The 72089-nt window shown below is 35.7% G+C and overlaps 4 protein-coding genes and 1 long non-coding RNA gene across 10 annotated transcripts; 3 read left to right on the top strand and 2 right to left on the bottom strand.

Moving 5' to 3' along the window:
- Positions 1-22007: 22007 nt before the first annotated feature.
- Positions 22008-23935, top strand: LOC145138238 (aldehyde oxidase GLOX-like). The gene has a single exon (XM_079072350.1). The coding sequence runs from the start codon at positions 22013-22015 to the stop codon at positions 23753-23755; it is 1743 nt and encodes a 580-aa protein (XP_078928476.1). The 5' UTR covers positions 22008-22012; the 3' UTR covers positions 23756-23935.
- Positions 23936-33203: 9268 nt separating this feature from the next.
- Positions 33204-34784, bottom strand: LOC145139585 (uncharacterized). Its single transcript, XM_079073358.1, has 4 exons — positions 34608-34784; positions 34297-34526; positions 34056-34205; positions 33204-33975 (listed from the first exon to the last, which is right to left on the bottom strand). Exons 1-4 carry the CDS (start codon positions 34782-34784, stop codon positions 33204-33206), a joined length of 1329 nt encoding a protein of 442 aa, XP_078929484.1.
- A 12233-nt stretch (positions 34785-47017) lies between these two features.
- Positions 47018-49342, top strand: LOC145141274 (uncharacterized). 6 transcript variants are annotated; one of them, XR_013722552.1, is made up of 7 exons: positions 47019-47243; positions 47380-47586; positions 47714-47906; positions 48024-48058; positions 48175-48343; positions 48451-48526; positions 49101-49342. It is a non-coding gene; the product is annotated as an uncharacterized LOC145141274 (long non-coding RNA). The 6 variants fall into 6 exon arrangements; XR_013722551.1 differs by lacking the exon at positions 49101-49342 and adding an exon at positions 48790-49035; XR_013722553.1 differs by lacking the exon at positions 49101-49342 and adding an exon at positions 48790-49035 and having other exon boundaries at positions 47018-47243; positions 48024-48096; positions 48175-48526.
- A 3420-nt stretch (positions 49343-52762) lies between these two features.
- On the top strand, positions 52763-53732 carry LOC145138245 (PLAT domain-containing protein 3-like). Its single transcript, XM_079072354.1, has 2 exons — positions 52763-52955; positions 53025-53732. Exons 1-2 carry the CDS (start codon positions 52878-52880, stop codon positions 53511-53513), a joined length of 567 nt encoding a protein of 188 aa, XP_078928480.1. The 5' UTR covers positions 52763-52877; the 3' UTR covers positions 53514-53732.
- Positions 53733-54949: 1217 nt separating this feature from the next.
- Positions 54950-57852, bottom strand: LOC145140839 (pre-mRNA-splicing factor). Its single transcript, XM_079074220.1, has 8 exons — positions 57681-57852; positions 57141-57192; positions 56848-56982; positions 56138-56731; positions 55894-56046; positions 55706-55797; positions 55437-55505; positions 54950-55299 (listed from the first exon to the last, which is right to left on the bottom strand). The coding sequence occupies exons 3-8, from the start codon at positions 56975-56977 to the stop codon at positions 55159-55161; spliced, it is 1179 nt and encodes a 392-aa protein (XP_078930346.1). The 5' UTR covers positions 56978-56982; positions 57141-57192; positions 57681-57852; the 3' UTR covers positions 54950-55158.
- Between the last annotated feature and the right edge of the window lie 14237 nt (positions 57853-72089).

The following is a 72089-nucleotide window of genomic DNA, read 5'->3' as shown; positions in this document are numbered from 1 at the left end:
GTTGTTGGGTTAAGGCGGCATGCCAACAAACCTTGGGTATTCCAGTTCGATGACAGATTAGACTTGTTGCATGTTGGCGTTCCAGTCCGATGACTGATTGGGCCAAGATATTCCACTCTGATGAGTGTAGGTCCGTTGTGCATGATAATATGTTTGTTGTATCGGGTATTTTGGGGGAAACTCACTAAACTTTATGCTTACCCAGTTGTTTATGTTTTCAGGTTCTATCCTTCGTCGTGGGAAAGAGAATGCATGATTGTACACACTCATCAACAGTATTGAGGATTCTGCGTTTCTTATATTACTCTGATTTTCGATAAATGTATTTTTGAATAAACGTTTTTTTTTCTTAATAATGGATTTATAATTAGGGAGTTTTGCCTTATTTAAAAATGAAAATTTTTTGTTGTGAAAATGAGACATTACACATAAACATCAACAACCCCGCACACTTCATCAATGATTGTCCCACGTAAGATGTCGTGAGAAAAACCTAAAGAAAACATTCATGAGTACTTAATGTGTACAAAAACAAAAATGACTTATTTTGAAACAAAAAAATATGAAGGACTAAATTTGTACAAAAATATTAAGGACTAAATGTGTACAAAATGAGAAATATATTACCCTATTAAGTCATTTTTCCCGGTTAACCTGGAATAACCGGTCATAAGGACTGAATGTGTACAGTTTAACAAGTTGAAGGGGTAAATGTGGACGAAAAAAAACTCAGTGACCAAATGTGTACAAATCGAAAAATATATTACCCTTTTAAGTCATTATCCCATTACAAAATGTCGGTAACTCACATTATGTTTCAAATTTGTTATAAATGTATTCGTATGGATCATATGGATCTAATTGGTTAAGAATTAGACTATGTGGTCACCATAGGTTCAAATGCTTTTTGTGCAATGGGTTTCCTTTTTAGTTTCTGGCTTTTAGTGTATATTTAAAATTGATGAAATGTTACGTTTGAAAATCTACAAATTGGTGTTTGGAAATGGAATGAATGTTGAAAGATATAACATAATCTGTATGCATACATACATACATTTACTTTAGCCCATTTATAAAGAGGTGTTTGGGATTTAGTTTTGATGTTTGGGATTTAGTTTTGAAATTATCCCTATAAGGCTTGTGAGTACGAGTCTCTGTTATAACATCAAAAAATTATCACCTCATATGTCACATCATCCTAACACCATACCATTTAGGTAAGAAATGGTCATCACAACTACACATCATTTTAATTTTAATGTCGTATTTTTTTCAAGTGTTTTTTCTTTCATATTATTTTCAATAATTATAAAAAAAGTTATATAGTATTAAAAACCATAGCATTTAAATTAAAAAAATACATTACAAGACCCAAAAAAATACACATTTTTTTTTCTAAATACACTACTCGTCATCATCGTTACCATCATAGATATGATCCGTCAAGTCTTATCGAGGTTGCCCGTGTTTGTGTGCATCTTGAATATCAACGACTCTATGCAAATATTCCACTGAACATGAATGAAATTGTATGTGCCAGGGCTCCGCTGACATATATTGTGTAATATTTCGTCAACTATCTTCCACCACCATGTTATGCATTATGATACATGCATACATAATATATCGTAGAGTTTCTATCTCAAATGGTTGTGTTGTATGTTCTACTATGTGTCACCTCGCCTTTAGAATTCCAAAAATACATTCAACATCCTTACGTGTTGCTTCTTGTCTTCCCTTGAAGAGTTTTTCTCTTGGTTCCATTAGGTGTCGGAATGCCTTCATGGATGTGGAATACTCAGGATATATTTCATCCGTAAGATAATACACAAACTAATATTCATTTTTATTCGCTGTGAAAGGAGCATCTGGTGCCTTACCTGACAAAATATCGTTAAATATTGGTGACTGATCAAGAACGTTGATATCGTTGTTGGAACCCGTAACCCCGAAATAAGCATGTCAAATCTACAAATCATGGGAAGTAACAACCTCCAATACCAAGGAAGGTGTTTCATGATGTCCAATTGCAAACTGCCCTCTCCACACTTGGGGACAATTTCTTTAATCCCAATGTGTACAATCAATACGTCCACATATACCAGGAAAACCATGTCTCTCTTCATGTAGCGCGTATAGTTGTTGCATATCATTCAATGAATGTTTCAGCAAATAAACATCATTAAATGTTTCAACAAAACTTTTTAACAATCCATACAAACTTTTCTTTTGCATTTCTTTCATACATTCTCATATAATCGCCAATGGAATCGGATGACTCTCTGTAAGCCATTAACCAAATTACCGCAACACATTTTTGCAACCCTGTGAATCTCCGCCAACCTCTAACATCATATCTCAATTGGAAAAAATGATACCTAAACATATATATTTAATAGGTAAAAATATGTATTTATTTTATATAAATATATATTTAATATGGTATTAAAATAAAAGAAACGATACCTTCTTTCCAAGACGTTGGCTATCCGTACAAGCACATTCCTATGCAAACAAAACATTTGTTTGAAATCTTTTGACTGATATACACAATTATCCGCAAAGTAATCGTGATATAGACTTCGTACCCTTCCTTACGATTTTTATTTAACATTGCGCTTCTTGTTAGTAGAGGAGCTATATCTTCTCCTCTCGTTAGTATAATACTCGTACATCATGATGGTGAACATATCATCATCATCAGAAGATGAGTCGAACGGATCCATAAATTTTTTTGAAAAGGTATTGAAATTTTATAAATTATAAGGAAAGAAAAGAATGGTGTGAATAAAATTGGTAATGGTATGTATTTACATGTAAAAAAAAATAATTTTTTTTACATAAGACTGCTCAACGGTCAAATGGTCCATATTGATGGCTTCTTGCTATTGAGAGATGTGATGGGCCTAACATGGCTTGCCTTAAAGCCTAAGGGGGTCGTGTTCATCTGGCCTTAACGGCATTAAGGAGTTGCCACATCGGCTCCTCCATGCCATTCCATGCTCACACGGTTCAGTTTAAGCCATTTTAGAATATGTAGTGAAGAAGCATCCAAAGAGTAGATATGCCAAAAAATACAAATATGATTATATAATGAGTTTTTGTTAAATACTCTAAAACATCATCTAAAACATTAGCTAATTATGTTTTGATCCGCATAAGCTAATCCAAAAGTTAAATAAATAAACCCTTTATTTACTACCATATAAACTAATAAACACTTTAATCAAAAAATATTTTTTATTTTCGAAGTTCAATCCCAAACAACTCCTAATTAGTCCTAAACTAGATGTTTGCCTATCGCACATTGCGGCGGCGCCAATGTATTTAACGAATGATGGGTTGCATTTGTAAAACATATACACGGTATTGAGCAAACATGTACCAACTAAATTTCAACCGTCAAAAAAACAAGGACCAAAAATGTCAACAATCAAAACGCAATGACTAAACCTGCACAAAAACAAGGACCAAAAATGATGACAACCAAACAACAAGAATTAAAGTCGGACATATGCAAGGACCAAAATGACATTTAACAAAGTTCAAAGTCGAAGGGGTCAAAATGATATTTTAAAAAGTTAATGGTGCTAACCGTAGAAAAATCATATTATATATAATACGGGGTTAAACACGAAACTTTAGACAATAAAAGGATGGAAGTGACATTTGAGATAGTTCAAAGTTGAGGGACTAAAAATAAAATTTTAAAAGTAGATAATAAAAAGTGTCATTTCAAAATAGTTGGAGGGGCCGGTGGAAATATTTTGGACTGGGCTTTCTTTTGATGACCTACTTAAGCTCTTTTTGATTTTGGGTTTTGGGCTCTTAACCGTGTCATATATTGTCCATACTCCATATACTGTTGTGTATCTATATATTAACAAGAGTTAAAAAAAAATATTTAAGTATATTATAATAATAATAATTTATAAATGTCTCATCGGTATATTCAAAAAAATTAAAAAATTAACCACTAAAAATTCAATTTAACTCCGATAGAAGAAAAGCCAATAAACTAGATCTGAATAATAGATATATACCACTTGGTTCCTCCAATCTGACCTTAGATTTCTTTGCAACTCTTTCAAGAATGTCTTCTTGAGCCTATTCACAATTTTTAGGCGAAGATTGTAATTTTTCATAATTATTTACACACCCATTAATTTCTTCAACATTTAGAAGTCGATTGCAGCTTGTAAACCTATTTAGTTACACCAATCTCTATTTTTTTAACCAGCTTACATTATTCCTTCATATTTTGTTATTTATTATTTACATTTACAAACATGCAGCCTACTAGATAATCAAATAACAACATACATTACTATGGTAGTTCTTTGTAGCCTAATCTTTTTAAGAACCTCAACTTTTAACTTTTATGCATATGTAACCGGTAATTATGGGAAAAATATAGTATTTAATTTGTGCATGTGGGATTTGAGTTAGAGCTAGAGGCACAATCACTACACTTAAATTAGTTTTTGTTGCTTAAAGTCACTATTTCCCGACATATGTATATCAAGAATCTTAATAGTTAATAACTTTTTGAAGTTTAAACTACTTGGAAATTCCTTCAAACCAAGCAAAGTAATGAAGAATACATATCATTTCAAGGAATAATACAAGATTTTTATCATATAGTATAACTGATATAATGATCTCACAAATATTCATTAATGATATTAAACATTTTAAACTAAGAATAACACTTAGTTATATGAAAGTAGAGGACCATGATTACTCAAAGTTAGTTTTATGACTGGTTAGAGGTGTATATGGGACAGTCTGAAAAACACAAGACCGGTCAACGTTGGTTCAAAAAAGTACAACTATATTTAGGAGTGAAAGGCAGACAGGTCGTGGGTATGATTTGTGGCTTATGTTTTGAGCCGAATGGTGGGGGTTGACTACAAAGAAATATTTTTCATCCATAGTGCCGAATGGTGAGGGTATTTTTGTTTTCTGAATGGATGATCGCATGGTTCGACGCAGTGGGTTTATGTACGGTTTAGAGCATTCGTCAATGAACAGATACAAAGGATTTGTACTGGGGTTCGATAGACATCCTTACACACAAGGTTCAATTTAAAGACAAGAAATAAATAATTACATGATCTAGTTTATTGTTCATTATTAGTTAATGGTTTAATTAGAAACTAAAAGAGATACTTACTTTATAATAAATACAATGTTTGAATTATGGAATGTAATTATATTAAACAAATCTTGGAGAGAAATAAACCCTTAAGAAATGTGCAAGTATAAAAGACATGTCAGTCCCTTTGAAAGCCAACCCTAATCTCGAATTACTCTCATATTTCTCTTTGGCGGCCAAAAACTCCAAAAACCCTAAGGTTTCGAGATTTTCTTGTTCACCAAGAAAAGGAATCTATAAGACTTGCTTGCTAGGATTGCAACTTTGGGATGCGGTTTGGATAGAGAGGTTCTCCTGTAGATCCTCTTGTTTTGCTTCCTGATCATCGAATAATGTAAACTTCCTAGACCTTGTTGTGGATTAATGTTTATTACTTGAATTTAGGAATACTAATCTAAGACTAGATCATGATGTTTTGATTAAATGCTTTTGTTATTTATTTTGTTTATAAAATTCGAATAAGCATTATGATCCAACATACATGCTTAGGATCAACTCTACATGCTCAAATGAATAAATGTTGGTTATCCAAGGTTTTTGTTTTGAGTTTGATAATAAGATTTATACATTCACATGCAGATACATTTTCAACTAAAATTTCAATTGTACTTAGTACAATTTTCAAGGTGATTGTTGCTTAAATATGGCAAACATACTATAGTGTATGATACTATGACTAAAAGTTAAAAATGGGAAAAGTCTAAATGATTTTTTTTACCTCATTTTTCATTAGACGTGTAGAAAGTTCAAGTTTCCATTTGGAAAAATGTCATTTTAACCCTACAAAACTTTTTCCATTTGTTTTAAAATGTCACTCAATTGTTTTTATACTTTAAGAGAATAAAGTCCATTTTTTAGTATTTAGAATGTCATTACTGAAAAAAACTAACTGGTAAGCCGGTCATTTTTAGGCTAGTCATCAAAACTGAGTATCATGTAATCCCAGCCTTAGGCATTGAAATCCTCTCCCTAATCTTTGTACCTATTGTCCTCAACCTCCTTAATTATGTATATTCAAGTGTCAACTCAGCCAACGTTGACGCTTTCATGGTTCTCTTCTTTACCCCTCCAATTTCCCTCATTTCCTCTTGATTTCCCTCCTGTTCTCTCTCCCATGGTAGAATCATCTCCATATCCTCATCTTCGAGCAACATTCTATCCAGACAAACCCTGTAACGTTCGATTTTCCTGCAAGGAATAGTCATATTTTGTAATCTTTATATGAATGAATAAGAAATGGCTCTTCATGTATTTATGTGCTTAAGTATTTTATATATGTATTTAATAATATAATAAATAAGATTAAAACACGCGTCAAAATAGAATAATAATTAGGACTAATAACCTTAATGAAATATGAAGTAGTCAAAATGTGGATTCCGAAGATATAAGGAACGCTCAAATCCGACTTAACGAAGAAGTATTGATCTACTGAAGTTTCGTGTTAAATCCGATTCGGCCTCGGATGTCGTAAAAAGGGAATTTTTGATAGGTTGTTTATTAGCCTAAGCAATCTATATGAAATTCGTAGTAATCGTAAAACCAAGAGTGTGCATAAAGAGAACGCCCAAATCTGACTTCATATGAGGAAGCTGTGATTTTTCGACGTTTCAGCGCAGTTGGGTTAGCACAAAAATCGAATTTTGGATCGGTCGATTTTTAGCCAAAATAATATAAACGAGAATTGAAGATCTCGTTAATAGGAGTCCAACGATATAAAGACACTCGAAAACGGACGCCGGATGAGAAAGTTATGCATTTTATACGGTCTTTAATAATCTAAGCATGTGTGAAATAAATAAAATCAAAAATAGCCGATGGAATCTAAATGAAAATTGTAGATCCCTTTGATAGCTACACGTGGATATAAATAACGTCAAAAACGAAGTTTGAATGAAGAAGGTACACAATTTTGAAAATCTGAAAACCGGTACGTGCACGGTGCGACACGCGCACAGAGTTCTAGAAGCAGCTATGCAGCCCCACCCGTTATTGGAAAAATGTCAGCTAATCTATGGTGCCACATCACCAGGCGCAATGCGCTTTTCAAAAAATGCTATAAATAGTTGCTATCTGTCTGTGTTGTTCATATCTCGCCCCTACAGCCTCTATCTCGAGCCTCTCTCTCCTTTAGCCCATTTTCCCTTAAGTTCTTTTGCATTATGGCGAAGCCGTAAGATCCCTGAGTGCTCAGCAAGTAGTAGCTATCCAGTAGGAGGCTCTGCCAGTGCAATTTCCAGATTGTTGTCTTAGAAATCTCTGTAAGTTAAATTACACTCAACCTTATTTAAGTGTAATATATATTTATATTCATAGTCGTTGTTATGAATCTATAAATAAGATTTATCAGTAATTCCATGTCATTATACCGATTGATCTACTTACGGGAGAGATACCTAGAATGTTCGTGTTGGCTTGGTTATTGGATTTCAGAAAGACTATACACCGAAATGGTCCTGCCTCCCAACTTTCCTGCATGGATGATCCTTATTTGATAGAACTCTCAGTATTCATTGGGATTATTGAGGAATCTAAACAATTATAGTCACCAAGATTATGAAACTAGACTAAGACTTAGCATTATATACATTTAGGTCTTTTGGAAAAGTGTTAAGGCGAAGCGCTGCCCTAACCTCGAGTCACTTTCATTTGTCAGATGAGTGCGTAGTTACTTTCAAGAGCATAATTTAATAAAAGTATTCACTAAATGATAATTGTAATAATTATACTTTGTACTACTTGTACAATTATAATAGTACTGCGTATTAGGAATTATGCCAGAATCAGAATTGCCTTTAGATATAGTATGGGTTAGTTATAGACTTATAAAAGGTACTTAGTTCTAAATAAATTGGATATTGGTTAGGTCTCATTCTGAGGGTAGAGTGTGAGATAAGAGCTGAGTGTAGTAGTCCTCTTCTTGGATGACCAAAAATGGTGGGTCCAGATCAGACAACTGACAAGTATGTCTATGTCATCGACCACGGTAAATGACAACACTTGACTATTCTAGGCGGTTTAGTGAATTACGTTGCTAGTGTGGACTTATAACCCACAAATGTAAGTAGAATAGGATATCATGTCAATTAGTTTTTTTGAACATTGGTTGCCTTATTATGAATTACACTGGCCAAGGACTCCCCTAGTTGTGTAGTCAAGCAGTTGCTCAAACGATTCATCAGGTTGGGTGATTCCTCCATATAATCATTGCCTTAGGAATTATGAGAATCGATCGAGAATGCTAGGTGGTCTTATATCAGATTATACCTATATTGTTTGTTTTGCTGGAATGTTATTATGTAATATCATTAATATATTATGGGCTTGAAATCCCTATGCATCTCACCAGGTTTACCAAACCCGACCCACTCATTTTATGTGCATCACAGGTAGCGGATGTAAGGCAGCCGAAGTCTAGTTAGGATGCTAGGTGAAATAAAGAGATGTTCCTATAATAAATAGTTTCAGAATCTAGTATATTTACGTTGTAATGTATGTTTGATATTAACCATTACATATGAAATAGAGATTACACAACAAATTTGGTATTTGAGATTAGAGAGGAACTTTTATTTTGATAGGCATCTTCAATTTTAAGAGTTTGTGGCAGTGAGTTTCTTGAAATAGTTTAAGTAGGGTGGAGTTTAATTAAATGGTGAACCTATCAAGATAAAGAAAACATCAAGTATTATAATTTATTTGATCATTATGGCCTTGGTGTTAGGCTGTGAAAAAAAAACAATCATAATCTAAAATTGTAAAAGATCAAAACGTAATAATGAATTAAAGGAACACCAGATTTATAGTGGAAAACCCCGAAATCAGGAAAAAACCACTTCAAAGAACACTATATCAATCTCGATATTGAAAAGGGTTACAAAGGTTTTATGTTTTTTTTTTTTTGAAAGAGAACAAAAGCTTTATGTTGGTGTAAAACCGAAATGAAAATGATGATATGAAATTGTATCTAATATTTCTTATATATAAGAATTTAATAATAAGAGTCCTAACATAACTCTACTTGAAGAGCAACGAAAAACGGCAACCTTGGTGGACAAGGAAGCTATGACAGCTTGCCACACCTTTTAGCGGCAGTTTTCGGAAAGTGTCACCAAACAGAAATCCCATGCATGCTTGATTCGGATCATATTCAACAAAAACATTGAAGACTTGATGGCCTGGTCGCCTACTTATATATTTCTCTTTATAAAAAATAAAAAAAATAAAAAAAAAGACTTTACAATCATGGATAACAAAATATACTTTTTTATATTGATAGGCAGAATAAAAATTTTACTTTTTATGATGCAAAAAACTTCTCTAACACCCAAAGGACTCTAGATGTGATTAATGGATTCCCACATTGTAGACTTTTCTGATATGAAGACATTACTTTACATGGCATGTGAAATAAATTGTTTGAGTACCAAAAACGGAATATCAAAGATAGAGAAATTGCGATTCACCAAAAAGTGAGAAACATCTCACTAATCAAGACCCCATGTGGTTGATGGCATGTTCTGGGTAGGACCATATTATTCTATCGTTTTGTCTAGAAATTAAGCAACCTTACACGTAGTCATTCTAAAAAAGGTTTTAACTTTTAACGAATAAAGAAAATCAGATTATTGGTTATGACAACAAAAAATTTAGTGTACAAAAACTGCCTATGTATAATCTATACGTGTTTAACAAAACTAGCTGATAACTGTATAATTTATTTGTATATAAGTGTTCAACAAAAATAACTAAAAGCTTTTGAAATATGTAAAATTACATAAAGAACATATACTTAAAAATATATAAATACATACGTTATATTTTTAATGGTAATATAGTAAATTTGTTATATCATGACGAGAGCTTTTTTCTTAAATGTTACTTTAATAGGTTTTGGATTATAAATTTTTTATTTAAAACAAAAAACTTTAAGCTCGTACTCTCCAATAAAGTTTTTTCTTTTATTTGAGTATTTTTTTTATTAAAAAGTAAAAGCTTCTAAAAGCTTTCAAAATTTTACTGCTGAACAATCTCATAATGATATTGCAATTGAAAAAGAAATAAATGTTAGAAAAACTAAATTTATTATAAGCGAATAGTCAAATAAACATTAAAGACTTAGGTGCTGTTTGATTTTCTGAAGCAAAAATTCATGAAGTCTGCGGACCACCTCTGCAACCCTCTGCAGTAGAAGAGATGGACCAAACGGCTGCAGACTGTAATAAGAAGCGCGTTTGTTTTTTTAACATCTGCATACTGCTGCAAATATTAAAAAATTAAAATAAACTAATTTTATAAACCGAAAATAGTTTTTTAATACCGAAAATTTAATAATGTATAACATTTCGGCAAGAATTAATGATATTTCAATACAAAATAATGATATTTCAAAAAAAAAGATATTTCAGCAAAAAATAATGATATTTCATCAAGAAATTATCATTATTCAATATAAAAAAATGAAAAAAAAATTCAACAAGAATAATAAAAAAGAAAACGATAAAAAATGTGAAATAAGATTTCAACAACATATAATCAAAATTTCAGCAAGAAAAAAAATAAGACTAAGAGGTTGGAAGAGGCAGTATAAGTACTGCGCCAAACAAGAATAATAAAAAAGAAAACGATAAAAAATGTGAAATAAGATTTCAACAACATATAATCAAAATTTCAGCAAGAAAAAAAAATAAGAATAAGAGGTTGGAAGAGGCAGTATAAATACTGCGCCAAACAGAGCACGCACATAGGTTTTTTACTCCGAAGACTTTTAAAAAACAAACAGCTGCGAGATGAAAAGTGTTGCGCGTGTGCTGCGCCGCGCAGCAATAAGAGGTCTGAAGAGGTTTTTTCCAAAAAACAAACAGCACCTTAGAGTATCTACCCATGAAAAGGTATGGTTTCTTTTGGAGGATGACAGGGGGTTTCCCATTAGAAAGGGAGCTGCTCATGGCACCAGAAGTTCATCAAGGAAAGAAAGGCATGGTGGGTTTGCGTTCAAGAGCGATTAAATGGAAAGAGATAGGGTTTATGAGTCGAGGTGGGTTGTGTCCCGCCTCATTAACTAATAAAATATTAATATACTAAAAATGTAGGCAAAATGTATAATAAATGGCAAAATGGTAACTTTTGACAACCCACAACGATATATATGTATTTTTGTCTTATAAGAATTTGTATGACTTAGGGGTTGTTTGACAGGATCTGAATTTTTACGATGTCTAAATTTCTAAGAGGGTCTGAATTTTTAAGATCTGAATTTTAACATGTTGTTTAGTTGGAACCTCTGAATTAATGTGTTGAATTATAAAAATGACCATTTTACCCTTACGTATTATTTTTTTGCCAAATTCAATGTTTCTATTTATAAAATAGCCAAACAACTTCTTGAATAATTATAAAAATATATATTTAAACACCATACAAAATCCAAATTAAACATAAATCAAAATTAAACAAAAAACCAAATCAGACATAAATAATTCACAAATCTATCCAACTATAGCAATCATTGTTTTGGACGACATTGCTTTAACTAAACAAATTTTTCAAAATACAATGCTCTAATAGGAAGAGGTGAAAGTATGATGTTATAATAGAGAAATCAACAAAAATCTATGTTTGTAGTCTTTAATGCGCTAGTTGTTTCACCTCACAAAAGTCCTGCATTATATAAGCTTTCAAAGAATTCATTAAACAGGGATTTCATATCTGTCACACCCCCAAACCATAACGGCGGAAACGTTCGGGGGCGGAGGACGTCATGTATAGTATCACAACAAATGTATAATAGTAATCAAAGCAACAACAACCATTATATTAATAATATAAAGTTTACATTGTATTTGATTTACATAAGATTGGCTCCAAAAGTAAATAGTAAAACAAAGACTTGAAGCTACTATGCTCCGTCTTCTCAAAACTTGAGCGTGTACCTGTCTACTAGTTTCCTGAGAATACAAGTGATTTTGAAAGTGTATCAACATTTAAGTTGGTGAGTTCATAAGTATTTTGTTTTATGAAGTAAGTTCCTTATTCCTTGAAAATTGTTCGTGTGTCTCTCTAGAAAATCCTATATTTTCTTATTAAGTAATAACCATACAAGTTCCTTCTACAATTACTTAGTGTATACAAGTTATATATAATTCAGATCGTATGGACAGTCGAATGGGTGGGTCTGCCCTAAGCCCACAACCAAACAAGGAACAGGAAATGAGGCGGAAGTCACACATTCCACTGTCTATCAGATCCTTATTATATATAGCCCTAACGTATCCGCTAGGTAATCGTAGAGTTAACAATAAAGGTTATTTTAATCATGATGAATGTGTTCCTTTAGAAAATCCTATATTTTCTTAGTAAAATGGAATGTAGTCTTAGACCTTAAGACCAAAATATATATGTTTCTTATACTTAAAGAAAGATATATAACGCTTTAATTTCGTATCAGTAAAGTGACCAATACTAGTTCCTACCATGATTACTTAGTGCATACAAGTTATATATAATCAAAGATCGAACGGACAGTCGAATGTATGGATCTGCCCTAAGCCCACAACCAAACAATGAATAGGAAGTAAGGCGGAAATCACACATTCCACTGCCTATCGGATCTTTATTGTATATAACCCAAATGTATCCACTAAGTATTCACATCGACATGTAATCAATCGTATCTATTTCCCAAAAATCCTATATTTTCTATAAAGATGAGTTGTAGTCTTTAATGTACCAAGACCGAAAAAGTATAAGTATAAATGTCATACTTAGTTTGATAACTTGTAGTTTTATTAAGTAAAACTAGTTGAAGACGTGCTTTCCCTAAAAGTTGGATGTTTTGTTATAACCTTACCATGATTACTTAATATATACGAGGTATATATAATCGAGATCGAACAAACAGTCGATTGGGTGATTCTTCCCTAAGCCCACAACCAAACATGGAACAGGAAATTAGGCGGAAATCACACATTCCACTGCCTATCGGATATTAACTATATATAACCCTGATGTATATACGAAGTAATCATATAATTATATTCCCTTAATATTGTTTGATAAGCATATTACTACGTAAATAAATCATTGTTTTCACCATGTGAGTTCTTATAACCATACTAATATGACGGATATCCAGATACGTTAATGACGTTTGTCACCTAGAATAACTGTAGCTAACAGTCAGGGTGGGGTTGTTAGTCTCGTATAGATTTATACACAAACTCACGCTCTCCCTCTAGGAGACTCTGGTTCATAAGTGGGGACTTTCTTTGGTACTTAGGTAAGTACGCAAAGCCATGTCTCACAAATCTATTGCATCTACGAATTCATGAGTAATACGGTGAAAAACCTTTTAATAAATAAAAATGAATTTTTTTTATTTACACCTGTTTAGGATAAAAATTGTGGACTGACTCATAAATTATACCTATTATAATTTATATGCTTGTTTTCATACCGTCTTTCCTACTAAGTAAAATAATCTGAAACTTTCATAAACTATACATGTTGTAGTTTATATGCAAGTGAATTTTATAATAAAATCCTCGTTATTTTAATAACTTTAAAAGTTATAATTTAGCAATAACGTGTAAAGTGTTTATAAAGTAAAAGAGAACGTAATAAACGATTTTTATAAACACAAGATTTCTTGTGTTTTACTTGTATTCCCCCCTTTAAAACATATAAAAAGTTTGGAAAAGTGTAGGGGTATGAACTCACTTGATATGTGGTGATTTGGGCAGCACTTCGTTTCTAGAAATGAATTTCCTTGACGAAACCGTGAGTTTCTAATTAAAACCAGGCTTTACGCGAGCAGAGTTTCGACTAAAAAAGATTATTTTCTCGAGGACGTCGGGGCTCCGGGCTTTCTTCGGGTGTTAGGGATGTTCCCGAGGCTTCGGGGTGTTTTAACATGGCTAGAGAGGGTATAGAGAGTGAAAGAGAGTGAGAATTAGCAACCATTTCCGGGAAGCCTCGCATGCTATTTATAGTGAGAGATTTTGACTCTTACATCGTGAGCATTCATGGCTCACGTCGTGAGTTTGGTCCTGATCATCCCGTAGCTTTGCCACGTGCGTTTCTAGCTCCGAAAGGTGTCTAGGTGATTTCTCACGTCTTGAGAACTCAAGCTCACGCCGTGATCCTTTAACGTAGACTTGTCGTGTGTCCTCTAGGCTTGAAAAGTGACGTTTTGACTCCTCACTTCATGAGAAATGATGCTCACGTCGTGAGTTCAGTTAAATTAGGGTTTGTGACACGCGTCATGCTCTCAGACAGTTGTATCTTCGGAAGGTCATAACTTTTGCATACGAGCTTCGTTTTTGACGTTCTTTATATCCACGTGTAGGTGGAGACGTACTCTACAACTTTCATTTAGATCAATAAGGCTAAAAAGTAATCTATCGTAAACTCACTTTTTACGATTCCCGATGTCATGCTCGTTTTGTCGCGAAACTTCGACAGGTCATAACTTCTTCGTTATAACTCGGATTTCGGCGTTCTTTATATGTACGGAAATCTTGTGACATATCATACAACTTAGTTAAGATTATTTATTCTAAATAATCTTCTATTAAAAAGTCATCTTTGACGCTTATTGTCTTTAAATTGACTAGCCTGAATCTGTGGGCGTTACAATTATCTCCCCCATAGGATGATTACGTTATGAATTCACTGGTACATGATTGAAGTTTAGACCTAGTTTGGTCTAGAATTTTCCAGTTGTCACATTATCCCCCCGTTAGAGGGAATTTCGTCTCGAAATTTGAACTTTGAGTGGGAGTTCAGGTGTTTGAGAAAAGATATGTGTACTTCTGTTCCATTTGATCTTCTCGTTATCCAGTGAATTCAGATCCTCGCTGGGTGTTCCAGTGGACCTTCACTATTTCGTCTGTTATTTTGATCGGTAGGGAGTGTGTGAGTTTGGCTTACTTGTTTACGTTCATCTGAATGTTAGCGTGTTCACTCGTAGTACTGGGCAGCTTCGTCCTGAAGTTCAAGGTTGGATTCATACCTGGTCTATCTATCATCACTTCATGCCTACAAGTCATATATAATTAAGATTAATAAGACGGTCGGATGGGTGACTCTGCCCCAAGTCCACAACCAGACAAGGAACAGGAGATAGGGCGGAAACACACATCCTAAGTCTGTAGAATCTTAATTATATACCACCCTCGCGTATACACTTAGTAGTAATAGGTTAATCGTATTTGTCCCTAGTCTCTATTCTCGAACTTGACTTGTTGTACGAGTGGTATTCCTGGGAGATCTATTGGGGATACTTCGGGAGAGTTAGGGAAGGATATAGTACCTCTCGCATGAGTACTTCGGAGGTTTGAAACAGGAGACAATTCCGAGATTCGTATCTGGTTTGTCGTTATGAGTGAAGAGAGTTTCGTTAGTCGGTCGTTTAAGGCAAAGGATTTTTACGTGGCACAGGATATTAGTATCAGAGCATTGTTTATAGTGAACTAAGTATATCAACCTGTAACGCTGTGTTCCGAATTGACTCCTAGTCTAAGGCTGTGGCTCGAAGGTCGGTCATTATAAGGATTATGGCTTTTGGGAAGGTAAGATCTAGGCCTATTTGGGTGTGGGTGATGTATTAGAAGTGATTCGGGTGTTCGGTTCGTGTTTTGGAGCCTAGGTGTATTTTGGTAAAGTGGCAGTTTGGGCTTTTGTGGAAAATGGATTTTTGTTCTGAAGGTCTTAAGAAAGGTTTGAGTTGTTAGAAGTGTGGGGCTTCTCGTCACCTTTCTGTGGATATAAGGATCGTCGGAATCGGGCTTATAACGAAGAAGTTATTGCCTTCGGAAGTTTCGTGGTTTTCAGTCTTAGCCGAGTACGCGGGGCGTACACAAAGAGTACGCGGGGCATACTAGGGAAGAAGGTAGTACGATGGGCGTACCTTGGAGTACGTTGGGCGTACTGACCAGGATGGTCGTGAATGTTCCCCGGAGTACGCTAGGCGTACTATATGTACGTTGGGCGTACTCCAGTCAGATCAGAACTCTATTTTAGAGTCTTGGACCCTATTTAAGCTCCTTATCTCATAACTTAACCCTAATATCTTCAGCCTCCACCCCTCTAAACCCTAGAAATCGTCATATATCATCCATGGTGGCATTTTGAGCTTATGAAGTCCATTTTTGGGGTGTTTAATCCATTTTCAGGAAGATGGAGTTTGATGCAAAGATGGGAATCAAGGAGGAGCTTATGGATCTTGCTTTTAGGACTCATTCTCAGTTTGATGAAGGTATAAAGCTTTGAACTTGATCATTCATCTCTTAGATCTACCATTTTTGGGTTTTGGTTCCTTTTTGGTCCCAAGGATGAAGCTTTATGGTTCAAATTCGATTCTTAGACTTGGGGTTGCCACCCCTGATGCTATTTGAGTCCCTAAGACAGAAAGTTGCCATCTTGAAGGCCTTAATGGGTTCATGCATGAGTTAGGGTCACTTTTATGGAAGTAGAATGCCATTTTTGGAGTTTGGGTTTGTTTGGGGCATGTAAAGTCACAAAGTCAGTGACTTTATGGGTTTAGACGTTAAGTATAGCTCAGATCTGTGATTTGGACTGGTGGGATCAAGTATTAAGCATTTAATGGATTTTGGGCATGAGCTGTTTGTACGATGGGCGTACTATGTAGTACGTTGCGCGTACAGTCCATTTGCCCAGTACGTTAAGCGTACAGAAGAGGTACGTTGGGCGTACGCTCTTAGGAGGACTTGGGCCTTAGTAGACTTCGGACCTTTGGGCCCTATTGGTTTTGGGCCTGGATTTGCGGTTTGTTGGGTCTGAATGTATCTTGGGCCAATATTGGAATAGTTGGGCCTAATGGGCCTTGTGGCCCAATATAGAAATGGATTTCACATTTGTGGGCCTCGGTTTGAGCCAATCCTTGGATTAGATTGTTGTGGGCCTTCGTGGGCCAGTTAGGGACATGATTATTGACTAAGGAGAATATTGGGCTTTAGTATAAGGTCAATTAGAAAGGTCCGGGCCCAATTTGGAAAATTGGGTCATTGATGGTTTTATGGACATTATAATGTTGGGCTTTTGTTTTGGGTTTGGGCCTTAGTTTTGGATCATACTGGGTCAGGGGTAAAATGGTCATTTTACCCCATGCATGGATTAAGGATTATGGTATGGGACCCAATTGCTAATTGGGTGTATTGATTGGTAGTAACAGCTCAGGAAGCTTGTGGGGCAGCAGCTAAGGAATTCATGCGGGAAGCTTCTGCAGTGCGAGGTGAGTCTTCTCACTATATCAATGGGTCTAAGGCACCAAGGTCGGCCCATTTATTTAGTGTGATGATTATTGTGAATGTGCTATCGATATATTATGTATTATGTATGTGACCATGTGCGGGTTCCCATGGCAATTAGTTATATGCGGTATGCTAGTTGACTTTGTGGTATTTGATATGCTAGTTGTCTTTGTGATGCTTGCATGAAAGACCCCGGGAGTTTCCCGTGGCAGTGGATTGTGACAATGTGGGGGTTCCCATGACACATGGTATAAGACCCTGGAAGGTTTCCATGGCATCCCACTACGTTTATTTTGCATGATTTGTATTTGGTAGTAGAGACCCTGGGGGGTTCCCGTGGCAGTGGATTGTGACCATGTGGGGGTTCCCATGGCACATGGCATAAGACCTTGGAGGGTTTCCATGGCAACCCATATTTTTGTATGCATGGCTGATGTGATATATGTAGCTTTTATAGCTAATATGGTATGTGTTATGTGGATTGTGTGTGGGGTATGCTCTAGGGAACTCACTAAGCTTTGTGCTTACGGTTTACAGCTTTGGTTTCAGGTATCATCGATTTGGAAAAGAAGAGCTCGGATTGATCGCGGTGCACACACCTATGATTTCCGCAATAAATGATTTTGGGATGAACTCTGATAAATGTTTTACTTAATGATGATTTGAAATGTTTGAAATAAATGGTATCAATGTTTTAGCTATATTAGAAATGAAATTTTTACCCTTGATTTTTGGGTCGTTACACAACCCATATAAGATATACAACTATATATACAATGGGACTAAAATACTCTGATCAAGAATTATACTTTAATAATATAATAATATTTTTATAAAAGTATACATACATGCAAAAACATATACACAAAATAGTTCATTATTCTAACAATCATTCCTTCCAAATCAACTTAACATCCGTTACTATAAGAAGTTCTGACGTCGTCACGTGTCGATAGTGTGAGATACGTGTTGCATGCGAGGGTAAGGGCGTCGTGGACAATCTGAGGCCTAGCTTCCGAGTACGTTGGGCGTACTCCTATTTTTATATAAATGCTGTGATTTTGTTCGGACGAGAGAGTAATTTATAATTACTTTTATTTTTATTGGGAAAAAAACGTACCGTTGTTCACAGGGGTTCCGGGACAGTTTCTCCTGCGGTGATCATCAATATTCTTCCATCTTCGCCAGAGTTCCTTGTTATTGGACAATCCATCTGGAAGTGTCCAGTTTCGCCACACCTGTAACAACTGAAGAAATCCCGGAGCCCCGAAGTCCTCGAGAAAATAATCTTTTCCAGTCGAAACTCTGCCCGCGTGAAGCCCAATTTTTCATCAGAAACTCGCGGTTTCGTCAAGAAAAATCATCCCTAGAAACGAAACGCTGCCCGAATCACCACTCATCAAGTGAGTTCATACCTCTGCGTTTTTACTATTTTTCACTGTTTTAAGGGGGGGGGGGGAAATACAAGTCAAACACAAGAATATTGTGTTTACAAACAAAGGATTTCTAAATATTTTTAAATCAACTTTAAATTACTAAAACTCTTTTAAACTTATATTTTGTCAAAATCATATATATATATATATATATATATATATATATATATATATATATATATATATAGATATATAGAAGATATAAAGGGCTTAGGACTAATAATTCGCTTTATTTCCTTTTCCTTGTTTGGATGTGGGCTTAGGGTAGAGTTATTTGTCTGAATGTCGTTTCAATTTTTAATTATATATATATATATATATATATATATATATATATATATATATATATATATATGAATATAAAAGTTATTTCAATCAAATTCATTACCCTTTGTAACATGCCGAGCAAAGGGGGTACTTTCATGAGTATTACATATCAAGCAGAACACACATATAAATTATAATAGGTATAATTTATGGAACTCTCAAACTATTTTCACAAATCAGTTATACAAAGTTTAACGATATACTCTCGTACAAATACTTTACAGTCGAGTATATTAGAAAAAGGACATACTGTCAGTTCACTTATTTCAAAATGAATTTTCATCATTTTTATATACGTAATCGTCGATATGGTTTTTGTGAGACAATGTTTAGTTACTTATTCATTTTGGCAATACTATTAAAGTCCTGATGTTATAACCAGAATCTCCAGACAGAGAGCAAGACAAATGTGTATAGATCTATATGGGATTGACAATCCCGCACTCAGATTGTTCGCTACAGTTGGGCTGGTATGCCTATGAGTGACAAATGTCGTTAACAGTTTCGGCACCTACAAAGTGTCATATCATGTCATCTAGTCATAGCATGGTTATAATAACTCACAAAAAGATATGAACAAATACGATTAGTATATAATAAATTAAACCAAAGAGTACGAATACAAAGTACTAGTTTTACAATAATACGATTCACAGTATTACATATCGATTTACAATTACAGCAGGTGAAGCCAGACATAGTCACTTTTACAGGGTTTGCAAAGAGTACAATTACAGAATTTGGAAAACATAAACATTATAGAAAACATTCTTTTTATAGTTTTATTGTGAACTAAAACTATATCATACTATTTTCTAGTACAACAACACTTATACAGAACGATTTTATGGTATTAAAACTACTTTTCAGTTACAATAGAAAATATTGGATATTCTGGAACAGTAAACATACTCATGAATACTTATGCACTCACCAACTTAAATGTTGATACTCTCTTTTCAAAACATTTGTATTCTCAGGGAACCACTAGACAGGTACATCCCCGAGATTTTTGAGAAAACATAGCAGTTTAGAGTCATGTCTTCTATCTTTTGATGTATATAACTTTTTGGTGTCAATATACAATGATTGAACACACATGTAAAAACTTATACTTTATTAATGCAATGGTTGTTGTACTTTGATTACTATGATGCATGTGTTGTGATACTTAACATGAAGTCATCCACCCCCGGACATTTCCGCCGCTCCGGTTTAGGGGTGTGACAATATCAGATTTCAGATTTCATAGCATCAGATTTATCAAGCATCATAACATCAAATTTCACATTTCACATAATCAATTCTGTCAAAGAAAACACCAAAAAAATCAGAAACTTCCAATCCAAAATAAAAAACATGATGTTATTCACAAGATCAGTAATGCGAGATATCATAATTTGAATCAAAGCATCTGATTTATAGAGAATCAGATGTCAAACCTTGAAATCGATTGCAAATGTCAAACCTCGAAATCGATTGCTCCAGACATCAAATCATGAAAACAATTGCTCCAAGGCGATGGTTATAGGGGAAGACGGAAGCGGCGATAGCTATGGTGGAAGACGCAGCAACTATGGGAGGGGGTTATAGGTGTGGTGTCAGCGACGATGGGAGGAAAAAACAGGGTTCTTAAATCAATTACATAAAATCGATTTTGAGAAAAAAAATCTTACCTGATGTTGTTGTCTCCGAGTTTTGACGAAGCTAGGGGCAGTGATTGGACCAGAAGGCATATGGTGGAGGCGGAAGGTGTGCACATCGAGATAACAAGGTCGAGGCGGAGGTCTATACGTGAATAGAAGGAACGGTGGGTGAAAAAGGAACAAGGTCTCTTATTTTTTTCAGACTTCACTCTATATCTCAAATATTAAGAGATCTTTAAAAAATTAAGAGACAAAAAATAAGAAGCTACCAAACGGTCTATATCTGAATTTTTAAGATGTTACCTCTTAATTTTTCAATTAAGATGTAAACAAAAAGGGCCTTAATTTCATAAATAGCTAAACTCCTATTTTTATGTTTTCCTAAACATTATTGTCCTCAAATTAAACAAATTATTTATTTTTCTATCAAAATATCATTAAAATATTTGTATTTTGTTTAAAGTGATTATATTTTGTGAATACAAAGTTTTAATTGCTTATTTCTAAGGCTTGTGGGTAATGGCGTGGCATGGGCATGGCAAAGTTGAGATGACACCTAGGTTGAGATGACACCTAGGTGACATGACATACAATATGGCTTATGCTAGCAAATCGGAGGTGGCGTCTAAATGGCATGTCATATAATATGACAAGACAAGATAAAACGTTCAAATGGCATTGGAATTTACTACTCTCTCTTCTCTTTCTTCCACTTTATCTCTTCTCATCTCTTTCTTGTTACATTAACACTAGTTACATTCAAACCACTTGACTTTTCTATTAAACTATATATTATGGATGCTTTTAGTTTTAATATCTTAAATAAACATAGACACCACTCCAAGATGACAAGTAATATGTCAAAAAATAAACATAGACACCACGCCAAGATGACAAGTAATATGTCAAAAATTGGTATTCAAAGTATTAAATTTGACCATAATTATATTGGATTTTAATGAATATAAAGATGATGTTTAATTCTTTAAATAAAATAATAAAACATTTTATTTTTTAAATAAATGTTATAAATTATGTTTTGTAATATTTTTTTAAATATGTTTTATTGTGGCGTTTAATGTTTTTATGAAAATTAAATTATATGAAAAAATGAGAGTTTTAGAAGATGATGATTGTAATACAAACGGTATTCTTTAAGCAACCATGGTCATCATGGACGGACCGACACACACACACCTTGGCCCCCTACGTCACAAAATTACGCATAATACAAACTGTCAAACTCATTATTCCACTTCACTCGGTGGCATTCCATTAATCCATTCTCTTCTTCATCTGTTTTCTGATAGAACCATGACGTCACCTAACTTTCTTCTTCTCTTACTTGTCCAGACATTGATGATCGGATTACGTGCTGACCTCCCCGGCACGTGGGAACTACTAGTAGCCAACGCCGGCATAGCCACCATGCATACCGCCGTCACCCGCTTCAACACCGTCGTTCTCCTTGACCGAACCAACATCGGCCCTACAAGGAAAATGCTCCGTCCAGGCCACTGCCGTATAGACCCACAAGATCCACTTCTGAAACGCGACTGCTATGCTCATTCCGCCCTCTTTGACCCTGCTACTGGACTAATTCGACCCTTGATGATCCTCACCGACACTTGGTGTTCCTCCGGTCAGTTTCTCCCCGACGGCACTCTCCTCCAAACCGGCGGCGATCGTGACGGGGTCAAGAAAATACGCAAGTTCATCCCGTGTGAGAAAACATCGTTTTGTGATTGGGAAGAACTCGAGGAGGTTGAATTAGCACAAGGTAGATGGTATTCAACCAACCAAATACTTCCCGACGGGTCGGTGATCATCGTTGGTGGTCGCGCCACCGCTAGTATTGAATTTTTTCCTTCACGACACGGTGGCGGTGCTGTGAATTTTCCGTTTCTTGCTGAAGCAGAGGATACACAAATGGACAATCTTTACCCCTATGTTCATCTGCTCCCCAATGGTCACTTATTCGTATTTGCCAAGAACAGAGCTGTATTATACGACTATACTAATAACAAAGTATTGAAACAATACCCAAAATTGGACGGCGGCCCACGTAATTATCCGTCGGCGGGTTCATCGGCGATGCTCGCTTTGAGAGGGGATCACTCCTCTGCAACCATCGTCGTTTGTGGCGGAGCACAATTTGGAGCATTCATTGAGAGGAACACTGATACACCGGCTCATGGTAGCTGCGGTCGAATCGAGGCTACTGAATTAACCGCTGTTTGGGAAATGGAAGACATGCCATTTGGTCGGATTATGGGTGATATGGTGCTGCTTCCGACTGGTGATGTTTTGATTATAAATGGAGCAGAAGCTGGAACTCAAGGATTTGAAATGGCATCCCAACCATGTTTATATCCACTTTTGTACGGACCAGATGAACCAGTGGGTCTCCGATTCATGACTTTAAACCCAGGTTCAGTGCCTAGAATGTATCATTCCACTGCTAATTTGCTTCCCGACGGTAGAATTTTGATCGCCGGTAGCAATCCACATTATTTCTACAAGTTCGAGGCCGAATTTCCTACAGAATTGAGAATAGAAGCTTTTTCGCCGGAATATTTGTTGGCGGAGAAGGCGAACATTCGGCCTACAATCCTTGAGTTACCTGAGAAGATACACTACGGAGGTGGTTTTGATGTGGTGGTGACGACGGAGCTTCCGGTGGTGGGGATAATTGAGGTAAATATTGCAAGTGCGCCTTTTGCGACTCATTCATTCTCACAGGGTCAGAGGCTGGTGAAATTGGCCGTTTCAAGTGCAGTGCCGGATGCAGTGGGGTCTTATAGGATTTCATGTACGGCGCCACCGGACGGGAGGGTAGCGCCGCCGGGATATTATATGGTGTTTGCTGTAAATACAGGTGTTCCGAGTGTTGCAAAATGGGTGAAGCTGCTTTAGCAATTTACAATTAAGATCTCTTACAATTAATTTATAAATGTAGATAAATTATTAATTTCAATTTTATGTTCATTGGAGCATCAACAATCGTATAGACCAGGTACTTCAAAATTTTATGTGTGGCGTGGTTAGATTTGATGTAATCATTTCGGGTGTTAGATTAATGATCAACGTTAAATATGGACAATGGTTCATAGAAATAGGATACTTTATTTTTGTTAGGATTAAGTTTTTTTCTAAAGATTTATCATCATTAGGAATATATCTCCTAATTAAATAAAATCTTTAGAATATATATTATCTCTTAAAATTAAATGATTCATATCTAAATTAAGAGTTCGTAGTAGAATTATGGAGAGTTGTATTTTATCAATAAATCTGTCTTGTAGATTTCTCTTATTCTGTCCGTGTTGATTATAATTAGTCATTCAACCATAAACTTATGGTTTGGCCATCATAGTCCATGAGTGTAAACTATTAGAAAGTAATTGACTCATTGGACTGATTCTTGAATCAATAACCATGCCAAGTTCTTATTATTTGGACAGAACTTTCGTTTGTGTTTTATGAAGCTCACTATGATAAAATTGAACTTACTTTTTATCGTTGGAAACAACAAGAGAAAGTAACAAACATTATGAGAATATCTTTTATCTAATCATGTATATATGCATCACAAAAAGCATACTTTAGGATCATAGAAACTTACATGCAATGAAGAGTCACTAGAACCGTGGACTTGCGATAACCAATAAAGGGGACTTCCTTTGAACTGTAATCCCATTTGACTCAGTCATGTCCAAATCCTTCTCTTGAACTCCATTTGGTAATGCCAAATCGAACTTGTATACAACATTTGCTAATGCAAGCTCAATGATAGGTACAACAAACTGAACACCAGGGCATCCTCTACGTCCACCTCCAAATGGAAGCCATTCAAAATGAAGCCCTTTATACTCGATATTATTGTTCAAGAACCTCTCCGGCCTAAACTCCTCTGCTTCTTCCCACAACACAGGATCTCTGGCAATTGCCCAAGCATTGATAAGCACTTGTGTTCGTGCTGGAATGTCGTACCCCATGAGATTGACTTCTTGTGTTGATTCATGAGAAACAAGAAGTGGGAGTGGAGTATGCAATCTCAAGGACTCTTTTATGACAGCTTTAAGGTATTTCATTTTCTCCAAATCCTCCTCATGAATCATGGATCTTCCTTGTGCTATTTCTGTTGCTTCTTGCTGCAACTTCTTCATTACTTTTGGGTGTCTTATCAGCTCACTGATCACCCAATCTAAGCTTGTGTATATGGTATCAATTCCAGCAACCAATACATCCTACAAACAACAGAATCTTTATGTTGGACTTAAATCATATAAGATTATATATGTATAATGATAGCTATGTTAAAAGAAGAAAAAATGGAGGAATTAAACATACTAAGATGATAGCTTTAAGGGTATCTGTGTCAAGGATGAAGCCGGATGTGTTATTTATTTGAATATCCCTTAGGATATCAACAAAGTTTTGGCTTTCCTCATCGTCAAAAGCCTCTCCTCTTTTCTGATTTAGATGTTCTTCAAGGACGCCTTCAAGAAAATCATCGAACTCTTTAACAACTTTATGTGCTCTTCCCTTTAAACGATCTATCCACGACAACCATGGAATATAACTGCCGACACAGAAAACACCCAGAATATCAACAAACCTCTTTAACAACTCTCTAAAGCCTAATCTGTGATACGTCTTCCCGAAGGCCACCTTACAAATTATGTTATTTACAACTGAAGCAAGCATCGCACTCAAATCAACCGAAGAACCATAGCTTCCTCCAAGCGCACCAATCATAAGTCCGATCTCTTCTTCTCTCACTACTCGGAATGACTTGACCCGTGCATTACTTAGAAGATGGAGTACTAGAATGCTCTTTAACCGCCTCCATTGTTCCCCGTAGGGAGAAAATGCTATGTCCTTAGAGCCATAGAATAGTATGTTAGGGATTGCTATGTCCTTAGAGCCATAGATTGGAAATCTTTGGTACTAATATGGACATAGACATTTATACTAACTTTGTGATACTAACTTATAACCACTAACCCAAATTCATAAAAATAATTGCACTTTTGTATACATTTATATTTAATAAAATTTTGTTGGTGAGAAATAGTATCCATGCGCTATTAGGCCAAGGGTGTGAGCTATAACCTCCCATCATTTTTTCCTTGTCAACTTTCTCCTCACCCTTCCTTACCGTTAGGAAATCATTATATATCATTCCCCTCAAAATATACAACAATAAGATGTACCGTATAATAGTGTGGAACTGAAAAGAAAAGGAAAAAAAAAAAAAGGTGATGCAGTGGATTGTTCTCCTGCGTGGGTCATCGCACACCACTGTGGTGTTACCCGCACCTATTACCTGCCACCTCAGTCCACTGGATCGATGCGATGGATGTGCACCTTACAAACTTAAAAAATAACGCTTGTAAAATAATGCATGACAGAAGCTCTTGCTTCTTTATGTTGAGCCACCTGCATACATTCATATTCTAAGAGATTATCTCATTGATGTTGTGAATTTTCTCGAACCTGTGGACAAATCGACTACAATAAATAATCGATAACTTCAAGATCGAAGTATAAAACCCAAATATCACGATAGCGATTCAACGGAATATAAAACTATTTGAATAATCAACCAAGAATAAATCGAACGATAAAAAGAAAAAACACGCGATATTTACGTGGAAACCCAAATCGGGAAAAACCACGGGCGGAGGAAGCCGAGAACCAATTTACTATAATATTCAGTGTTTACAGAGATAGAGGAAAGAAAAACAAATATATCAAATATATATTTGTATGAATATGAGAGAAAAATGAAGATGTAATTTGAGGTGTGTTGTTTTTATTTAATAAGCTTGGTTTCATTTCCTTTTATAGGCAAATGAATGTATGAATTCAATTGTCTATTACCATCCAAGCTTGACAAACATGCTACCATCCATTCTTGACAAACATGCTACCACCCATTCTTGACAAATTAAAACCACATGTGTAGAATGGTATTCTAGAAATCATCAAATGTTGAAGTTTGAAGGAAACTTCCACAATCTCCACCTTGACTTCAAACGAGACAGGATGAAAAAACTTTAACTTGCACAATGATCATGCAAAACAGTTTATCAACAGCTCATCATACTCCAAATCTCTATAAGAATCTGCAAACACCATATGAGAAAAAATTGATTTCGAAAAGTAAATATACTTCCTCCACCACGAGCCTATCAGGCTCAAATGCGATCTGAAACACCCACCAAATCCAAACATGCTTTGAATTTGGCTATTGGAAGACTTTTAGTGAACATATCAGCAGGATTATCATTGGTGATGATCTTGTTTACTGTAATATCGCCTTTAGCAATAACATCTCTGATGAAGTGATAACGAACATCAATATGCTTCGTTCGATCATGGAACATTTGATCCTTCGTCAGAAATATTGCACTTTGATTGTCACAAAAAACAGTGTTAACAGATAACTTGTTTGAAAGCTCACCTATCAACCGTTTCAACCAGAGGGCTTCCTTCACTGCTTCCGTAGCAGCCATGTATTCGGCTTCAGTGGTGGATAACGCTACAGTAGATTGTAACTGCGCTTTCCAGCTAACTGCGCAATCACCCAAAGTAAACACGTACCCTGTAATCGATCGTCTTTTATCCAAGTCCTTTGCATAATCGGAATCCACATAACCAAGTACTCCATTATCGGTTTTTCCAAACCGCAGACATAAAGAGGAAGTACCTCGCAAGTAGCGAAAAATCCATTTAACAGCAACCCAATGCTCCTTTCCTGGATTCGCCATGTATCTGCTCACCATGCTTACCGCATATGACAAATCTGGACGTGTACAAATCATAGCATACATAAGAGATCCTACAGCGCTGGAGTATGGTACCTTTACCATGTATGTTATATCTTCTTCGGTAGTAGGACTTAAGGCGGATGATAGCTTGAAGTGGGCTGCGAAAGGAGTGCTGACTTCTTTTGCGTCATGCATATTGAAACGGTGCAGAACCTTCTCAATGTAGCTTTGTTGAGAAAGGTATAGAGTTCTTGCACTACGGTCTCGCACTATTTCCATTCCTAGAATTTTCTTGGCAGCACCCAAGTCCTTCATATCGAACTCATCATTTAACTGGTCTTTTATCTTTTGAATCTCCTTTATATTCTTCGCTGCAATTAACATGTCATCCACGTATAAAAGTAGATAGACCATTGAACCATCGTCACACTTTTTGTAGTAAACGCAGCTGTCGTAGGTGCACCTTTTCAGCTTGTGACTGGTCATAAATGAGTCAAACCTTTTATACCATTGTCGAGGAGATTGCTTGAGGCCATAAAGAGACTTCTTCAATTTGCACACGTAGCTTTCCTTGCCAGGAGCTACAAAACCTTCAGGTTGTTGCATATATATCTCTTCCTCAAGCACACCATTTAAGAATGATGTAGTAACATCAAGTTGCTCTAATTCATAATCATGAGAGGCAACTAATCCCAACAAGACACGTATTGACGTGTGTTTCACAACCGGAGAGAAAATGTCGGTATAATCGATACTTGGGATTTGATTGTAGCCTTTGGCTACCAAACGAGCTTTATATCTTGGTTTGTCACCAGGGTGGATAGCCTCCTTCAACTTGTAGACCCATTTGCACTTAACTGTCTTCTTACCCTTTGGAGCTGGAACGAGATCCCATGTGCCATTTTTCTGAAGAGATTCCATCTCCTCGTGCATGGCAACCATCCACTTATTAGAATGTTTGGATTGAATGGCCTCGTTGTAGCTTGTGGGCTCCAGAACAGACTCAACTTCATTGGCAACTGTAAGTGCATAAGCGACATAATTGGCTTGAACATATCTCTTTGGAGGTACAATCTGTCTGCGAGGTCTATCTCTTGCAATGGAGGGACTGTGAGGTTGGCTTGGAGCTTCGGCTGGCTCATGAGAAGAGGAATGTTGATTATTCGAGGGTTGAGAAACCTCGACACCTTCATGAGACTGGTCCTCGAAAGATGAATTTAAAGGAAACTCCACCTCCACTCGAACTTTGTCTTTTTCCGAATTTTCATTTTCTCTGGTCTGAATGTTGGAGACAGGATGAAGCATGGCTTTTTCATCGAAGGTCACATCTTTAGATGTCAAAACCTTGCTTACCTCCGGGCTCCATAATTTCAACCCTTTAACACCTGTCGGATATCCGAGAAAGACGCATTTAATTGCCCTCGGTTCCAATTTACCGTTATCAACTCGGGCATATGCTGGACATCCAAATGGAATCAATTTCGTGTAATCAGCAGGTTGGCCGGACCAAAGCTCAAATGGGGTCTTCTTTTGAATAGCACGAGAAGGGGAACAATTGATAATGTAGCATGCGGTTGAAGCGGCCTCGGCCCAAAAAGACTTCGGCAACTTCGAATGAGATAGCATGCATCGGACCTTCTCCATGATGGTGCGGTTCATACGTTCCGCTACGCCGTTCTGCTGTGGTGTATGAACTACGGTGCGATGCCTCGTAATTCCTTCCCTACGGCAATAGGAGTTGAATTCTTCAGAACAAAATTCCAGTCCATTATCAGTACGAAGGTATTTCACTTCAAAACCTGATTGCTTTTCAACCAATACTTTCCAATCTCTAGAAGTTTGGAATACTTCTCCCTTTGACTTCAAGAAGAACGACCATACCTTTCTTGAGAAATCGTCAATGATCGTGAGCATATAAGAGGCTCCACCTTTCGATGTAACCTTCGCTGGTCCCCATAAATCAGAGTGTATGTAGTCAAGTGGCCCTTTCGTCGTATGTTTGCCACCGATAAAACTCACTCGCTTCTGCTTTCCAAATACACAATCTTCACAGAATTTAAGTTCGATTGATTTGTGCTCCCCGAGCAACCCCCTTCGACTTAGTTCATTCATACCATGGTATGACATGTGAGCGAGCCTGAGGTGCCATAGACGAGAGCGATCAGCGTTGGAGAGGGATTTAGAACATACCGAGACTTCGCCGGAGATAACTTGCCCATCCATAATGTAAAGGTTTGCGGATTTTCTAACTCCTCGGATGACCACAGAACCTTCCTTGAAAATATGGAGTTTCCCGTCTTTGCCAACAAACTCGTAACCTTTCTTCTCGAAAGTACCGAGACTTAGTAAATTTCGCCTAAGACCGGATACGTGCTTCACATCTTGAATCGTTCGAACAACGCCATCGAACATGCGGAACCTGAGTGTACCCCGTCCAATAATACGACACGAAGTGTCGTTACCCATTAGAACGTGGCCTTCGTTAACCTTTTCATATGAATGAAAAACGCTTCGGTTGGAGCTCATATGAAAAGTACACGCTGAATCAAGTACCCACTCACTCGTGGTCATTAAACCGTAGTCTGAAACGGATAGAAGCTCGCCATCGGAACCAGTTTCGGCAACATCGGCTTCAACGGTGTTATTGGTTGTTTTTCCCTTTGCGACTGCCTTTGCTTTCTCCTTGTTCTTTAACTTGAAACATTCATCGATCAGATGTCCCTTCTTGTGGCAATAATTGCAATACTTGCGATTGGCTTTGGACTTAGATCTAGATCGGTTTTGTGAAGAGCTACCTCTCTCGTTAGGTCTCCCTCTGATGTTGAGACCTTCGGCTTTAGAATCGCTGCTACTGTTCCCAACTATCTGCTTCATCTTTTCCTTTGAATCAAGAGCAGTCATTACCTCGTCAAGGACAAGAGTGTCCCGAGAATAGATAATGGTGTCACGAAAGTGATCGTAGGAGTCTGGGAGAGAAGATAATAAAAATAACGCCAAGTCTTCATCTTCGTATTTGACGTCCATATTCTCCAGATTTCCTACAAGCTCTTTAAAGGTAGAGAGGTGATCAGACAAAGAACTACCTTCACCCATCTTTAGGTTAAAAAGTCGTTGCTTCAAGTGTAGCTTGTTGGGCAAGCTTTTCGTCATAAGTAGCTGCTCGAGTTTTAGCCAGAGAGCTGCTGCGGATGTCTCTTTCAACACATCTTGGAGAACGTCGTTAGAAAGATGCAGACGGATCTGCGACGACGCCTTCAGATCTTTCATCTCCTTTTCCTCAGTCGACCAAGTTGCCGGCATTTTCTCCATTCCTAATAGTGCTTTGTGGAGATCCATTTGGATCAACACATATTTCATCTTTACTTGCCAGAGAGGGAATCTTGTGTTTCTGTCAAGTAAAGGAATATCGTACTTCACCGATGACATGGTTGAAAATAGTTTTTTTTTACGAATCGTTATCGGAAAACCCGGATAGCTCTGATACCAATTGTGGACAAATCGACTACAATAAATAATCGATAACTTCAAGATCGAAGTATAAAACCCAAATATCACGATAGCGATTCAACGGAATATAAAACTATTTGAATAATCAACCAAGAATAAATCGAACGATAAAAAGAAAAAACACGCGATATTTACGTGGAAACCCAAATCGGGAAAAACCACGGGCGGAGGAAGCCGAGAACCAATTTACTATAATATTCAGTGTTTACAGAGATAGAGGAAAGAAAAACAAATATATCAAATATATATTTGTATGAATATGAGAGAAAAATGAAGATGTAATTTGAGGTGTGTTGTTTTTATTTAATAAGCTTGGTTTCATTTCCTTTTATAGGCAAATGAATGTATGAATTCAATTGTCTATTACCATCCAAGCTTGACAAACATGCTACCATCCATTCTTGACAAACATGCTACCACCCATTCTTGACAAATTAAAACCACATGTGTAAAATGGTATTCTAGAAATCATCAAATGTTGAAGTTTGAAGGAAACTTCCACAGAACCCCCATGCCTAATTATCATATTTTAATTGGTACATTATCCAAGTAAATGTCTATTTAATTAAAAGTTTATTTTAAAATATGTTTGTAAAGGAATCAATTGCAAGTTCGACTTCGTTAGTATGTCGAAGTTTGTAAAGGAATCACTTAAAAGTTTAAAGATCTCGTAGTTTGTAATCGTATATTCCGATCATGATTATTTTAGCCTTAGCCACTGTCCCATATATATAATTGGGAAATTAACATCTATCTAGCTTATTTTAACGGCTGAAAATATATTAGAAACAAAGTAGCGACAAACTAGAGAGGGTGCCTTTTTGAACTTTCATATTTAGGGATTAAAAAAAAACCAAAAAACAAAAACAAAAAGGGCAAATGTCATATTAGCCCATCGAACTTTTCGCGTTTTTTTTAAAAGGTCATTAAACTATTTTTTTTGCACGTTAAAGGAATATACTTTCATTTGACCGTTTAATTACATTCTTTTACCGATTGTAAAAGGTTTATCCCATATTTTCGTGACATGTGGCACCACCGTGGAATATTACTGTTGTAATTTTGGTCACCAAGAATTGTCAAGTCATCGTTAATGGTCCCCCTTATAAATCCGTCCTCCCCTAAATTCGTCTTCCCCACCACTTTGTTACCCTAATCCGTAACCTTCACATAATACCACCAACTTCGTTTTTTCCCACCTATAAGTCAAGGAGATGTCCTCAGAACAAAGCTTCTCTTATGGTGGTTTCAGAGCTTCGGAACTAGACTTACCAACTGATTCCGAACTTCACGCCATGGAAATCCAAGTGCAGATGGAGGAATTGAGAGATGAGGTACGACAACAGCTTGGCGATTTTAGGGAGGAGATACGCTACTTGAAAATGATAGTGAGCATGATGGGTGTTGTTGGAGTTGCAGAGATGTCGTTGATCGGGGTTCGTGTTTGCGTCGACTGCAGTGGATGGGGATTTTGGTGGGTGTAGTTTAGTTCGTAGCTAGCACGATGTCGATTAGTCTCTTTTGGGTTATCAGGGTTGTCGAAGGTTGTTTCTTTTTGTCTAATTTCGTCATCTGCTAGTATTATATGTATGTATTAGGTTATGTGTTGTTGGTTATTTTGACTAGTGGTGCCCATTGACGATGTATTGGTTTTTAGAACCAAATTTTTGGGGGTTTTTGGTAAGACAATAACCTCAGTTGTAATGGATGAATGAAATGAAATGTAGTTCCTATTATAACCATTGTTTTGCTTTGCGTATGATGTTATGCTTTGTAATGAAATGTGCCCATGTGCTACCACATTGTTATGTGGAAGTATATTGTTATATGATTGTTATTTGTTATGTCGAATTACCTTGGAAGTACAATTATAAACAAACATTCATGTTATGTTTTAAACTAAAGAAACTAACATTGATGTTTCAAACGAATAACAAACAGCATACATCCATGCATTCATTAATGTCATAACTTGGTGTTTTAAAGACACGTTAACATACTAAACAAGACCATAACATCAAGACACATTTAATAAAGACCTTACATTGTAACTAACATACTCCAAAAACAAAACAGCTTTAATCCAAGTCCATTGGTTTGCTTGATGTATCACCTTCACCGTTTTTGTCTGCAATCTTTTTTGCCAACTTTTTCTTTAGTATCCTCTCTGACTTTTTCCTTAATTTCAATGTACCTACTTCTTTACCATTCTTCTTAGTCACACCACTTGTTGACCCACATTCACCTTCTCCCGTTTTGAAACCAATTCCACTTCCAGTATCACCTTCACCCTTTCCTTTTTCCCCCTTTGCCCTTTGCCTTTGACCCTTCCCTTTCTTTAATGCACTAGTTTCACCTTCACCTTCTGCCTTCCTTTTTTTGACCTGACTTTTTTGGGCCTTTGACACTTCGTCACAGGTTGACTTATTGTGGCCTGATTTCTTACAAACACCATAGACCATCTTTTTCCCTGCCTTGGATACTCTGTGTGATCCACTAACCTCAGTATTGTCCCTCTTTCTCTTAGTAATGGGTCTCCATGACATCTTCCTTTTCAAAGGTGGCAAAGGTGGTATGTAGTCTGTTGGGGGCCACATTGCACTCCCATTCATGTTTCCTATTGAGTACTTGTAGATGTTCATATATATGCAAGCACGATATAAAGGATCAACAAATGCCTCTACAACTCTATTTACATAACTAATGGCTGCCACTGAGTGTACACACCCATACCCATTCATTTGCCAAATCCTACAAGTACATGTTTTCTTTTCCAAATCAACTCCATAAGACTCTCCTAAGTTTCTTGTTTCAAATGTATTCAGGCCACTAGGAAGCACTTGCCAGTACCTACAAATAATCACAGTTAGCATGGGTAATAAAGTACATTGGTTGGATATTCAATTGATTTATGGTGAATATTTAAGTACCTTTGTTGGATCTTCAATTCATTTATGGCAAGCATTATGTTTGGACATACATCAAAGTGTCCCCATCCACTTCCTTTCTGCCTTAAACTACACATCCTATGCATCACATATAGTCTAATATCCTCCAACATTGAAATAATTGGCTTCTTCCTAGAATCCAATATAACATTGTTAAAGCTTTCAGACAACCCATTCTCACCTGCATCACACCCCCTTCCTATTTGAAAAAAATGCTCTTCACCATGATTTTGGATTCCTTCCCATAAGATGCACATAAGCAGCAGGGCTAATCATTTGAATCTCTTTCATTGCAGAATTGAAAAGAGGTTCAGTTGAGGCCTTACAAGCCTTCCAAAATAATTTCTCATATTGAGCCCCAGGGAATTTCTTCTTGAAATTGGAAAGAACATGCCTGGCACATTGCTTATGTTCTATCTCTGGAAATAAATCTTTAACTGCTTCAATTATCCCCTGTATTTACATCATCATAATATTCAGAAGTATATCACATTTGAAAGAAATTAGGTATGGCATTATAAAGTAGAAACATACCTTATGTTGATCTGACATCAATGTATTACCAAACCCCCTTTCAAGATGCAGATCTTCTTGCAAGTTTTCTAAGAACCATTTACAGTTGTCTTTATTTTCAACACAAACTACAGCCCAAGCTATTGGGTATATATGATTGTTACCATCCCTACCTGTTGGATTGGTGTCTAAGTCCATAACTATAATTGGTATGTACTTGACCCGACTCGGCATGGTCCATTTGGGTTGCATGGCATCAGAACATTTGGATAGACCGTTTATGAGGAAAATATATTTTGTGACATATTAATATTTTATAAGTTCTAATATATTAATATGAAATCATGTTATTTAATTAGTATTGATCAATAATTAATTTGGACTTAATTTAGTGATCAAAAAGAGACTAATTAAATATATGGGGATTGATTGTGTAAATCATTCATTCTTATATATGTGGGCTTATGATCCAAGATTCCTTTATGTTGGGTTTAACCCATGTGGTGATCCATGGATACTCCATGGAGGTTAAAACCCATGGAGCATAAGGAATGGGTAAAGTCATGAGTTACATGGTGTAACCCTAATAGCCACACTATATAAGAACCCCTTTAGTTCAAGAAATTGGCACTAGTGATACATATTTTGAGGGCTAGCCGATTTGAACATGTATGTCTTCTTCTCATGGTTATTCCAAGAGTTCATGATGTTGTGTGAACCATTTGAGGTGTCACACTTGGGGCACTAGGCTCTCAAGCTTCATGGAGTCAAGCAACAACAACAAGGTATGTATTCTATCTATTTTAGTATCCTAGTATCAATGTTTTGGTATGCTAGTTAGGATAATACCTTGGATAATCATATTTGCATGTATAATAGAGAAAACATAGATCCAAGGTATTTAGGGTTGCATGTACACTTAGGAGTGTTAGAATGCTCAAAACCCATCAGTGGTATCAGAGCTTAGGCTTGTTTTCAATTATACTTGATGCAAATTGCTGAAAAATGCTGAAAAAGTCGAATTTCGGGCATTATGGGCACTGGACTCGCCGAGTCCACTGATGAACTTGCCGAGTCCATGAAGAAAATCATCTTACTCGGCGAGTAGGTTGATACACTCGACGAGTAGGAGCCCCTGACAGCATATCTTCGAGTTTTTTGGCTAGAAATAGACTAGGAACATTACCATAAGCTGTTTTTGAACCTATAATCCTGTTTTTGATGTGGTAATGTTCATACTAATCCAATTTCAAAGATAATTGTCAATAGATTCATGTTTTGTATTAGTTTAGTGATTAGGCTAATTACATGAAAAAGTTTGATTAAATTATCTTGTTCTTATGAGTTGCTTAGATTAATAGAAAAGTTAATTGATTATGTGTTTTCAATCCATTTTAATCTAAGAGTTGATTCTAAAATGTGGTTTTGTAACTTGTCCTCAAGTTATATGAAAAGTCACATTTAAGTTTCATAAAACTCATAAAAGTTGGTAATGGTTACAAAAATGAAGAGTCTTGTCCTCAAGTTATGGAGGTTCAAGAGTCACTTCATTAAGTAATAAAATGTGTAACCTTAATTAATTCCATAAATTACAAAATAAAGAAAAGTTACATTCTTTTATTAGTTTAAAGTCTTCCATAACTTGTCCACAAGTTATGGAACTTGAAGAGTTTTTTTTTAATTAAAACTACTTTAAACACATAAGTTATGGAATTAATTAGTTTTGAATAGTTTCAAAACTTGCCCTCAAGTTTTGGAATTTGAAAAGTTTTCTCTTATGAATACTTTAATTCCAAGTTAGCCCTTAGAATTTTAAAAGTTAAAATTCAAACCCTTATACTATTATTATAATTTTAATTATATAGATATGTATAAGATAAAGTCAATCTTACCGTTAGTAGGCCTCATTCACGAAGCCGGTCTATAAGGGGGGGTATAAGGTTACTGCCTATAAAATGGCAGTTTAATGGGTGTCCACTCTCACCCACCGCTTCCTTGACTGGTGGAGGGTCGTTAGCCGAACGGGTAGGAAATGACTATAATTCTCCCTTCATTAAAAGTATTAATGATAAATACTAAGTAACTAAACACTTGTACATTCCCAATCTTAGTTACTTAGGAAAATGTGAAAAGGTGCTAACCCATGAAATTACACTTTGTACCTTACCAAGTCATTAGTGGAGCGTGTGTGGTTAACCGGCACACTAATAAGGACTAGTAAGAGTGGCAAAGGGTAACTTGACTCTATTATAGATCGGTGGAGCGTGTGTGGTTAACCGGCACATCGATTAGGTGATAAAGTTAAGGGTACCAAGTCAATTTGCATGGTTATTCACACCTTGTTTGTGATCCTCGGCATCCCAGTCACAAACTTGAGAGGGCACAATCGAGATTCAAACATGCCATTGAAAGTTCAATGTATCTCAAAAGATCTAGGAGTTTCAAATCCAATTAAAACTTAATTATATTTCGTTTTTCATGGTGGAAATTGGTAAATCGTCATTTACCTACCTTCAACTATTTTATAACTTGGATTACGACATCCCTCTTCCAGTTATAAATAGGTTGTTGGGTCCTAGCCTTAATATTTCATATTGGGTGTTATATTAAGGACTTTAAATCAACTCTCTTGAATATCTCCCAAAAGATGCTCTTCCCAAATCTCTTGAAACAAGCTTTCCTAAATGAAGATGATGTCCCATGGAAATCATACTTCTTTCACCTCCTCCAATTATTCTCCTTAACCCACAAGTTCCTGAAAAGTTTAAGGTCACTCAAGCCCTATTGGCAAGCAAAGGTCTATATGTGATCACATCTTGGAGATGTAGTCAGATATTGACAAGCCGGGAGAGTTGGGTGTCAAAGTCTTGAGAAAGTTGGTGACTCAACTATTTTCTAAGTCACATAGTGAGTTCCTTTGGGACTCCTATGAAACAGACTATGACAAGACCCTTAATGATCTTATCTATTTGCTAAGATCAACTTCCTAAAACTTTATGGACATTGACAATGATGACATTGGATATCCAGTAAAGCTCTCTCTTCCCAATGGAAAGGGATCGGCCACAGTCAACTCGGTTGACCAAATGGTAAAGAGAAAGGCTAAGTCTGAGATAGTCCCATTATCAAGGGTCCATTGCCAAAGAAAGGGGCATTAGTTGCAAAGCTGCCAAATTTACCTAAGGATGTTAAAGTCAATAAGTTTGACTCTACTTCAGGTAAAGTCCACTATCTAACTCTACTAAGTTTCTATTCTGAGATTCTTGATACATGATGTGACTGGGTCACATGTTGATGTTTTAAGAATCAAAGAAAAAAGTGAAGAAACTTAAAGAAAGATTATGCTGAATCTGATCGCGTAGATGGATTTCTATCGCATAGTTTGAAGATCGGATTCTTAAGCTACATCTTAGGAGTTATGATATATTGCATAGGATTAGATAACAACAAAGTTTTCATGTGCTTTTGCATTGTAAGGATAGTTTTTCCGCAAAGTTTTAAAATAAAAGAAATTTTTTTTTATTTTATTTATTTTAAAATATCCTTACAATGACATTTGTGAAAACTTTTGTTGCTTATAAGATTCCATTAAGAGCAAGAGTGGAAATATGAATTTGATTCTTTCATTTGTGGTAGTGTCTAAATTTACCAAATAAGGAAAGATTCTCATCACCTAAGTTTCAGTTGGATAGAAACTTGGAATCATGCAAGTTGTATAGCATGATGAATAAGAACTTTCAAGCATTGGAAAAATTAAGACTAAGTACTTGTTCACATGGATGTGTGAGTCAAGTAAAGGATCGAGTACACATTCTTGTGCACTGATCAAGCCCACCACAAATAATCGTTAAGACTATTCGTCATTATTTACTAAAATTCAGTAAATATGGTTATACTTACAAGCTTAAGTGTAATTCTGAGACATTGGAAAAGGTTTCAATGTATGGCAGAGCAAATAAGAAGAATCAACTTAGGCAGAAAGATAAAAGTTTCTCAAATCTGAAAAGATGGGAGAGTACTTTAGTATCATGTTATATAATCATCTTAATGATTAAGAGACCTTATCACAATTCATCCTCTAAGTGCATTCTGGTAGCTAAGAAGAGGAGCTATGAATTGTTGAAGTGGTTAAATCAAGAAGATGATTTATACTTCGTTCCAAAAATAATTCTTAGAGTTATACTCTAAGATTGTAACTTGAGTGACATGTCTTGAAGAAGGTTTAAAACACTTGTCAAATGTAAGAGTAAAAGTTTTCTACTCTTGTACATTTGAAATTGGTAAGTTGTGATGTTTTGGATAAAACAAAGACCAACTAAGGCCAATTGTGTGAAGTGTTTGTCTTGATTAGAATCCACACTATCTCTTGAATATCTGACAAGAAAGTATTATATGTCAAGAGGACAGTGGGAGTCTTCAAGGTCTTGAAAGTCTCAAGAACTAATCAAGAATAAAACCTGAAGTTCTTCACTAGCACACGACTTGAGGTTTATAACCTATCGTGTCGACATGTCTGTACCTATTCAAGTTGGCTTTGCATAGGAGTTCTGAGAGTTCTCAATTGGTTGCACAGCTACTTGGAAGCAATGGCAGGCCCTTGAGCTGCCAAATGGCAAGAATTTAAGATTGTACAAGTTTAATCCATATAAGTGTGGATTTGTCAGTAACCTTGTCTTGTGATTATGGTTTTGACAAAATTCATATGGATAGGAACTCATACACCATAAAATCTAAGTGTCATAAGGTTTCTCTCCGATTCATGAAAATGATGGTGAGGAAACACTTTCACTAAGTAGATTTTAGCTAGATAGCAATTGTGATATTTGCATTCTCAAAGTCGTTAGTGGAGCGTGTGTGGTTAACCAGCACACTAACATGGACTTGTGAGAAGTGGTAAAGGTCTAAACAATCGAGACTATGATTACGGCATCCCTTTTCATAGTTCTTAAAATTGTTTAGACACACCTGTGAGCTATCTAAGATAAGGTGTATGATATTGATAAAGTTTTATCAAAGCAATCTAGTATCAGAAATCTGAACTTTGGTAAGAAAGTCAATAAAGTATTGATTTCTAGAAGTCCAGCTGATTTTTGATTACATGTCAAAGCTAGTGGGAGCATGAGTGTTATGCTAATAATCATCATGTTAGTGGGAGCATGATAATTATGATAAAGATTGCAAGATAGCAATGTCAATTATAGAAAACAAAAGTTTCAATTCGTGAGGTTGCATGGGTTGAAAAAGTTGTTTTGCTATAATTAAGGGAGAGGAAATTATACTTCATTTCAATTCTAAAAGCTTAGATTGAGGTTTTAAGTCGTATTTAGTCAAGGATATATATATATGAATTTCATGTTGGAATGACTCAACATAAGGAAATTCTATATATGGGTCCATTATTTGCGTTCTAAAATTCGATTATGATTACGGTATCCCTTTTCATAATCTGAATTATGAGAACTTGGCAAATAGAAATGGAAATGTTATAGCAAAATACTGGTTTAGTCTTTATGTGAGACATCATGACTCGTGTCCCATATGCTTCGGATATAGGATCGATTACATGTGCTATATTTATCCTTTCTAAAATTTTCCAAATGCCTGCGGCATTAAGAAGGGAAAAGGTCTAGAACTAGATATGACTAAAAGGATTAAGCAATTGTCGAGGACAATCTAAGGTTTACCAAAGATTGGTTGCTCAAGGACAGTTGGAAGTATAGTGTTAATTCTGGAAGGACCATATTGACATAATCTGTAAGGAGGCAACTCTTGTTCAGAAGTGATAGTCAAAATGGAATATGGAAATGTTTCAAAGTTGGAAATTATTCAATCTGTGTAAGATTAGGAAACTTAATGCAAGAAGGATGTTTCCAAGGAGTTGATCTCCTTGGAATGCTCTGTAATGGTTGTTGTCAAGTCTTTCTGACTCTGTGCATAATCATTACAGGAGGATCAATGCATATAAGTTTAGAATCTAACAGATTTCAGTAAATGGCATGAATTTGGAATTCTTGCATTTGCAGTAAGGATTTGGGACTGTGAAAGAGGATCATTGGAGTTATGTTCAATTGATCTAATTCACAAAGTGAAGATCATAGACAAACATAGTATGCATACTTGGTGTATGGCATGACTAGTGTTTAGAAAACATAGTGTACATGCTTGGAGCATGGGACAACTATTGTTTTAAATTCAAGAATAAAGTTGATAGCTGAAACAGTATACAATGAATAATGTGTAATCATATGGTGATAAATAAAAGGTGTTTTATTTATGTTCATAGGTTTTGATACCATATTAGATTCTATTATTATTGTGTTTCATTTTGCATGTTTTGACTTCCAGAATAACTAGGTCGTTCTTCCTGATTGACTAAGTTATTCAAACTATCCACAGTCGGTCATATGTTGGAAGTAGATATGAATCAAGACTGTCATGGGTTGGCTTGTAGAGGTCTAAGATGTTGGACAAGGGGCTACAACACTCATGAGTGCTCATAAGTTATGAGTATTGGATTCAACCTGCGCTCATTGGAATCACTTCATGGATTTTATCACGAGTGATCATGAGACGATAATATCTTATATTCTTCAAACCTAGAGATATGAGTTGTTACTATGAGTTGGTTGTACATTGATTGCACGAAAACGCATTCGGTAACTCGGTGTTATAAAACGTGCCTTTGTGTATGATTCAACATGTAGTAGAACAAGCCATATAAGTCGAAGTTTATCCATTCCTTTTACCTTCGGGATAAAAGCGATATCTGTGGGCCCCTCGATGATTTGATGATGACAAATGGAAGTGCTAGGCCGAGCCAGGACTGATTTGATTTGTTCAATTAGTCAGTCGTCATAAATCGGAAATCGGGAAACAACAAATGGACAGAGAGAATGATTATAATCCATGTCTCAGTCCATATGATATCTAGAATGGAGGAATATATGATCCCTTATCTAATGGACAAGTCATTTACAAAGGTCAGAGTTCATCTACAAGGTCAGAGTTCGACAGCGGCTTTTGAGAGCTACGATTGCCAGTTGGTTCCTGAAGTCATACGCAATAATAGTTTTAGACTTATCCAAGTGGGAGACTGTTGGATTAGTGTCTAAGTCCATAACTATAATTGGTATGTACTTGACCCGACTCGGCATGGTCCATTTGGGTTGCATGGCATCGGAACATTTGGATAGACCGTTTATGAGGAAAAGACATTTTGTGACATATTAATATATTATAAGTTCTAATATATTAATATGAAATCATGTTATTTAATTAGTATTGATCAAGAATTAATTTGGACTTAATTTAGTGATCAAAAAGAGACTAATTAAATATATGGGGATTGATTGTGTAAATCATTCATTCTTATATATGTGGGCTTATGATCCAAGATTACTTTATGTTGGGTTTAACCCATGTGGTGATCCATGGATACTCCATGGAGGTTAAAACCCATGGAGCATAAGGAATGGGTAAAGTCATGAGTTACATGGTGTAACCCTAATAGCCACACTATATAAGAACCCCTTTAGTTCAAGAAATTGGCACTAGTGATACATATTTTGAGGGCTAGCCGATTTGAACATGTATGTCTTCTTCTCATGGTTATTCCAAGAGTTCATGATGTTGTGTGAACCATTTGAGGTGTCACACTTGGGGCACTAGGCTCTCAAGCTTCATGGAGTCAAGCAACAACAATAAGGTATGTATTCTATCTATTTTAGTATCCTAGTATCAATGTTTTGGTATGCTAGTTAGGATAATACCTTGGATAATCATATTTGCATGTATAATATAGAAAACATAGATCCAAGTTATTTAGGGTTGCATGTACACTTAGGAGTGTTAGAATGCTCAAAACCCATCACTACCAACATCACATAATAACTGACCAGTACACATTCCTTTTAGAAAACACCCATCTAAATTTATTATCCTTCTACAACCACTTCTCCAACCCTCCTTTAGTGCATGAAAACATACATATATCCTGCTAAAGTAAGTTTTCCCATCTGGCATAGAGTTCACAGACAACTTAACTGTTGACCCTGGATTAGACCTTTTTATCTCTTCACCATAGGACCACAACTTTGCATAATTTTCCACTATGGTACCTTCAACAAGAGACATTGCATGTTGCTTAGCTCTCCTATATTGTCCCATACTAACCTCTATGCCAAATTTAGTCTTTACTTCCTCCTTTAACATCCTAACATTGAATTTCTGATTCTCAAGAACTTCCCTGGTGAAATGACTACCAATCCATCTGTAATTGACAATTGACGCTAACTTAAAATTTCTTGCACAATTGTGGTCAATGATAAGGGACTTGATTTGGAATGACTGCTCCTCACTCATCCATGATGCCCATAGCCTAAATGTGCATTGACCAGTACTACACTTAACCAATAACCTTTTACTGTCGTTTTTTTCAAAGTACAGTTGATACCCATTTGCTACAGCATAATTACAAATCATAAATTTTAATTGTTGAGGGTTGGTGAACCTCATACCTAGAATTGGAAAATGCTTCTTCCAAGGTATGTCTTCATTAAACATCGGTTTTCCTTTCACATCTGGGACATTATCATCTTCATCATCTTTTGGATCACCTTCTGTGACTTCCTCATTTCCATTTTCCTGACTTACTCCTTCATAGGTTACTCATTCCATGTTGCTTTCTTGTGGACTCATGAAGTCAATTAGGTCAATACCTTCTTCCCCTTCGATTGACATGTTTGACTTCACAGAACAATTATCCTCATTTTCATTTTCATTTGCCTTACTTACGTGCACAGTAGTACCAAAATGGTCCATGTAAACAGGAACTTGTACTCCACATTGATAAGCAATGTCTATAAATTCTTGATATTGAGGTTCATTCGAAATCAAGGTTAAACCTTCTGGAATTTGTAAATAGGGTTGACAATAATAAAGTTTCTCACACTTCTCTTGTGTGAATCGTTAAAGAAAACCCACAAACTCATTATATGACATACCAGCAAAATCGACGTTGTCGAACACATGATGAACACCATCAGAATAGCAAAAAGGTTTGTTGATGAACACACCTTGGAAATGAATTTTGATTGAGAGGAATATAGCCATCGATCTTCAGTTCCTATGGTGGGACGAGGGTTTTCTCAATGAGGAGGGGTTTCTTCAATGAGGGGGAGGGGATTGTATAAAGCAAACGATTTATTTTATAACAAATTAATATAAGTCTACCACAGGTGGCCATTTCATTAAATGACGTGTCACCGATATTTTCCCTCGTGGCATGTACATTACCTTTCAACCCGGTAAAAGGTTACATAAGGGTATTTTAAAACGGTCAAATGAAAGTATATTCCTTTAATGTGCAAAAAAAAAAAGTTTAGTGACCTTTTAAAAAAACGCGAAAAGTTCGATGGGCTAATATGACATTTGCCCAAACAAAAACATATCCGGCGAGAAACCTGCAACCTGCATCCGATTCTCTGTTGGGGATCTCCCGGTCCCCAACAGGATAAGAATGAAGGTTCATTTATATTCTCCGGTAGGATGGATATCAAAATGGGGATTTGAAGATAAGATGGAATTGGGGTCCTCAGTACTTCCGGGCTCGTTTCCATCTCTCTTTATATTGGGAAATACTAAATAATAGTATGTATGATAGAGCCTTGATATCATGTACATTATTATGAAATTTTTCTTAAGAATATTTTCAAGGCTATCATGAGCGAAAGCAAAAACGGTATTAACGATAGGAAGGATATTAAAACCCTATTGCAATCCAGAGGAGTTTTATATTTGGAAGCAAAGCAACAAGGATACGAAATCAAACCATCATACAACTTGTGCAAACTGCAATAGGTAAAATATTCAAATGGTTAACTAACCTTAAACTTACCAAAGGGCTTCTAGCCCAGCGGTATCCGGTGTTGCTCTCCCTTCTTGAGGATGAGGGTTCAAGTCCCGTCGTGGACATAAATGGATTTAAGGTGTAGTTTAGGACTAGGTTAAATTTGTCGTTTAAAAAAAAAACTAACCTTAAACTTGAGTATCCTACTTAGGGTGGAACACGAATCTTATAATTAGGGTGGTCTAAACCAAAATTAAAATGAAATCAACAAGTTTAATTTGATTCATAGTTACAATTAATACGAAATATTATTACATTGCTCATCAAAATGTGAAAGCAAGTTCTTTTCAAAGTCCAAAACCAATAATATGGTATTATGATAAAAATATAAATATTTATTTGAATTTTTATTATTATTCATTAATTATCATATTTGGTCTAGAAATAAACTATCTTTGTGCATTTATAATTTAATAAGATAATAACGATAAAAAAAAAAAAAAAAAAAAAAAAAACAAACATGCTCGTACATCTTATTAGTGTTAATTTTAAGTTACATAACTTTTAATATGGTTTAAAGGTAATTGAAAGTTCTTAATTAATGCTAATATATAACTTTTGGTTAATTTGAAATGTAATAATAGAGCTCGTTCGAAGTTAAAATCAAAGCAAAATTACATTTTCATTGTTATATTGATATATTCATAGAATAACAACACATTTTATTTCCATCTCTATTTAAACACATTTCAATGTTTCTTTAAGAACCATGATATCGATTCATTAATTCCATATAATTAAAGATTTTTTATAATGTGTCACCCAATAAATTGGCAAAGTTTTTCTTTTTGAAAAATAGGCATAGCCGCATAGCCCATGTCTCGAAAGCGGTCCTACATGGACTCGAGCCTAGGTCACCCATTAGGGCATTCACGAATTGATCTTATCACTAAGGTCAAAAACCAAAGGGTCAATGACCTAGCGGTAAGGAGTGACTCTCTCATATAAGTGGTTATTTGGGAATAGGTTAGTTAGTTTGTCGTTTCAAATAAAATAAAATAAAATAAGGTTAAAAAATAAAGATTTTATGTTTGTATAACTTTAAAAGAGTTAAAGTGCAAGAAACTGAAACATAATTTTATTGATTTGTTTATTATAGTATTATACTTTTTTTCTATTACTATTATACTTTTTCTTCTATTACTATATCATAGTTTGAAAAATCTACAACTTATAACAATACTATACAAATACATAGTTATTTTCAATACTACAACAAGATAAATTTAAAAAGTATGATGTCATATCCCAAACTCAAAATATTCAATCTAGAAAACCTCTAACGGGTCAACACCATACAACCATAAGCTCAATGTATAAGAGTTAAATCATGATAAATGTTAAGATCGGAAAACTGTCAGCATAAACTGTCAGCATGGAGCTCCCTTAAAGGAGAGAAACTTCATTTTTACATGATTTTCTGCTGACAGTTTCCCGATCTTAACAGATCACAGTAGGGGTGAGCATTGTGCGGTTCGGTGCGGTTTTTGGCAAAAACCAAACCGAAAACTGCAACTTCGGTTTTTTGACGTTTAGAAACCGCACCATTTGGTTTTTATGCGGTTCGGTTTTTGCGGTTTTTTTTCGGTTTTTTGCGGTTCGGTTTTTTCTTTGCGGTTTTTTGTCATTTTTTTTATTTGTTTTTTTTTTGTCTTTTTACTAAAACTCGGGTAACTCAACGAGTTACTTTAACTCGGATGAGAAGTGTTAATCATTTTTTGAGAAAGTTTATGTATAGATGAGGAGCGTAAAATTTTTCATCCCCAACAATGTGCGACTCCTCAAAGATGTAGGTTAAAAGCTATAGACTTGACTCTCTTATATGAAATGTGAGAATGGTGAATGTTTTATCTCAAATGCGATGACGGATACACTTATAAGGTTGACAAAATTAAAGCCCAAATGATATCTTGGAGATGAAGCGATACCACAACCTCTTGGTTTGAAATCAATTAATATAACCACTCATTCAACATGTTTCTAATGCTTGAATATAATACGAATTAAATATAGTATTTGTTTCACTGGTACATACGATACTGTCAATTAATGTATTCATAATAATGATATTATCATTACTAGTACGCTTAATATTAAAATGTTAAAAAATATAATAAACATTATTTGTTCTTGTAAATATCACTATATTTATGTTTAAAAATATACAATCATCCTCTGATAAGATAGATATTTATATATAAAAATTTTAATTGTCAAGACTTCTTCATTCTTACAAATATCAACACTTAATATATATATATATATATATATATATATATATATATATATATATATATATATATATATACTATATTAATATACATACATAATTGTACAATACTTTTGTGCACAAAGTCTTAATTTTAAGACATCAATTTAAGAGGTACAAGTATTAAAGCATGACTTTTTTATCCTCACACGGATTGATGTCCGGATTGCCAACATGTCACCTTATCCGATGGATGAGATAACACAAAGGTGATCCAACGAATGCAAACGTATGTGAACAAACACACACAAACCCCACTCATTCCTCTCCAGCTATCTCGATGTCAACAGCTTTCAAATCCAAAAAACTCTCTCTTTCTCTCAACCTGCATTAGGGTTTATCTTGAAACGTGAATCCAACAAAATCGTTGTCACCACCATCACTCGCAACAGCTACACCACCTTCTACAACAAAATCGATGTCCATGGTCCACCTTCTCCGCCTAAACGATCTGAAAACCCCCCACCACAACCGTGAACAGGTAAGAACCTTAAACCATCTAACATAGCAAAATTCCTGAGAAACCTCAAATGCATCCTTCACTCATTCCTCTCCAGCCCTTCTGTGGTTATGTATATAGTTTCTCTATCTAACTCGCTTTCTCTGATTTTGATCAGAATCTCGGTAGTGGTTATAGTGTGAAAACCGCGAGCGGTGCTGAGTCGGAGACATGGATCTGAATTCATTGGTTAAAGGGCTCGAGAGTAGGTCTCGTTTGGGGCCGTCGGTGGTACAAAATGCATCGACAAGAATGGTTCTATGTGTCGAAAGATCTATGGACCTGGTTGGGTCCGATTGGGCTCGACTGTTCGTCTTCTTTACACGTAAAGAAAAATAAAGTTTCAATTACAATATTTTTAAGTTTAATTTTATGTTCTTTCTGTATGATCTTGAGTTTTTTTTATGAAATGAATGACAATTGTTAAAAGTTTAGTAAAACTGTGTTTGCAGGTAAAGATTAGACAAAGACGACACCTTGTGAGAACAAGATGGAGAAGAAAGATGCAACAGGGTACTAAGTTTTATGCAAGACCATGAGTTTAATTTATCACATTCTCCTTCTCTCCGTCTCTTTCGACTAGGTGGAGATAAATCTCCACCTGAAGCTTCCATTTACTTAAAATTGTCTACAATTCAGAAAAAGGTGGTGTTTTTATTTAATCTGATGTAAAAAGCACATTAATTTGCTCATGTTTTAGTTAATTGGGTTTTGTATACAATATTTTAGTTTTAAATAATGAGTTAAACCGTTATTTTGCAGCTGTTAGAGATATTGCTTCAAAGAAAGGCCTTCAAGTAAAGACATCGTTTTACATCTTAACACAATATCTCAAGTCTTTATGTTTCCTCTTGAACCCATTGATTTGTAATGTTATAATGAAGTTGAGTCTTATTTTGACATTTGTTTGTAGGGATTGTTTTCTGCAAGTTGTTTGATTGGATTTGGGGGGATTTTAAGGGAAAAGTTGGAAGGAAGAAGAAGCACACTGTGAAGATGGAGAAATGGACTGGATGTATAATTGGAGGAATCATTTTGTGATTAAGGTTTTTTAATATAATTCACGGTTGCTGATGAATGAGGTTATACAGTAGCTAGAATGCTCAATTTTATTCCATTTTTTGTTGTGTTTCCATGGAAACAGAGTTGGGTATTTTGTAGAATCTCATTTTTCTGTTAATTTTTGCAGGCTGTGTTGGTTACCGATTCAACATTATCATTTTTGTTGGGAAAAGTTATCCCAGGAAGAAGTTTAGCTTTAACCGGTATGTAGACTTGTGGAAAATCCACAAGACTTTGGTTAATTTTGTTAAGCATTGGCCAACAGTGAGGACACATCTGAAAGTTTTTTTGCCAAGATACAACTCACGTTTTCTTATGCTTTCTCTTTTTTCTGTAAATATTATATGATTTACAGATCTGAAATCTTTTTGATAATATTTACTAAAAATATTATATGAAAATATTTTGTGATTTACTGATTTAAAAGATCAAAACGTTGATTCTGCATGATTTGTCTCCTTTGCAGGGTTGTCATATGATACCAAAGAATATGCATTTTATGGTTTCATTTAATTTTTTGCCTTTTTCTTTGATCTGGTTATAGAGAGATGATTGTATATGGTTCTTGTGTGTAGGTTTATAATTATTTGTTTTATGATGATATATTTTGTGATATAGATGAACAAAAAGCAAAACTATTTTTTTATGTTTAGTTTCTATTTTCAAGGATCATGTATATGATGATGTGAATCAATTTGGTTATTGTGAATAAGTTCTTGGGTTGTTTTCTTAATAATGTGCTATTAGAAGAGTAACTTGAAATCTGATCTTCAACAGGAAGAAAGAGACTCTATTTGTTGAAGAGCAAGGTATAAACAATTGGCCAACTTATGAAACAACTTATTCAAAACAGATTTTTTTAGCCTGAAATGAGTGTTTTCTATTTTTGTTTTCTGCACCAAGTTGTCTAAGGTGGTGCACATAATAACATTTTTAGTTATTATTTCTTTTGTGTGTGAATTTTCTTATTCTTGAATGTATGTAGTAGAAAAAATTCTGTCAAATCGTGTTGATGTGCATTGAATAAGTACAAAATAGCTTATTTTGTTAATATAATGTTTGTTTATGTGTTTTCATATCTGAAACGTGAAATATGTTTTTCAAAATAATATGTATAAATTGTATATGTAGTTATTATAGAGGTTGTTTTCATTCCTTTTAATTAGTCTCTAAAATTTAAAAATGTTTTTGATTGCATCGGAAAATAAAACTAAAATAAAGAAAAATATAAAAGTTTATTTTTTTTATTTGCTGTTGCATTTCTAATTCAACATTAATAGTAAGGTACTGATGTCTTATTTGTTATATATATATATATATATATATATATATATATATGTAAACAAAGTTTTTGTAGTTATCAATTATTAAAAAAAATATGAATCAACTTTTGCATTTAATAAAACATTGATTTTACGTTTTTTCTTTACAAACGTTGCTATATGAACTAACTGATTTTGTTTTTTTTACACATTCAATTAAACTAAAGGAAAAAAACTTTGTTTGTATGTTTCACTTTTTTATAACTATTTCAAATTAGGTTAGTTATTTTCTAAATAGGTATTAAAAAAAACTTCTACTAAATTACATAATTAAATCTTACTTTACAAAATTAAATTATTTATTTTCAAATAAATGAAAGAATAATTAAAACTAGAAAGGTGACCCCCGCTACGCGGGGGCCAAAAGCTTTCAATGTTATTTCCGAATTGATAAATATGACAGACATACAAAGTGCAAGGATGAAAAGTCCGGGCTTTGCCCCGGACAAAAAATGTAAAAGTTTTGACTGCAAGGACCAGAAGTGTGAAAATGGCTAAAGAATTAAAAGGGTAGGAATTAGCAACTTTTTAGAAAAGGGATCAAAGTTGTCAAACCGTTAAAGTTTTGTGGCCAAACTTTAACTATTAAAAGGTTTCAAAAAAGTATAAAAATATTGATTGCAAGGACTAAAAGTGTCAAAATGGGTAAAGAATAATGACCAAAGTTGCCAAAAAACATCCAAATTTAGTATTCCTAACTTCCAACAATAATACAAGGACCAATTCTGCCAAAAAAATGGGAAGTTGAATGGAACACAAATAAAAGGACATGAATAAATTAATTAAAGAAGTACATGGACCGGATATGTAAATTAAGGGACCAAACTTGGACAAAGTATCCCAAATTTACTATTCATTTCTTCCATAACTTTTATATATATATATATATATATATATATATATATATATATATATATATATATATATATATATATATATATAATAAGAGAGAAATATTAAAGTAGCATAGGATGTTGCACAAGGCTCATGACATATTATCATGTTTTAACTTATATATTACATATTCCCAAGATTTTATTTGTATCAATAATAAAAATATCCAAACATCATTAATTTATTAAATAAATAAATTTATAAATATTTTTAATAGTTTAAAATATCAAAATAATTTTAGTAAATAAATTTACAAACGTAATAACAGTTTCATGAAATATGGATATATTAATATTATACTATTATAATCTATAATTAAAACCCTTTTTACAATAAAGGTAATAAAAACAATTATATATATTTTATGAAAAAATCAAAGAGTTGCATCTCCTTCTGAGTCCATTCAAAATCTTACATTGAAATATTCGTTGAAAAACTCTTTAGTAAACCATGAAATTTGAATAGTTAATTTCTTACAATGAAATAATATTTAAATTAATAAATTCAATCCATTATAATCGCAAAATTATAAATGTATTTAAGTTTAAATTACTTAATTAGTAGAAATTATGTCATTAAGAGGCGTTATATAATTTAAGCATTTGGTGTTGTTCTAAGGAATATTATGGGACATTTCTAACACCAAACGCAATATCCATAACAATACAACACGTTCTCCACTTGCGATAAACTAACTATTCCGCCATAGCATCTACATACCTAGCTATATACTATTCGCCAAAAGAAACTACCCGGCACAAAACAATCCACCAAAATGCTGAAACGAACTATCTGACACAAAAGAAAACTAATTGCCGCATTCAAACTATCTGCTGAACGTAACTATCTGGAGTCGCCGCATCGCGCGGGTACCCTACTAGTATATATATATATATATATATATATATATATATATATATATATATATATATATATATATATATATATATATATATATATATATTATATATATATATATATATATATATATATATAGGGCTGTAAACGAACCGAACGAACACGAACAAAGGCTTGTTCATGTTCGTTCGTTTAAGTTAGACGAACAATTGAACGAACACGAACGAATAAACGAACGGAGTTTTCTTGTTCATGTTCGTTCGTTTAACAAATTGTCTTGTTCATGTTCGTTCGTTTATGTTCGTGAACATGCTAAACGAACATAAACGAACGAACAAAAGTTAAATAAACACAATTGAACATATATGAACATAAACGAACTATAATATAGTAATGTAATAAATAACAATTGAAAATATATGAACATAAAAAAACTTAAACGAACGAACATAAATGAACGTAAACGAACAACATCAACGAACGTAAATGAACGAACGAGACCATTGTTCATGTTCGTTCGTTTAACTAAACGAACGAGAATTTGTGTTCATGTTCGTTCATTTATTAAATAAACGAACATAAACGAACTTCTCGCCGAACAGTTCACGAATGGTTCGCCGAACGTTCAGTTCGTTTACAGCCTATATATATATATATATATATATATATATATATATATATATATATATATATATATATATATATATATATATATACGGTGCGGTTCGGTTTTTTGCGGTTTTTGCAAGACTAGAAACCGCACCGCACCGAACATTTTCGGTTTTTGCAAAACTAAAAACCGCACCGTCGGTTTTCATTTCGGTTTCGGTTTTTCGGTTTCGGTTTATGCGGGTTTTTCGGTTTTTTCAGTTTACGGTTCGGTTTTTGCTCACCCCTAGATCACAGTACCTGATTTAACTCTTACACATTGAGTTTATGGTTGTATATATGATGTGGACAGTTTGAGGTTTCCGAGATTCAATATCGAAACCTTATCACATTGTCAATGTGTGACTCCAACCATAGGAATCAGTGTGATCATTTGTTTTATCTTGACCTTAATCATGTTACCCATAACTAACTGAGCTACCTCTTGAAGGCCAAAAATGTCATAATAAAAAAAATAAGTGCAATATAATTGCTTATATCTGTCGAAATATAATGTGTTAAAAAGAAACAACAGAATAATCCGGATAAAAATAGAATATTCTAATATACCATAGAATATAATACGTTTTATTTTTTATAATAAGCTTTTCCAAGTAGAGGAGTGTTCTCAATTTTAATACGTCGACGGCCATGATGAGCAAATAAATTGGTAGCATGTGTCCATAAACTTGAACCTAATAAGTAATACCTACCACATTGTTGTCATCCCTCTAGAACATATATATACTTCCCTACCAAACCCCATTTTATAATATATACAAATACAAACAAATCCCAAAAAGCTATCACATAGGACTCATTAAGAACAAACATGGCCACATCTCCAGTCAACCATGTCTTCTTCACTACCATATTCATTCTCATCGCCATAGCCACCGTCTGCCGATCAGTAAGCTAACCGGCCAACCCTCACCAATTCATACATCCACTAACAGTTTTTGTTAATCATATATTGCAGGATGATCCAGACTGCGTGTACACCGTCTACGTACGAACTGGTTCCGTCTGGAAAGGTGGAACGGACTCCAAAATAACTCTGACACTATATGATGCAGCTGGCTATGGCATAAGGATCAACGACATCGAGGCTTGGGGTGGCTTGATGGGTTCCGACTATGATTACTTCGAGCGGAGCAACCTCGACATATTTAGTGGCCGAGGACCATGTTTGACCGGACCACCTTGTGAGATGAATTTGACGTCGGATGGGACCGGAGATCACCATGGATGGTACTGTAACTATGTAGAGGTCACCACCACCGGAGCTCATACACCGTGTGCGCAGCAGGAGTTTACCGTGGAGCAGTGGTTGGCCACAGATACTTCGCCGTATGAACTGACGGCCATCAGAAACTACTGTGAGTATTCTTCCACCCGTCGCAGAGTCGGTGGTGGCCACGTGATACTGGAGTCCAATTCTTCGTCTGTCCTTGGGATGCGAAAATAAATGGGGTTGGTAGAGGATTATGTTTTAATAATTATTATGTGCAGAAAGGTGACTTGTTACGTTGTATGCCACTTGTTTGCCAATAGTTTGGGGCCCAATAATTTAGAATAAGATCCAACATAGTTGGTTTGAAAAGAAATGGGTTAAGGTAATATCAATGTTTTTTTAACTAGTTTATTGTACTTTTTATATATTTACTAAGTTGGTATATTTAATATATATCTTGCTTAAGGTATGAGGTAACTTATTGACCAAATTAAATACATTGGCATGGCAGCTTAGTAGCAATGAAATGATATGTTTATATATATTTTGCTATATATGAACATTTTTAATTTACAACAAAATACCAATTTGGGTTGTTTTCCACTTTTCCTTCCTACGTGGCTTAACTTTTTTAGGCTGAAAAAAATAATAATAATAATTAAAAAAAAAACTATAATGGAACTTTTATCAGATTAACTCCTACACAAAGATCGAGAACAGTAAAAGACGTCCAAATTTCCGGTTAAATGATCTTTTATCGGTTTCTTTTGAATAATGTGGAAATTGATGTTGCTTGGCTGATGACATGGAATGTCCACGTCATCAATTTCACTTTAAATAAACCTTTTTGGACTAAAATAAGTTTATTGCCTTCATTATCTTCATATCTTTGGTAGCTAGGTCGATCCTCTTCTTCAAAATCAAGCTCCAAGTTGATCAAATACATCTCCAACACCTCATACACATTCTTCAAAACTAATGGGTAAATCTTGTGTTTTGAGGAAGCGCATTATATGTCATTGTTCAAGATGTCACGTTGATTATTATAAGGAATCAAAAAGATAATTTAACCGGCAAGGTAGACAAAATTAATAGGAAAATATCAATGTCATGATTTTAATGTACAGTTTGTTTCCCATAAGAATCCCAATGATAGATTTGTGTATTTCTGCCATTGGATTTACAACCAATAAACCTATGTTACTAACCATTTCGACAAAAAACTAAACAGTTCGTTTCAATATATATTTTTTATCATTCACGATTTAATTACAAAAGGTTTTTCTTATAACGACCACATAAGATCATGTGTATTTTTATGTTTTAACTAATAACAAACTAAACTATATAACTTTATAACATAAAAACACTAAATATGAAATATAAAATTTACGAACTTTCAAACTATCCATGAAAACATGCCAATACTAATATTTAACTATTAATTATAGAGTTTTTTTTTTTTAAATTACCAATTTTAATGTGTTTGGCAAGATTTCCTATCAAATAACCACTTCTTTTGCATAAAATAAAGGAAACGAACTTTCAGAAAAATACCGGATCACTGGTTCAAAATTGCAACTCAACACATAACAAGCACAGCACATATGATTGCACAACTCAGCATCCAAGTATTTCTCAATTATGAAATGGCATGCCACATAAGCAAAGGAGGAAAATAAATGATCTAACATTAGAACCATAATTTCAAATGTAGATCCAACATTTTTTACCTTTTTACCAGAAAGCAATAGCATGAGATAAGATACGTTGTGATAACTACTCATTAGAATCATAGTTTGGAAAAGGTGACATAGTTTAAAAGAAGCATGATAATGATAAGGAGGTAGAAGAAAGATGTATAATAAGTAGAAGAAGATCAAAGGCCTAAGCCAACAGTACGGCCATCTCTGCGACGAAGGCCAGCAGTGTACTGTTTTTCCAAGTCGATCTGCAGCTCTTTCTGCTTCTCTGCAAGAGTGGCGTCTGAAACATCTGGTTTGGGGTCCACTTTTACACCCTACAATTGGCCATATGTACCAATACAACCTCAGACTCTAAAACATGTGTCAGTATCATCAAACACCTATTGTGCTGTGTAGTGCAGTGGATAAATAATAAAAAGAACACAAGAAAGAAACCAACAAGTAAAAGTACCATGAGTTTCTTGAACTTCTCTTGTCGTTCCCGATCAGAGAACATGGATGTGTCCCACTTGTGACCACTCTGCATTCATACATATCCCAATCAACAAAAATAAATATAAACTTGGTATTTTGGGAAGAAATGCGTATGTTTGGACTTTGGTTACCAAATCATTATTTCTAAGCAACTGTATAATATGCTTCATCAGAATACTTCTTATGGATTACAAGATTCAAGCATGTAGGAAAAAATTAGCAAACATATAATCAATCATAGTATACCTCTTCGGTAGCTGTGCTCTTCTTACTCCCCCATAACAGCTTCTTCTTTTGGTCAGTTGACATGATGCCCGTTCCAATCAGGTTTCTATTCACTGATCAACAGATAATTCAAAAAGGGAAATACAAATCAAACAAGCACGACTCAAAACATAATCCTTAGAACCATAAGATTATATATATATACATACCTAACTCTGCAGCCTTCATTGCAGCTATTTTTGCAGCATCTATATCAGAATCCTTCACGAACTCTTGCTCTACAGTCGCTTTACCAACAAACTCTTGACCATGTTTTGAACTTGAAGACTGGACTTCATTGGCAACACCCACATGCTTTGAACCTAAATTAAATATTCAAAGTTATAAAACAGACCCAACTTCAGAATTGGGTCCCAAAAAAAAAAAAAAAAAGTCAAAGTCAAAGTTAGTTACCTGAATTACCATCCCTGCTGAACTCTGGATCTTTATCCATGCTAAACATTGACTTCCTTGCAGCTAAAACAGTTTTATCATCAACTAGCTCTTTAGGTTCCTTGAAATGTCGGTCCTTAAGTTCCCTAGCCTCCTGATTGTAGGACTTTCCCTTTTCAAACCTTCCTCCATATTTGGTGTCATCAAGCTCCTTAGAATCCCTCCAAGAAGTGTCTTTATGATGATGATGTCCGGATCGATGTCCCCTAGACTCCTCAAAAGTAGGTAATGATTCACTTTTCCCACCCTTGGAAGCTCTTGGGTAGTCTCTTTTTTCATCCCTTTTGTCCCTATCCCTACCTCTATGTCCTGAACCATCTGATCTATCTCGGGAGTATTTATCACTATAGCTGCCCTTATGAAAGCTTTTCTGATCTTCATCTGCATACTTGTCCCTTCTTTTATGATCATCATGCCTACGATCATTATAAGATCTTCGATCAGAATGTCTGTTTGAATTTGAACTGCTGTAACGGCTTCTTTTGTAATCCCTATTGTCATCCTTCCTTTGCAAGGAATGGGTGGGGGTAGAACTACGGTCACAAGCGGGCTCCACTGAAAATCAAAACTGTGTCATTATCTTGTATCTTGTTGTTCAATGTAAAAGCACCCAAAAGAAGGAGTTCATAATCATGACAAAACTCATAACATTTCATAGAAAGAAAACTAACCATCAGAAGAAGAAGAGCCACTCACTGGAGACCTACGGCGATACTTTCTGTTGGAAGAATCATTTGAAGGCTTATGAAATGCTGCTTTAGCTCCATCACTATCCATAGGAGAATGCAAGTCCGAATCCATATTGGCTGATGTCATATAGCACCAAATTGCATCAGAAAGTGTACATACACAGTAATCTTCTCGATAGTGTGATGTTAGATCAAACCATATAGCACCAAAATTGCATTAGAAAGTTTATAGCTCTCAGCAGGGTATAAATACAATGTCAAAATGATTAATATACCTGTAAATTAATTTTGGTATAATGTTCTGATACTTGTCATAAACATAGTATCCTGTAATCACAAGAAATGCACAGCTTTTTTAATCATTCCATCTAAAGTTCTTCATATTAAGACTGTGTTCATAGATAAATCTACAAAACGTACGATGTAGCTTGACAGCTATTTTCACTCATGGATGCTTAGACATAAAACCGTTTGAGAAGACGAGGATCTTGCCTACCTAAATTCAAGATGTTTGAGATTTAATCAAGGCAATTTAGTTCTACAGGGGCTTCTTAAAAACATTTTAGCAAAGCTCGACCGCAGGCTCTTGAATAGTTACCATGTTTTATAGTCGAGCCTGTAAGCCAGTTTACAACCAAAATTTCCATTGAACTTACAATAAACTGTTCAAACAAGACAGACTGAAATACTCAAAGAACCAACCAAAGCCGTACAGTTAACTCAATAGCGCAAAAAAAATTAATGGATCTACGCTCTGTGAATCTAACATACGCACATACCGACAAAAACCCAAATTAATAATCAAATAAAGGTACCTAGTTGGTGAACGATGTCAGACAGAGGCGAATGGCAACGGTGAAGGAAACAGAAGAGGAGACGGGCGGTGGTGGAGAATTCCACGGCGAGAGGAAGGACGGAGGGTGTGGATTGCTAGGGTTCTTTGTTTGGACTTCGGAGTATCGTTTCGATTAAATTCGACGACAGATTGGCTTTCCCTTTTCCTCAGTTTTAATTTTAACTAACTAAAGAGTAAGTTACAGTTTTGGTCCATGGGATTTGGTCAAAGTCTCACTTTTTGTCCCAGATCAAAAACAATTGATAGAATGCATCCTTATGGTTGGTAAAAGTTACACAGTGGTATAAAAAGACTGATTTATCCTTTCTATTTTTTATTTTTTATTATACTTATTTACAATTCTTTTAAATATAAAAATAAAAAAGGTTATACCTTACCGCACCCAACCCCAACTCACTCCCCATCTTCTTTATTTCCCTCCAGAACAATCATCGTCACCCTTATTTCACCTACAAAAAGCACCATCACCATCTTCAAATCCTCTTCCTTAATTTCATTTCTCTTTCTCTCTGTTCATTACGTCTAATATCCGTGGTCTTGAAAACACACCAATATTTTTAGGAAAAAAAAAAGGAAACAACCTGTAACTTGTTCCAGTAAATTCATTAAATCCGACTACTTTTATACACCACAACACCCCTATGGATTTTAATCATAAATTCATAATCGCATCTCATTTTTTCCATATTTTGATCTCATAACTCGTGATTGACCATCTTTATAAAACTTTTGTTAGGGAATCAGATGATACTTGCAAAACTCATAACAAATTTGATGCCACTTGTCAAGTTCTGATGACCCTTGTTAGGAAGTAGTGCGGATAACAAGCAAAACTAAAAGCACACAAAGACACGGTATTTACGTGGTTCGGTCAAGGTGACCTACGTCCACGTGGAGGAGGGGGTATTCTTTATTTCAGAGTTCTCAAACAGAGGTTACAAGTACAATTCACCGGAGATTCTTTCTACTCACTAAGGATTACAATATACAAAACACTTCAAATGACTAAGCATGCATTCCTAGTTATAGTTGAGGGATCAAACCTAAAACCCTAATGGGCCAAGCCCATTGGCCTATTGGGCCATAAAAGGTGACAACCAATCATATTCCTCCATGCAACATCTTCTAGAACATTCTTCCATTTCATGCAACCCATGAGCATCAACAACACACATAATCGACCACCTTGACCATAGTGGAGCAACATAATACACAGGTGGAGCACCATGATCACTAATGGCCCATCATCCATCATGATGGCACAACATGGTGTATTTCTTGAGCATCGTCATCTTCTAAGCATACGTGGATCAATATGGCACAACAAAGGAATCAAGATGGTGCATCATGTACCAAGATGGTCCATGATGGCGCAACATCTCCTCCATGGTGCAACTTCCCTTCTTGATGGAGCAAAATCATCTTCATGGCTCAACATCACCTTGGCATAACTTCAGACATAATGGCGCATCATGTTATCATTTGGCGCAACATCCCCAAGGATGGCGTAACTTGCTTCTACATGGTGCAACATGATATTCCATGTTGCTCCAAGTGTTCCAAGTTGCTCTATGTTACTCCAAGTGATCCATGAGAATGCTCCAAATGCTCCATGAAAATGGTCCAAATGCTCAAATCACATTTAACAATCTCCACCTTGACTTGAGCATCCTTTGAGTTCTACCTCAAATAAGAACTTCCTCTCCATTCCTGCCATCAAGCCCCGAAGGGGCTTACCTCCTGCGAACATCAACCAAGTCTAAGCAAAGCTTGAACTTCTCTCTGGGCAAGGTCCTTGTCACCATGTCTTCCGGATTCTCCTTGGTACCAGACTTTTGAATGCATAACCTGTCATAGAACATAATAGGTTTCTTCACCTTCAAAATAAGACTTTGAACAAGACCAACCGCCAATGATCTTATCTCAAAATGTAACGTCCCGAAAATCATAGGGTAAAATTTTCATTTTTAACATATATTTAAACATTCAATTATCATTTATTCAAGCATTTAGAAGTATTTCAAAACAAAACAATTATCAGAGTTCATTCCCAAAATCATGATTGCGGAAAACACGAGTATAAGCGCTGCGATCAAGTCGGGCCCTTCCCTTTCGAACCGGAGGTACCTGAAACCATAAACCACAAACTGTAAGCACAAAGCTTAGTGATTTCCCCAAATACCACATATCATACGAGCCATACATATCAAACATACATTAGGAAGTGCTATGTTCCAACCATAGTCTTGTCATTATGCCATGAGTCGTATCATGGTCTTTTTTGCCAAGTCGGGGTCCAAAACCCAATGTCTTATAGACAAGTGCCAGGAGCCACCTCCTGGTCTTTCATACAAATGCCAAGGGTAACCCCCGGGTATTCCTATAATGCATAAACCAAATGGGCTGGCATTGGTGCCTTCGACCCATAATACAGTGAGGAGACTCACCTCAAACGACAAACAAATCCCACAATTGTTGCGAACAGGCTTCCACAAATTGAACTAAACAACCAAACCATTTGTTAATATTTAACCATGGCTAAACCCCAGGCACTAATCCCATAAACAGGGTCCAACTACCCAAAATCATTGGGCCCACTAAGACCCAATACAAAATCCTAGGCCCAACAAGGCAAACCTAGACAAGAGTCCAAGACTCTAAAATTCCTCTGTCCAAAAAGCCCAACACATAAAGCCCAAACCCAAGTCCAAAGCCCAAATCATGAACAAGCCCAAAAGTCCACAGTTGAACGTACGTGGGGCGTACCCCTTGGTACGCTCAGCGTACTCGATGATTTTGGACAGGATCTCAAACCAATACGTGGGGCGTTCTTGCATGTTACGTGGGGCGTAAAAGCAATTTTCTAAAACTTAAACTATGACTTAATCCTTTAAGTCCTTTGCATTTAAACCTCAGAAAACCTTCAATATAAGTCCTTAACTGATAAAGTTGGCAACTTTATCAGTTTGCATATCTTAATGGAACCCAACTTCCAAATATAACCATTAAGACCCATATAAAGCACCTTAACACATGCATGGTCCATTCTTAAACATCAAACAAGCATTTTTATGAACTAACAACATCATAAGGGGCAAGATCTATCACTCCAAGCTCCTGGAGTGGCTCAAACTCACAATGAGAACTTAATACACCATAAAAGCTCCTAATCTTGCCCTAAACTCAAACTAGCATACTAAGAAGTCAAGATAAGAACTTTTTACCTCCTGAAGCTTCCCAAGAGTGTGGAGGTTCTGGATCTACAACCCCAAGGCCACACCAAGCTTGATCACCAAGATCCATTTCCTTGAAATAACACCAAGAACCCTTCAATACCACCTCCAAGCTCTAGAATACACCACCAAGGGAATTAGGGTTTGAAATGAGGCTCTAAGATCAGTGGAGGCTGAGAAATGAGAGACCCTTGATGTAATAGCCCAAAAATTCAGATAAAATTTTTCATTTAATAATTAGAAATCTCATTCATATTTATTTTTCCAAAATTACGTTACATAAACACGTTGCTCAAAAGATCAGAGTATCCAAAACAACTAGTGCGGAAATACTGGAGAGTGCATGTTGCGCCATCAAGCTGGGCCCTTGCCCTTAGAACCAGAAGTACCTGAAAAAACCAATAAGACTGTAAGCACACGCTTAGTGAGTTTCCCAAAATACACAAAACACATAACCACATAATGTCATGCACATATATACATAGATTTGCAATGGACTCCCTCCATGGTCTTCATCTGGAATGACATGGGCTACCCCATGGTCTTACATCCAAGGGTCATGGGCTCCCCCTCATGGTCTTACCAGGTGCCATGGGCTCCCCCCATGGTCTTCACATAAGTTAATACATATCGAATCACAAAACCATTGCATATTTAATTATTAAAATCTCATATCAAGTAACGGGTCGGTATTGGTGCCTTCGACCCATTGGTATAGTGAGAAGACTCACCTCAGTCTGCTGAAAACAATTATTGGTTAACTACCAACCAAAGCCTTACATTGAATAAATATACAAATACCATAATTAGGATTATAACTCAACCTAATCAAACAGCCCAAAATTCTAAGTCCAAGATCCTCCATAATGGCCCAAAGGTCATTCCTTCACTAATGGGCCCAGCATAAAAGTCCAATTCTATATTGGGCCACAAGGCCCAATAGGCCCAAACATACCAACATTGGCCCAAAGATAATTTTAGGCCCAAACACCAGCAACTCTAGGCCCAAATCCATTATGGCCCACAGGTCCAAAGTCCGCCAAGGCCCAAAGCTTCCTGAGAGCATACTGTTAGGTTTTGGTATAATACAACATCTTATGGTGCACATACAACCCTAAATACCTTGGATCTATGTTTTCACTAATTATACATGCAAATGGTTTCCAAGGTATTGAACCTATAGCTAGCATGCAATTGTCATACAAACTACATAAAATACTAGATAATGTAACATACCTTTTTGTGTGGCTGGAAGTCTTGATGTATTTGGCCTTAAGAACTTGGCCCCAATAGTGTGGAAGCCTCAAATGAAGTCACAACACATCAAGGACAAAGGTAGGACTTGAGAGAGAATCTCCATGCACTCTAAAACCTTCATGAACTCCAAGAACATGCACACACACTCTAGGGTGGCGGTTTTAGGTCATAACATATGTATTTATATGTGTTGAATTCTAAGAGTCATGGGTATAACCCAAACCCATATTCATGGATCTTATGATCCATGGTTCATATGGCCCAACTCCTTATGCATCCATACATAAACTTGGTCCAACATGGATCATAAGCCCAACACATATAAATATAACTAATTACCATAATTAGTCCCCATAGTTTTAATTAGTCTCTTTTGATCACTAAATTAATTATAAATTAATTATTGATCAATAATAATTAAAACATATGATTTCATATTAATATATCAGAACTTATAATATATTAATAAATCATATATAACCTCTTCTCTCAAAAGTCCATCCTAACAAATTGTCCTGATGATAGGCAACCCAAATGGACCATGCTACTCTCGGGTCGAATACATACCAATAATAGTTATGGGCTTAGACACCTAATCCAATAGCCTCCCACTTGGATAAGTCTAAAACTATTATTGTGTACGACTCCAAAACCCGACCAGCAATCGTAGCTCTTAAAGCCGTTGTCGAACTCTGAACAAATCAATGACGCGTCCATTAGATAAGGGATCATATATTCCTCCATTATAGAAATCATATGGACTGAGACATGGATTATAATCATTCTCTCTGTCCATCTGTTGTTTCCCGATTTCCGATTTATGACGACTGACTAATTGAACAAATCAAATCAGTCCAGGCCCGGCCGAGCACTTACGTTTGTCATCACCAAATCATCGAGGGGCCCACAGATATCGTTTTTATCCCTTTAAGGGTAAAAGGAATGGATAAACTTCGACTCATATGCTTGTTCTACTACTTGTTGAATCATACACAAAGGCACGTTTTATAACATCGAGTTACCAAATGCGTTTACGTGCAATCAATGTATAATCAACTCATAGGCAACAAGTCATATCTCTAGGTTTGAAGAATATAAGATATTATCGTCTCATGATCACTCGTGATAAAATCCATGAAGTGAGTCAAATGAGCGTGGGTTTAATCCAATACTCGAATCTCATTCCAGGAGCACTCATGAATGTTGCAGCAACTTTTGCTATGTCCAACACCTTAGACATCTACAAACCCAATTCATGACAGTCTTGCTTTAATACCTACTTCCAACGTATTATCGACTGTGGTTGGTTTGAATAACTTAGTCATTCGGAAAGAATAACCTAGTTATTCTGGAAGTCAAAACATGCAAAGTGAAACACAAGAATAATACTAATCACTCTATGGTCCTAAGCACATTTGAGAGTAAATAGAACACCTTTTTTTTAAACACCATATTGATTACTCATTATTCATTGTATAATGTTTCAAATAATCAACTTTATACTTGAATTAAAACAATAGTTGTCCCATGCTCCAAGCATGTAAACTATGTTTTCTAAACACTAGTCATGCCATACACCAAGTATGCACACTATGTTTATCTATGATCTTTACTTTGTGAAGTAGATCAATTGAACATGATTCCAATGATGCTCATTTCACAATCCTAAATCTTTATCGTAAATGTAAGAATTTCAAATTCCTACCATTTAACGAAATCTGTTAGATTCTAAACTTATATGCATTGATCCTCTCGTAATGACTATGCACAAAGTCACAAAGACTTGTCAACAATCATTACAGGGTATTCCAATGGAGATCAATTCCATGGAAACGAAGTCTCACATTCAAAGTACATTCCTTTGAACATCCTTCTTGCATTAAGTTTTCTAATCTTACACAGATTTGAAGAACAACTTCCACCTATGGAAACCTTTCCAGATTCCCATTTTGACTATCACTTCTGAACAAGAGTTACCTCTTTTTAGAATATGTCAATATGGTCCTTCCAAAATTAACACTTATACTTCCAACTGTCCATGAGCAACCAATCTTTGGTAAACCTTAGATTGTCCTTGACAATTGCTTAATCATTTTAGTCATATCCAATTCTAGACTTTTCCCTTCTTAATGCCCTCAGCATTTGGAAAATTTAGAAATGATGAATATTACAGCACATGCAATCGATCCTATATCCGAAGCATATAGGACACGATTCATGATGTCTCACATAAAGAGGTGATCATAGACCAGTCTTTTGCTACAATATTTTTTATTTGTCATGTTTTCAAAATTTGACTATGAAGAAGGATGTCGTAATCATAATCGAATTTTGAAAACGCAATATATATAGAATTTCCTTAAGTTGAACCATTCCAACATAAAATTCATATATATATATATATATATATATATATATATATATATTTGACTAAAGATGATTAAAATCTCAATCTAAGCTTTTAGAATTGAAATGAAGTATAATTTCCTCTTCCCTAATTATAGCAAAACAACTTTTCAACCCCTGCAACTTCACGAATTGAAACTTTTGTTTTCTATAATTAACATTGCTAGCTTGCAATACTGAACATAATAATCATGCTCCCACTAACATGATAATTATCAGCACAACACTTATGCTCCCACTAGCTTTGACATGTACTCAGAAATCAGCTGGACTTCTAGAAATCAATACTTTATTGACTTCCTTAACAAAGTTCAGTTTTCTGATACGAGATGCTTTGATAAGAATTTATCAAATTCATACACCTTTCCTTAGATAGCTCATATGTGTGTCTAAAAACTTTTAGAACTATGAAAAGGGATGCCGTAATCATAGTCTCAATTGTTTAGACCTTTGCCACTTCTCACAAGTCCATGTTAGTGTGCCGGTTAACCACACACGCTCCACTAACGACTTTGAGAATGCAAATAACACAATTGTTATCTACTTAAAATCTACTTAGTGAAAGCGTTTCCTCACCATCATTTTCATGAATCGGAGAGAAACCTTATGACCCTTAGATTTTATGGTGAATGAGTTCCTATCCATGTGAATTTGTCAAAACCATAATCACAAGACAAGGTTAGTGACAAATCCAACCTCATATGGATTGAACTTGTGCAATCTTAACTTCTTGCCAACTGGCAGCACAAGGGCCTGCCATTGCTTCCAAGTTGTTATGCAACCAATTGAGAACTCTCAGAACTCCTATGCAAAGCCAACTTTAACTGGAATAGGCACATAAATGTCAACACGATAGGTTATAAACCTCAAGTTGTGTGCTAGTGAAGAACTTCAGGTTTTTATTCTTGATTAGTTCTTGGAACTTTCAAGAGCTTTAAGACTCCCACTGTCCTCTTGACATATAAGACTCTCTTGTCAAGAACCATATCTTATCAAGGGTCAGTGCAGATTCTTATCAAGACTAACACTTCACATAATTGGCCTTAGTTGGTCTCTGTTTAACCCAAAACATCACAACTTACCAATTTCAAATGTACAAGAGTAGAGACACATTTTACTCTTACACTTGACAAGTGTTACAAACCTTCCTTAAGATGTCACTCGAGTTACAATCTTGGAGTATGACTCTAAGACTTGTTATGGAACGAAGTATGATTCATCTTTTTGATTTTAACCATTTCAACAATCCACGATTTCTCTTCTTAGCCAAACAAATGCACTAAGATGTCCTTAGAGAATCAATTGTGATATGGTTTCATAATCACTAAGATAATCATAAAACAAGATACTCAAGTACTCTCCCATCTTTTCAGATTGGAGAAACTTTTATCTTCCTGCCTTATTTGATTCTTCTTATTCGTTCTGCCTAACATTGATACTTTTCCAATGTTTCAGAATTATACTTAAACATGTAAGTATAACCATATTTACTAAGCTTTAGTAAATCATGACGAATAGTCTCATCATTCTTTGTGGTGGACCTGACCAGTGCACACTCAAGTGTACCCGATCCCCTGATCCTTTCATTTGACTCACATATACATGTGAACCATGAATTAGTCTTAATTTCCCAAAGATGAAAATTCTCATTCATCATACAACTTGCATGATTCCAAGTTTCTACCCAACTGAAACTTGGGTGATGAGGATCTTTCTTTATTTGGTAAATTATGACACTACCACAGTCGAAAGAATCAAATCCATTTTCCAATATTGCTATCAGTGGAAACATATAGACAAAAATTTCTCACAAATGTCACTGTAAGGATATTTTAAAATAAATAAAATCAAAACTTTTCTTTTATTTTAAAACTTTGCGGAAAAACTTATCCTTACAATGCAAATGCATGTGAAAAACTATGTTGTTATGTATTCCTAAGCAATCTATTGTTGGATATAGTGTCTAAGTCCATAACTAAATTTGGTATGTACTTGACCCGACCCGGCATGGTCCATTTGGGTTGCACTTCACCCGAACAATTTATGGATAATCTTTTGAGAATAGTATAAGTTATGATTTATTAATATATTATAAGTTCTAATATATTAATATAAAATCATATTATTTAATTAATATTGATCTATAATTAATCTAGAATTAATTTAGAGATCAAAAGTATTACTAATTAAATATGGGCTCTTGTATTTATATAGTGTGGGCTAATGCTTATTTGGAATGGGCTAGGCTTGCATGGAAAGTCCATGGATACTCCATGGAGCTTTAACCCATGGATCTCATGGAAATGAAAAGACATGGGTATTAGGGTTTACATGGATGTAACCCTAATCCACCACACTATATAAAGGAGGCTTTGGTTCTTGAAATCACACTAGTTGATGTGTGTAAACTAAGAGGGCCGATTTCAAGAAGTTTGTGACTATTCTCTCAAGTTTCCAAGTTTGTGGTGCTTTGTGACTTCCATTTGAGGCATCTACATTATTGGTGCTAGGCTGTCAAACTCCAAGCAATCAACTACTACTACAAGGTAAATAATTCTACTAGTTTTATTTGATTCAAGTATCCCATGCCATGCTAGTTAGGATAAGAACCTTGGAAAAATAATTATTTGCATGTATCTTAGTCAAACATAGATCCAAGCTTTCTAGGGTTGCATGTACACCATAGGAGTGTTAGAATGCTCAAAACCTATCAGTGGTATCAGAGCCTGGTTTGTTTATTTGATACTTGATGCAAAAAAAAAAAAAAAAAAAAAAAAAAAAAAACTTGAAAATCGAAGTTTTGTTCAAAAGCTCGTATCAAAATTTCAAGTTTTGTATATGTACTTACGATTCTTGAAATTTTTGATGTGAACACTCATAAACATATGAGTTTAGAAGATCATAGAAATTATGTGCTAATAATTGATTAGATTAATTCTTGATCTTTATGTGTTTTAATGGAGTCCATAACTAGTTCTTAAGTTATGGATAACCAAAAGTCACATTTATAAATAACCATTAAAAGAACACATAGGTTACAAAAAATGAAGAGTCTTCATTTTTAATAACCATTAACTCATAAGTTATGAGAAATGAAAAGTTTTGAAAGTTTACAAAACTTGCCCTCAAGTTTTGGAACATGTAAAGTCATATTAAAAAACTTTAGTTCCAACCCCTAGAATTTTAAAAGTTAAAATTCAACCCTTATACTTTATAATATTATAAGTTTAATAATATTTATATATGTATAAGATCAAGTCGTCTTACCGCTAGTACGCCTCATTCACGAAGCCGGTCTTTAAGGGGGGTATAAGGTTGTTGCCTATAAAATGGCAACTTAATGGGTGTCCACTCTCACCCACCGCTTCCTTGATCGGTGGAGGGTCGTTAGCCGAACGGGTAGGACAAGGACTTATAAATTCTCATTAAAAGTATAATGATAATACTAAAGTAACTAAACTTTATTGAATTCCCAATCTTAGTTATTTTAGGAAAATGTGAATAAGGTGCTAATCCATGAAATTACACTTTACACTTTGTTTAAGTCGTTAGTGGAGCGTGTGTGGTTAACCGGCACACTAACTTGAACTTAACAAGGTAGGTAAAGGGTGACTTAATGTTTATCATAGTATCGATGGAGCGTGTGTGGTTAACCGGCACATCGATTGAGGGGTAATACATTAAGGGTACCAAGTAATTTGTATGGTTACTTCACACCTTGTTTTGTGATCCTCGGCATCCCAGTCATAAAACTTGAAGGGCACACTCGAGATTGAAACATGCCATTGAAGAAAGTTCAATGAATCTCAAAGAATCTAGGAGTTTCTAAACCAATTAAAACCTAATTAAATATTTCGTTTTTCATGGTGGAAATTGGTGAATCGTCATTCACCTACCTTCAAATATCTTATAGCTTAGATTACGACATCCCTCTTCTAAGTTATAAAATATTGTGTTGGGTCCTAGCCTTAATATTACATTTGGGTGTTTTGTTAAGGACTATCTCTATATCTAATCTAATCTATTCCTTCTTCTTTTCAAGATGTCTTCCAATAACAATGATTCTGGCTCAAACCCTACTAGCTCCTTCTCTCTCATGAATCTTTGTGGGAGAGTCATCTTTGATGGGTCCAACTTTACAGATTGGATCAGAAACATCAGGATGGTCACTCGGTATGAGAACAAAGAATATGTTCTCGACAAGGAGCTGAAGGTACCCGAGCCAACTGCTACTCCTGAAGAGCTTGCTGAATATGAGGTACATGAAAGAGATGTTGCAAAAGTGGCATGCATCATGATGGCCACCATGACAGCCGAGCTCCAAAAGTCCTATGAGGACTATTATCCTTTTGAGATGCACCAGGACTTGATGGACCGCTACCATCAAAGTGCTCGTCAAGAGCGATATGAAATAATCTCCTCCATGATAACAACCCGAATGAAGGATGGTGAACCCATCACGGGCCACATGCAGAAAATGCAAAGGTATGTGGACCGTTTACTGAAGTTCAATGTGAACTTCCCTGAGGAGTTACCAATAGACATCATTTTGCACTCCTTGCCATCGTGTTATGATCAATTCTGCATGACATATCACATGAACAACGAAGAAGTCACCCTCAGCAAACTTCAAGGACTCTTGAAGACAGCCGAAAGTGGTCTAAAGGGTAAGTCGGTTGTTACTACTCCTACTCCTACTCCAACTGCGGCCAATGTCTTGGCAATCGGGCATGGCAAAGGGAAGAAGAGAAAGAACCCTTCTAAGGGTACCAAGGGTAAGACCCTTGAAGGCTCCTCTTCAAGCAAAACCAAGAAAGGTTTTGTCACTCCTTCTGCTAACCCTAATGAGGCTGAATGCTTCTATTGCCATGAAAAGTCGCACTGGAAGTGAAACTGCCCAAAGTACCAGCAAGATTTGAAGGATGGGAAAGTAAAACCCAACCATGCAGGTATATACACTATATTGTCTAATAACTCACATCATTATAAGTCTTGGGTCATTGATACAGGTTGTGGTATTCACATATGTTGTGATTTGCAGGGACTAAAAAGAAGTGAGAATGTGGAGCAGGGAAAGATAAACTTGATCATGGGAAACAGGAAAGCTTCACCTGTCACCAAGATAAGAGTTTATTCCTTAGTGCTAAATAGTGGGTTTACATTAGATTTGAATAAATGTTATTATTCGCCAGAAATGTTATTTCCTTTCATGCATTGTATAAACAAGGTTTTACCTTTTATTTTGATAATAATAATGGTAGTATTGATGCTTTCTTTAATAATGTTCTTTATTTTAAAGCATTACCTTGTGATGGCGTGTATGAAACTGTATCTGTTGTAGATAATCTAGGAAATAATATATTGTGTATTAACTCCTCCACTAGCTTAGGTAAAGCATCCTTATGGCATTGTCGTCTTGGACATGTAAGCAAGAAACGCATAGGCCAACTCCAAAAGGATGGAGTCTTGGAGTCATTTGACCTAAAGTCAGATGATAGTTGTGAATCTTGTTTGCTTGGTAAAATGACAAAGTCACCTTTTACTGGCACTTGTGCTAGGGGTGAAGGTTTGTTGGACCTCATACACACGGATGTGTGTGGACCCTTCAGAATCGCCACAAGAGATGCTAATCGGTTCTATGTGACTTTTACTGATGATTTTAGTAGATATGGATATGTCTACCTAATCAAGCATAAGTCAGAAACCTTTGACAAATTCAAAGAGTTTAAGCAAGAAGTGGAGAATCAATTGGGCAGGAACATTAAGATGCTTCGATCCGATCGTGGTGGTGAGTATCTTAGTACTGAGTTCCTTGACCATCTTAAGGAATGTGGGATTGTCTCACAATTGACACCTCCTAGGACACCACAGTTGAATGGTGTAGTTGAGAGGCGCAATCGGACCTTGTTGGACATGGTTCGTTCCATGATGAGTCGAGCTTCGCTACCAATCTCATTTTGGGGGTATGCCTTAGAGACTGCCGCCCATATCCTTAATCTAGTCCCTACAAAGAAGGTTGCCAAAACACCTCACGAGGTGTGGACTGGAAAAGTTCCCAATCTAGACCACATCAAGATTTGGGGTTGCGAGGCTTTCGTGAGACGCGAGACTCACGATAAGCTCGAACCCCGAAGCGAAAGGTGTATTTTCATCTGCTACCCACAGAAATCCTTTGGTTACATCTTCTACAAACCCAATGATAATGTGGTCTTTGTAGCAAGAAGAGGATTCTTTCGAGAGAGAGAATTCATGAGCCAAGGAGACAGTGGGAGGCAAATTGACCTTGAGGAAATTCAAGAGTCAAGTGGTGAAGGAACCTCAAACCCTAGCCCTCAACCTGAGGAGGAAACTCATGTTGAGCCGACTGAAGAATCTATACCTCTGAGGCGTTCCACCAGAGTTAGGAATGCACCTGAGCATTATTATGGTTTTCATATTACTGTAGAAGGTGAGACACTTATCAGTGATAACACACTGGTAAATCTGGATGAGCCTAACAGCTACACGGAAGCCATGGAAGGCCCTGAGGCTGCTAAATGGAAAGAGGCTATGGATAGCGAGATACAGTCCATGTATGACAATCAAGTTTGGAAATTGGTTGACAATGTACCTGATCGTAAGATAGTTGGGTGCAAATGGATCTTCAAGAAGAAGACCGACATGGATGGTAATATACACACTTATAAGGCACGACTGGTTGCAAAGGGTTATTCTCAAACTCCGGGAGTTGATTATGATGAGACCTTTTCACCAGTGGCCAAGATTAAGTCTATTAGGGTTCTGTTAGCCATTGCTGCATTTCATGATTATGAAATATGGCAGATGGATGTCAAAACCGCTTTCCTTAATGGAAAGTTGGCTGAAGATGTTTACATGGTTCAGCCAGAGGGTTTTGTCAGTACAGAGTACCCCAATAGAGTGTGTAAGCTCGAGAAATCCATTTATGGATTGAAACAGGCACCTCGCAGATGGAATCTTTGCTTTGATGAGAAAGTCAAAGAATTTGGATTTTCAAGGAGTGAAGATGAATCTTGTGTCTATATCAAGGCTAGTGGGAGTATAGTCAGCTTTTTGGTACTGTATGTGGATGACATACTACTCATAGGAAATGACATCCCAACCCTGCAGGAAGTAAAGTCCTGGCTTGGGAAGTGTTTCGCTATGAAGGACCTTGGAGAAGTTGCCTATATCCTAGGGATAAGGATTTTGAGAAACAGGAGTAAAAGACTAATTGGACTTAGTCAAAGCACCTATGTGGACAAAGTGTTGAAAAGGTTCAACATGCATAACTCCAAGAAAAGAGAGTTACCCATCCAGAGTAACGCCAGATTGAGTAAGACACAAAGCCCTAGTACTGAGGCTGAGATAGCAGAAATGAGTCGAATACCTTATGCTTCAGCTGTAGGATCGATCATGTATGCTATGACGTGTACTCGACCTGATGTAGCCTTTGCTTTGAGCATGGTTAGCAA

The sequence above is a fragment of the Lactuca virosa genome, chromosome 9, assembly GCF_052849685.1.
Source record: "Lactuca virosa cultivar CGN04683 chromosome 9, Lactuca_virosa_CGN04683_v6, whole genome shotgun sequence".
NCBI lineage: Eukaryota > Viridiplantae > Streptophyta > Magnoliopsida > Asterales > Asteraceae > Lactuca > Lactuca virosa.
Note: the sequence above shows the minus strand (reverse complement) of the source record. Positions and strands in the feature narration are given on the sequence as shown.

Bases quoted from the DNA above. Each gene is read 5' to 3' on its own strand.
- LOC145140839 (XM_079074220.1), bottom strand. From the start codon at position 56,977: ATGGATTCGGACTTGCATTCTCCTATGGATAGTGATGGAGCTAAAGCA. The intron at 55,798-55,893 runs GTATGTATATAT...TCTGTTGATCAG, and splicing joins AATGAAGGCTGCAGAGTTAG to TGAATAGAAACCTGATTGGA. The intron at 55,506-55,705 runs GTATACTATGAT...GTATGAATGCAG, and splicing joins AGAGCACAGCTACCGAAGAG to AGTGGTCACAAGTGGGACAC.
- LOC145139585 (XM_079073358.1), bottom strand. From the start codon at position 34,784: ATGGACTTAGACACCAATCCAACAGGTAGGGATGGTAACAATCATATA. The intron at 34,527-34,607 runs GTATGTTTCTAC...ATGTAAATACAG, and splicing joins TGATGTCAGATCAACATAAG to GGGATAATTGAAGCAGTTAA. The intron at 34,206-34,296 runs GTGAAGAGCATT...ATTGGATTCTAG, and splicing joins GGAAGGAATCCAAAATCATG to GAAGAAGCCAATTATTTCAA.
- LOC145138238 (XM_079072350.1), top strand. From the start codon at position 22,013: ATGGACGGACCGACACACACACACCTTGGCCCCCTACGTCACAAAATT.
- LOC145138245 (XM_079072354.1), top strand. From the start codon at position 52,878: ATGGCCACATCTCCAGTCAACCATGTCTTCTTCACTACCATATTCATT. The intron at 52,956-53,024 runs GTAAGCTAACCG...CATATATTGCAG, and splicing joins TAGCCACCGTCTGCCGATCA to GATGATCCAGACTGCGTGTA.